This window comes from Sebastes fasciatus, chromosome 10, assembly GCF_043250625.1.
Source record: "Sebastes fasciatus isolate fSebFas1 chromosome 10, fSebFas1.pri, whole genome shotgun sequence".
Taxonomy (NCBI): Eukaryota; Metazoa; Chordata; class Actinopteri; order Perciformes; family Sebastidae; genus Sebastes; species Sebastes fasciatus.
Genome location: NC_133804.1, coordinates 15559260 through 15620207, shown reverse-complemented (window position 1 = coordinate 15620207; position 60948 = coordinate 15559260). Strand labels below are relative to the sequence as shown.

General features: G+C 39.9%; 2 protein-coding genes and 1 long non-coding RNA gene across 20 annotated transcripts; all 3 read left to right on the top strand.

Moving 5' to 3' along the window:
* Positions 1-818: 818 nt before the first annotated feature.
* Positions 819-4240, top strand: LOC141774817 (uncharacterized). Of its 2 annotated transcripts, none has more exons than XM_074647632.1 (5): positions 819-923; positions 1010-1142; positions 1231-1375; positions 3544-3583; positions 3741-4240. In XM_074647632.1, exons 1-5 carry the CDS (start codon positions 836-838, stop codon positions 4031-4033), a joined length of 699 nt encoding a protein of 232 aa, XP_074503733.1. In that variant the 5' UTR covers positions 819-835; the 3' UTR covers positions 4034-4240. The 2 variants fall into 2 exon arrangements, with proteins under 2 accessions (XP_074503733.1, XP_074503732.1); XM_074647631.1 differs by having other exon boundaries at positions 1231-1399.
* A 2840-nt stretch (positions 4241-7080) lies between these two features.
* Positions 7081-45094, top strand: map7d3 (MAP7 domain containing 3). Of its 17 annotated transcripts, none has more exons than XM_074648455.1 (20): positions 7081-7238; positions 19009-19131; positions 19456-19536; positions 19646-19809; positions 20055-20166; positions 21941-22024; positions 22791-22898; positions 23658-23759; positions 24819-24917; positions 27394-27519; positions 29594-29709; positions 34899-35029; positions 35605-35825; positions 38347-38476; positions 39439-39724; positions 40145-40189; positions 40272-40353; positions 40524-40692; positions 41460-41752; positions 42234-45094. In XM_074648455.1, exons 1-20 carry the CDS (start codon positions 7190-7192, stop codon positions 42239-42241), a joined length of 2529 nt encoding a protein of 842 aa, XP_074504556.1. In that variant the 5' UTR covers positions 7081-7189; the 3' UTR covers positions 42242-45094. The 17 variants fall into 17 exon arrangements, with proteins under 17 accessions (XP_074504556.1, XP_074504555.1, XP_074504557.1 ...); XM_074648454.1 differs by having other exon boundaries at positions 29570-29709; XM_074648456.1 differs by lacking the exon at positions 21941-22024 and having other exon boundaries at positions 29570-29709.
* Positions 45095-54759: 9665 nt separating this feature from the next.
* On the top strand, positions 54760-55950 carry LOC141774816 (uncharacterized). Its single transcript, XR_012595473.1, has 2 exons — positions 54760-54895; positions 55224-55950. It is a non-coding gene; the product is annotated as an uncharacterized LOC141774816 (long non-coding RNA).
* The last annotated feature ends 4998 nt before the right edge of the window (positions 55951-60948 follow it).

Below are 60948 nucleotides of genomic sequence, written 5' to 3'. Positions count from 1 at the left end.
GTTCTTACACATTAATGGCACCTGTGTTTCATGCACTGTATGTGGGCCGGGAGAACAGCTCTCAGAGGTAACACACATTACACATTACACATTACAATGGCAGCACGATTTGAACTTCCCCTCTTTTACCAGTCTTGCTATTTGGCTTCAAGTCTATATTGTACATTATCCTCAGGACTGTGGTTTTGGAGATGGTGGTGCAGGTGTCTGTACTCTGTGTGAAGACGGGAAGTTCAGTGCAGATACAGGTGTTGCTCCCTGCATGCGATGCACCCGGTGCAATCTGCTGAACCGCCTGAAGAAGACAGCGTGCTCACCCACCAGTGATGCCCGGTGTGGTCAGTGCCTCCCAGGGTGAGTTACACCTACAGAACCAGCACAAAGTCACCTGATAAAGTGCAAGCATGTGTTAAGTGTATGAATGTGTTTGTGTGTACAGGTATTATGAACTCAGGAGTATGACTGGGGAAGTGGAGCTGTCCTGTGTGCCTTGTTACAATCATGACACAGTCCATAAAGAGTGTTTGCTTTTGGCAGCTCACGGCTCTAAAGGAGGTAAGAACCGGACACACGCCATATAGACTGATGACAACGTTAATAAGCTTGTATAAATAGTTTTATTGACCGGTGATTTTCCAGATACGTTGTCAAGGAAAAGTGATAAGTGTTGTTCTTTGACAGAGAGCGTCGTCACTGCAGCGCCCAGGGGAAATTTCAAAGAACCTAAAGAGAAGAGTGAGTAAGCCTGCGGATTTTCAAGAACAACTTTTTTTCGTTTTGGACTCTTTTGACTGATTTTCTGTTTAATCAAGGAGTAAAAGAAGAAGCATTTTCAATGGTCCTGATTGGTTCAGCAACAGCGTCTTCCATTTTCCTCGTTGCTCTGCTGCTTTGGGCCGTCCTCCTGACTGCTGAGAGATTCAGTGAGTTAGACTCATGATGTTCTGCTATTTCTCCCCATCTGTCTTCTGTTTGCTTGACTACATTTGGATCTTGTTGCAACATTCAGAGCAGGTTCCTGTGTACTGCCCTGGGCCTGAAGGACTAGATGACCTTCAGTACACACCTTGCCCCACAGAGAGAGCAGCCGAACAATCAGAGGCCTCTTCACAGACACTTGTTCCGGCTCAAGATCCCCCAAGGTGCTTTGCAAATACTGTTTGGTTACTCATTCAATTGACCTCTATCAGTCTCTATGTAATTATGTACATTAATTTCATCTCTACCCAGAGGCCTGAACTCACTGAGCCATGAGAATGAGGTGCATCCCACTTCTATCGTGATTAACGTCACCACCAACATTAAGCCCTCCAGTCAGAAAGAGGAGAACAGCACATGGGAGGAGAAGCAAAGACGCTGCTATTCCATGGAGGAGGTAAATTGGTTTCATATTGCCAAGGTCAGCAAAAGATGAGCATACATAATTTAGTTTAGTCAAATTGGTTTGAGTCAATGGGGTCAGTTTGTCTGTAACAAACCAACAACAGCTGTCCATCCATCCATCTTCAACCGCTTATCCGGGATCGGGTCGCGGGGGCAACAGCTCCAGCAGGGGACCCCAAACTTCCCTTTCCCGGGCCACATTAACCAGCTCTGACTGGGGGATCCCGAGGCGTTCCCAGGCCAGAGTAGAGATATAATCTCTCCATCTAGTCCTGGGTCTTCCCCGTGGTCTCCTCCCAGCTGGTCGTGCCTGGAACACCTCCCAAGGGAGGCGCCCAGGAGGCATCCGTGCTAGATGCCCGAACCACCTCAACTGGCTCCTTTCGACGCAAAGGAGCAAGGACTCTACTCCGAGTCCCTCACGGATGACTGAGCTTCTTACCCTATCTCTAAGGGAGACGCCAGCCACCCTCCTGAGGAAACCCATTTCGGCCGCTTGCACCCGCGACCTCGTTCTTTCGGTCATGACCCAACCCTCATGACCATAGGTGAGAGTAGGAACGAAGATTGAACGGTAGATCGAGAGCTTTGCCTTCCGGCTCAGCTCTCTTTTCGTCACAACGGTGCGGTAAAGCGAATGCAATACCGCCCCTGCTGCTCCGATTCTCCGACCAATCTCACGTTCCATCGTCCCCTCACTCGCGAACAAGACCCCGAGATACTTAAACTCCTTCACTTGGGGTAAGGACTCATTCCCTACCCGGAGTAGGCAAACCACCGGTTTCCTGCTGAGAACCATGGCCTCAGATTTAGAGGTGCTGATTCTCATCCCGACTGCGTCACACTCGGCTGCGAACCGATCCAGTGAGTGCTGGAGGTCGCAGACCGATGATGCCAACAGGACCACATCATCTGCAAAAAGCAGCGATGAGATCCTCAGCACACCGATCTGCAAACCCTCCTCCACCCGACTACGCCTCGATATCCTGTCCATGAATATCACGAACAGGATTGGTGACAAAGCGCAGCCCTGGCGGAGGCCAACCCCCACCGGAAACGAGTCCGACTTATTGCCGAGGATCCGAACAACAGCTGTGCTCACCCAAATCACAAACAATTAATAAATTGTTAGAATAAATGATCTAAACATGGAGACAGTTTGGGTTTTATTTGTTGGGGTTTTGATATTTTCACTAGTTACATTTCTGCCATCAACCCACAAGCGGGATGAATGGATCATTTGTGGTGAACAAAACATTGAAAAATTACATTTGAAAAAACTCAACATGCAGTAACATTAATCAATCAATCAAACTTTATTTGTATTGCACCTTTCATAAAGGTTAGTGCAGTTCAAAGTGCTTCGCAGATGACTGATAACCGAAAATTAGGCAGAACAAATGTGGACCGTGAAAAACAACAATAAAGACAAAACAATTCAGCAATTTAACAATTTGATAATTTGAGATCAGTGCACACAAGACCATAAAATGATAAAAATGTAATAAAATAGAATTAAAAGCTATAATAACAGTAATAGTAGTACAATAGAGAGAAGTTAAAAGTAGATTAGTAGATGAATACAATTTTACAATTTAGATACAATAAAATAAGTGATTAATAAAGTAATAATAAAATAGAATAATATTCAAAAACTTAAATACAATAAAATAAGTGATTAATAAAATAATAATAAAATAGAATAATATTTTAAAAGTTAAATAAAATAAAATAAGTGATCAATAAAATAACAATAAAATAGAATAATATTTTACAACTTTAATACAATAAAATAAGTGATTAATAAAATAATAATAAAATAAAATAGTATTTTACAACTTAAATACTATAAAATAAGTTATTAATAAAATGATAATGAAATAAAATAATATTTTAAAAATTAAATACAATAAAATAAGTGAATAAAATAATAGCCATTCTTAATCAAAGGCATGGCTGAATAGGTAGGTTTTAAGTTTGTCTCAGATAATCCAACTAGACTTTTCTATAACTTGAAAATACTTGTGTTTTATTGATAAATTATATAATTTATTGTCATTGTTTTATTTTTCTTATTAATTCAGTTTCAATACTCATGCCAATTATATATTCATTTATTTTACTCCTGTAAAAATGACCTCTTTTCCATGTCGACATCAGATGGAGCAAAGACTTCAGACGATATGGGAAGTGGCTCAAGGTATGTTTGTTTTTCTTAAGTCAAAGTAAGTAAGTGGTCCCTCATTTTCAAAGATATGTGGCCATAATAAATGTTTTGTCCTGTGGCCTCCTAGCAGGGTAATCAATCACTATGTCTCATCTCTGAAGTTTGGTGATTCTGTTTTGACTCTCTCCAGGTCAGAGTATTGAGATGCTGGACTATGACTCGGTCCAGGACTTGTCTCTGCTGCTTGACTCTGCTGACAACAGGGACGTGTTGAGGAGACTGGGACGGTCTTTGGGTGTCCCACCTCAGGTCAACGCTCATCTCCAAGGCTTCCAGGACCTCTTTCAGTACCTGCGCACTTCCACCTACACACTGCTGCCCCAACTGGCCCAGGCCGCTGCACTCTTGCCTAATCCTCAAGTTGTTGCTAGGATACACAGAGCCGTGACCACTAGTGTTACCATGACTTCAACTGTTATATAGTATTTCTAACCCACTTTGCATGATGACACGCTTATTGTTGGGACACAAAGACGTTCTTCTTACTGGAATTAATTACATTTTTTGTGGAAATACTGTGACTAAAGAACTTAATTGTCAATTGTTGTACTTTATGTGTATGGATATTTGCTTTATGATGTTCCGTCTGAATAAATCCCTTATATTTCTAATAATATGTTACATGATTTATGAGGTTGAACAGTGAGAAGAAGTCACTAATTGTGCTTTCGGTGTTACACAATATCCAGGTCATTGCAACTGAATCCTACATGCGGTGTTACTTCCTGTTTACCATGTAAAATAGATGAGAGGCCCTCTGGCTAAAGCATGTGAGACGGACCAGGACAGAGGATACAGTGTTCATGGCAAGAGAAAGAACATAGAGCCCTGAGAAAATGTGTTATTCTCTCTCAGTTTACCATCTGATCATTTTCCTCCTTGATCTCTAGCTCTGCAGATTCTTCAGCACACTCAATCTGGTAAGGTTTAATTTTTTTCCCATCACTATTTTCCTCAAAAGAAAATGTTCAGTAAAGTGTACTGTCTTGCCTGAGACTTGTTTTCTTTCTAATCTGAAAACTCTCTGAATCTCAGAAGCCTAGTGAAAAAAAAAGTTATATAATGAATGTACTTTATTTGATTAACTGATGTGAACCTTTTTGTTTCATGAAAATATCATGCCTGTTTTATTAATTGGGTCTGAAACTTAATTGCTGGTCTTCTCTTGTGGATAAACTTTCAATTTATTAGGATTCAACAGGGGGCGCCCTTGGGTGTCATAGCAGATGTGGTTAGTATTTGACTAGCAGCCCCTTAGATCGTCTATTAAACAGATAAACCACTACTAGTCGCAAATAATAGCACACTTTGCAGTTTGCACAACGTTTAGTTCCTGATCAGAATCAGCTTTATTGGCTATAATCAAGGACAACAAAGCTGAACAAAGAAAGGTACAAAAATAAACATAGAACTATTATGTACATACAAGTAGGCAAAAAAGATTGATGCAAATATAAATATATGTACATATAAATAAAAGTAACAATGACCATGTTTATGTAAAAGTCAAGTGTAAATTGTAAACAAATACAAGTAGTGCAAAGATATAAATATTGAATGGATCTACATGAAGTGTTATGTACAGTATATGCATGTATTCAGTATATGCAACGTGCAGTATTGTGTTTTACAGGGTTATTGACACTATATGACTGATATTAACTGTTAACCAGAGCGATGGCCTGTTGAAAGAAACTGTTCTTGTGTGATTAAAAGCAAACAGAAAGGATCTGTAAAATGCCTCAGCCTCTCCTATGCAATGCAAATTTCTTGGAAGTGGATGTGGAAGAGTTCACATGTCGAACACCATGTTTTAAGTTTTTACTGTAAGCACTTGAAGCTCTTAAAATGTTTTTTTTTTTATTGGCAGCGTTGCATTTGTTCTCCACAAACAAAACACAATTACAAATATTGGGTTCAAATTATTTTGTCTTAACAGTAATAAGTGATAAGCTGATTCAACATTTAAATACTGTTTGTTCTGTGTTTAAATTATATGGAATTGCTTTAGAAAACAATTTGAAAATGTTTTTAATATAAGACATCTGCAGCTGACCACAGGGCCGACTTAAGGCATAGGCCATATAGGCAGTCGCCAAGAGCGCCACCTTCTGGGGGGAGCTGATCGCCCTCTTAGAAAAAATATATATATAGATTTTTTAATGCTGATGGACGCCCTTCCTCATTTACTACATTGAGGTAACAAATGAAGAAATAAATAAAGAAATACATCTAGAGTGCATCATCTCCCATTCTGCCTGGCTTTTTTTTGCGTTTCTTTTATTTATAGGGTGTATCACAATATCTGTCAATTTAACCACTTTTGCAGTAAAATATTTGTATACAAGAATCCATTTCATATATAGGAGACCTTAGAGAATATGAAAAACATTGTTGTGCTTTGTTCTACCTTCGGTAGGGGTATCTCGAAAGCTAAAGCACTTTTGGGGGTCTTCCCTCCAGCCTATTAAGGTTAGGGTTAGGCTTCAAACCCCCAGAACTAGGGGTGTAAGAAAATATCGATACAAGAGTATCGTGATATTATGAGTACGCGATACTGTATCGATTCTCCAAAACACTGTATAGATTTTTAATTAATAAATAATAATTAATTAATCAACAATTAATAAATCCCATCGTTGGGCCCAGCCGCTATTCAGTCTTTCAGAGGTTGTAGCGGGCTCAGTTTTAAAGCTAGATAGGTATAGTACCTAGCTAGGTACTGGCATCATATGAAACTAGAAAACCTAATGAATCCATTGGTACCAACTATGTCATACTAGCTTGTTGCGAAGAATGCTAAATAACACTATAAAGTTACTCTCAATTTTGGCAAGGAAAAACTGTCACAGCCACTTTCAAAGGGGTCCCTTGACCTCTGACCTCAAGATATGTGAATGAAAATGGATTCGATGGGTTCTATGGGTACCCACGAGTCTCCCCTTTACAGACATGCCAACTTTATGATAATCACTTGCAGTAGGGGTATCTCAAGATTTTGGGTGTCTTCCCACTAGCCTATTAAGAATACACACTGTTCACAATCACGTAAGTTTCCTAGGGGGGGTGTTTTTAAAATCCATACCCAAACTGTCTCCGGTCACCACACCATACTCTAGTCAGAGTCAAAGCGCAGAAGCTCACTTGGGTCACAATCAATCCGGAAATGTGTTTTCGTGCACGCCGTACAGAGGACGGTGTAGGGCTAATCAGACAGTGATCATTAAGGGGGGATGCTCCAAATCTGAATTTCGCCAAAGGCACCCAAAACTATAGCCCACCCTGGCTGACCATATCTGAAAACTTTCCATTCACACATCAGCATTTGTTCATCCATATCTGAAAACTTTCCATTCACACATCATCATGCATTTTCAGCCTTTTTGTTCATCCACTCTTTTTGTTGGTTTCGGGTCAGAGTGAGACCTCTTAGTGGCCTCTCTCCTATCTCTGCTGTCCACGTCCCCGCGGTGTCCGAGTCCTACCGGCTGCGATGCGTGTTGCGCGCACTACATCCAGGGTTACGCGCCTCCTCAGCTTCAAGCACAGAGAAAACAGAGAAGGAGAAACTTCATAGAAATGGCGGCGGAGGGTGCTACGACTCTCAAAGGCTTGCGAGCCCAAATGGGTAAGAAAACACTTAACGTTAGTGGTTGTTAATTTAACCCAGTTATGTCTAAACAAGGTAGTAACTCACTTTGTACCGCTTGCTGCCGTTGAACCGGGTTAACGAGCGGTGTTGTGAAGCTAGTGGAGGCTAGTAACGTTAGCTCTCTGTGTGTCCGGTTATCTGCTCACAATGGAGCCGGGAAACTCTGCTTCTTCTTCCAGCATCAAGTGTGTGGATTGAATGTAACCACCCTACTGGATAGAGATGTTCATACGTTGTGGAAAAAGCGAGTTAAAGTACTTGTTGTTAGGTGAAGTTGTGAGGTGTTGTAGCCTGAAAGCCGGTTGACGTATCACGACTATCTGGCGCCTAGCTTACCTCGCTTTACTTTAGCTTCACTTCACTTTACAGCCGTTTAATCACGCTGTTTTAACACAGTGCACGTTGTGTGACTGTATTAGACTAGACAGACCAACTCTGATGAAAGCTAACTGTGTTGTAACCCACAGTAGCTTTAGATAACTCATCATCACTCAGGGGGATTATTGTCTGAAGTGATCATCTGCTATCCTGATCAGGAAGAGTTCAGGAAGTGCTTCTCTCTCTGTGTGACTTGATGCCAACAGTAGACACCCAACAAGACAACTTTATTCTAGCTTTACAGACCAAAACCCCTCTTAATCTTGTACAAAAGTGGTTGCCAACAGTAGAAACCAACTTTATTCCAGCTTTACAGACCAGCTTGCTTAAAAAACTCTGCTTATCTTGTACAAAAGTAGTTGCCAACAGTAGAAACCAACTTTATTCTAGTTTTACAGACCAGCTTGCTTGAAAAAACTCCTTATCTTGTACAAAAGTGGTTGCCAACAGTAGAAACCAACTTTATTCTAGTTTTACAGACCAGCTTGCTTGAAAAAACTCCTTATCTTGTACAAAAGTGGTTGCCAACAGTAGAAACCAACTTTATTCTAGTTTTACAGACCATCTTGCTTGAAAAAACTCCTCTTATCTTGTACAAAAGTGGTTGCCAACGGTAGAAACCAACTTTATTCTAGTTTTACAGACCATCTTGCTTGAAAAAACTCCTCTTATCTTGTACAAAAGTGGTTGCCAACAGTAGAAACACAACAGACAACTTTATTCTAGCTTTACAGCTGCTAAAAAAACTCCTTATCTTGTACAAAAGTGCTGCTCTATACATCCATTGGACAGTTGTGCTCATTTGTTGACATATGGCATAACCCCCCTCTCCACTCTCCAGGGTTAGGGTATGTAAAGCATGTAAACATGTTCTAGTAGAAACACAAAATAGTATGAACCTGAAAAAAATTGCACAATATGGGACCTTTAAGTTAAACTTTAGGAAAACTGTCATAGTATAAAGAACACACCAGAAATACACCATCAAAAAATAACACATTTATACTGCATGCTCCAAATCTGAATTTCACCAAGGACACCAAAACTATAGCCGGAAATGAAATGGTTAAGTGGTTAAATTGACAGATATTGTGATACACCAGACAGACAACTTTATTCTAGTTTTACAGACCAGCTGCTTAAAAACTCTTATTTTGTACAAAAGTGCTGCTCTATATGCATTGGACAGTTGTGCTCATTTGTTGACATATGGCATAACCCCCCTCCACTCTCCAGGGAGGAGGGTAAACTATAACAATGTCTGACCTGAATTTGAGATAAAGTCTAGTGTATCAGACACACTGCTCCGATAAGAAGGCTGCATATTTGCTTGCTTTTGATGAAGTGATAAAGTAGTTTTGGTTGGACCAGCAGCCCTATATGTCATCTGTTAAGCAAAAGGCATGTTGCATTTTTGTAAGTAGTACTATGAATGCCAACTGCAGCAGCAAAGTCTGACCTGAATTTGAGATAAAGTGTAGTGTGTCAGACACACTGCTCTGATAAGAAGGCTGCATATTTGCTTGCTTTTGATGAAGTGATAAAGTAGATTCAAGATTCAAGCCCTTTATTGTCATTGTGTAGTACAATGAAATTAGATTGTGACAATCCCATAGGTGCTAAAAAAGATAATACAATAAAAAAAAGAGTGCAATATAAATATAAAAGATAATACAATATAAAATATAAAAATATAATATGTATATTGATGAGATGACAGTTTTGCCAGATTACAGTTTTGCCAGATTATTGCACAAAGTGTCAGTCAGATAATTATATAATTATTGCACAGCATCATATAATTATTGCACCGAGTGATCAGCATGTTATTGCACATATTCGTAACAGTAGAAGTAGTTTTGGTTGGACCAACAGCTCTATATGTCACAAACTTGATCTGTTAAGCAAAAGGCATGTTGCATTTTTGTAAATAGTACTATGTATGCCAACTGCAGCAGCAAAGTCTCTATCAATGCTTCTCATCCATTGCCTCAGCTGGCCCCTTCCAGACGTAGACATGGATGTTTACTGTGTCTGCATCTGTGGGCATGAATGCACAGTTTGTTATCACTCGAGCTGCAGTTGGGCTGACAGTTTTTTACTGTTTAAGGGTAAGAGAGGGGAGTTTTCTGCATACCCAGTGTGGGTGTAGGCATGTTTTACTCCTGGATCCGTATTTAGTCCATATTCTTCCTGTTTCCCCTTCACTTTTCCATGCAGTATTTTCAATCTGGAATTTACATCCACCCAATTCTGTGGCTTTATGAAAATATCCACAACGTTTAGAGTTGAAATGTGGGAATCCTGCCATTGCGAGGATTAAAAGGATGTCAGTTTGCTCTGCAGAGAGGACTGACAATAATAAAATAATGCTAGGAATCTAGCTCATGTGCACGGTCATTTCCACAAGAATGTGAGCAAGGATAAAAAAATGTACCCTGCGTTTATGAACACAACTGCAAGTCACATTGCAAGGTTATCCTGATCCTGGCGCAGCAATTGCTGCTGCAGAATTAAAAGCATGACAAGTATTTCTGAATTGGTCGGATTTAACCAAAGGAGGAAATGGATCAGCCTCAGTTTCAGTGTGTATTGTAGTTTCTTGGATCTGTCCACTTAGCTTGGCTCTTCTATCACAAATGTCCCACCTTGATTTTATTTCAACCTTATGAATTGACTGGCGGGATGTATTACAGTATAAGTGTGTGCGCTCACCAAAAATTTGAATAGCAAAACATGTTGATTTGTATAGGCTATAACTAAGGTCAGTCTATTGTTTAAGGGCAGGAATCATTTGGTTTGTTGATTATTTCTAGTTTCTTTTTGGATTGTTCTTATTTTTCTTTCATTTCCCATTAGAAAAGACTTGCATGCAACACAGCTGCATGCACATACACAAGTTCCCTGCCAACTTTGCCTAGAGATTTTGGGGTTTGAGGATAAATTCACATTTGCAACCAGTTCCAAATTGTCCAATTATTGAAAGTCGGTTACTCTTGTCGATGCTGACACATTGTAAACAACTACATAAAACTGCGACGCACATCTGTGGCGTCTATGAGGCATGTGTCAAAGTTTGGTTTAATGTTGTACTCGAGCTACAGACAGCTAAAAGATAAGTTGTGTTAATTAGACAATGTATTTGTCACAAATAGTTAGATGTTTAGTTTGGCACTTTTGGTTCTAAGTTGTTAAATAATTACAGGTGAAATAATCTTATAAAGTCTATTTACAGTCTGCTTTTTGTATGGCTGCCCTCTCTTGGTGGATTAGTCAACTAATGGTTCGTTTTGGTCTTAGTCAAATAAGATTTCTTTAGTCGATTAGTTGTTTTTTAATGTTTTTTTCATGCTGAATGACTTGTTTCCAAGAAACTTATGAGCAGATCTCTGTTAAACACAAGATTTAAAAATGGTGCTTTTGTGTGATTCTTTGTGGTGAAACTCAGTTTTACAGATCTGTCGATTAAATCAACTAATCGATAAGTCATCAAAATCGTATCATGAGTGTTAGTAGACTAAGAATTTCTGTGGTCGAGGACACCCCTACCTTTTTGGCATGTAACTAGTTATACCGGAATACTTGTAATTTATAGGTAACTTTTGTAGTATTCATAAAGAGAGTTGATCATATATTTTCTCAACAGAGATTGCTTAATAAAACTTAACACTGTACTGTACGTGCTCTGTTTTAGCTCCCAACTGATAATGCTTTTGGATATGATGATATCCTTTCAATGCCCATCTCCACTAGAGAATATGGTCCACCTGGAAGAGGAGACTCCCTGGGAAACTGGGATGTGTCATCATTATCCTGTCAGCACTGCAAATAGCCAAGGCTTACCTTTGCATGAACAGGTCCTGAGTAATCCCATTGAAGATCTGGTGTGTGTGTTTGTGCATGCATGTGTTTGTGCACGTGTGTGAGCGTTCATCAGCAGCAGTGTTCTCTGAGGACCTGAAATCTTGAGCCAGTGACGGGAAGCTCCATGTGCCACAGGTGGCCAAGAAGGATGATGATTTTATTGAAGCCAAGTAGGACTACACAAGGCAGTTTCTCTGATTCTGGATAAAATTAACAAAATTAATTGCTGGTTCAAGTTGTTTTGGTCAGTTAATTGACCTTTTGTGTTTTGGATGGAGTTGAATATCTCTACGTACTTTTAGTACTCTGTGGCTTATGGTTGTCCATCCTTGCATTAAGCAGCACAGACTATGGCTGCACAATTAATCGAATATTAATCGCGATCACGATTTTGGCTTCCCACAATTAAATGAATATGTTAGACTGCGATATTGACGTTTAAAATGCGTGCTCCACTCAGAAACATTTGTTGCATATCAAATGAAACGCTTCCTAAACCAGCCGCCAGGAGACAATCGACATGTTTTGGCTTCACTTTTGGGGAGCAGCTTTTTTCAGCCTGTGAAAAACTTTGCTGAATGTTGCGGTTGCAGTCCAGAGTAGAAGATTAATATACTGTATATATTACTTGTTTTGCCTGTCTGTTCTCACTGAATTCAGGTAAAGAAGAAACTTATTTAAAGTCTTCTTTTAATGCAAAGATTTGTGCATTAGCAGGAATGTAGCACAACGTGGAAGTGAAAGCAATACAAACATTTTGTCCCCAATATCAATAAATAATCGTGATCTCAATATTGATTAAAATAATCATGATTAGCATTTTGGCCATAATCGTGCAGCCCTAGCGCAGACACTTTCTGTGCAACAAGCCACTTAATTGTACCATGCAGGCAGCAAGGCTCATTAAGGGCTGCAGTTGGAAGGAGGGACTAAAAAGAGTCCTAACCCACTCTTGCTTCTCCACTATACCAACATTGTCTCTGTGACAGAGCCTGTAAAGATGCTTGTTATTTAGAGAAGTAGCATTTGATTATTGTTAGCATTCGACTAGACGTGTTATGATGTAATGCAGGCTGGCCTGTTTCCTGTTAAGTGTTCTCTTTTTTCTGGCCTGCAGAGCCGGGTCATCACCAGCCCCCCTGGTGGTCTTTACTGCTGCCATAATAACTCTGCAGCCTGAAGGTTGGATCTAATCAATATGTATATGTGCTGCACTCACAATGTTGTTCCAGTGTTTTTTGAGCTTTTACTACTACCTAAAACTGCTGGATGATGCTGTAATCAGTATCACAATAGCTGTACTTATATGTATATTCAGTATACTAACTGTACACCCAGCAGTTATTTTCATTGTTGATTAATCTGTCGATTATTTTCTTGATTAATTGATTAATTGTTTGGTCTAAAATGTCAGAAAATGGGGAAACATGTTGATCAGTGTTTCCCAAAACCCAAGATGAAGTCCTCAAATGTCTTGTTTTGTCCACAATTCAAAGATATTCAGTTTACTGTCATAGAAGAGTAAAGAAACTAGAAAATATTCACATTTAAGAAACTGCAATCAGAGAATTTAAACTTTTTACTCAAACCGAATAATTGATTATCAAAATAGTTGGCGATTAATTTAATAGTTGACAACTCATCGATTTATCATAACAGCTCTAAACCAGATTAATAATCATAGACTATAATACATCACGTTAAACTAGGTCCACGTGATGATTGAGTGGAAATGGCGCAGTTCGCCCACTGTAGACTGGATCTTTAACAGTATCCAACACTACTAGCTACACATACCTGAACAAATGATTAGAGCTGCAACCATTAATCGATTAATTGATTAGTTTTCAACTACTAAATTAATTGCCAACTATTTTGATAATTGATCCATCAGTTTGGTTATTTTTGAGTCACAATTCTCTGGTTCCAGCTTCTTAAATGTGAATATTTTCTGGTTTCTTTACTCTATGACAGTAAACTGAATATCTTTGAGTTGTGTACAAAACAAGACATTTGAGGACATCATCTTGGGCTTTGGGAAATACTGATCGACCATTTTCTGACATTTCATAGACCAAACAACTAATCAATTAATCGAGAAAATAATCAAAAGATCAACCGACAATGAAAATAATCGTTAGTTTGCAGCCGTACAAATGATTATCTAGCTGTGATAATGCCATTGATCAGCCTGGTGTATGATTAAGGGCCATGTTAATTACTAGTGGTTTTGTCCCTCTAATTTATTGAAGTGTTAAGCTGAAGTCTGTCGATGATGCAGCAGCAATGATTTATGTTAATGTATGCAAATCTCCATAGTGATGGATTGATGAGAGACGGCTCCTCTGATTGGCTCCTTTCATTTCCATGAGCACACCTGGCTCTCTTGAGGTCTGTTGGAAAAACAGGATCTCTTCCCCCGTCTCATTTAAGCACTTAAATCAACACATGAATGTGTGTGTGTCAGTGGAGAGGTCATTGTTCATTTATTCCAAAGTGCTGTTTCTGACTTGTTCTTATTTTTGCACGTATTTTAGGTACATCCACTGTAGTTGTGGCACCCAGAAAATCAGTATTCGATCGTAACAGAAAGGCTCATTAAACTGGATATTACAGCCAGTGATTTTATACATAAGTAGTCTTGCTCCTACAGAAAGAGTCTGCATGGTTTTAGCTTAACAGTTGTTGTTAGCTACTCAGCCCCTTTGCTTTCCTGTCTACTTTTACTTCCCTCTACTGAAGTCTAAAACCTGTCATGTCACGTACTAAGAAGTCATACTATTGAAACTTAACATTTTAGTTCTCAACTAAATGGTTGACAGTATTTTGTGCAAGTCACTACGGTTTGAGCTGCACCTTCATAGATTTTATCATGCATCTACTAGGGCTGCACAATTAATCAACATTTTTTTAAAATTGCAATATGCAATTCTGCAATTTTCAAATCGCAGGATGAGGAGGAAATCGCCGTATTTGTTAAAGGTGATATATGTGTCAAAATACCATTTTAAATTTAATATTGTGGTGCAATTGTTGCTGGTAAGTTAACACATTAGTCTGATGAGTAAGCCTTCAAAGCTTTACCATTTTTTTTCTCTCTATTTAGCTATGAATCATCTCATTTCAGAGTCCATATCTACCGTGATACAGGCCTCATCATGGTTGAGAAGCTCTTCATCCATCCTGAGCTGCTGTGTTTATCACTTAGCAACAGTTACCCTGTTACACAGAGTGCTTGGCATTTATTTATCAAATCTTTTTTTGTCTTTATATGAAGGTGGAGAGAAACAGGGAAGGTTGTGGAAAAGAGATATGATTCTGGGCTAGATTCAAAGCCAGGACATTTCAGTAACATGATCTGCACCATTGATCCCTGAGCCATCAAGTTTCAACAGCTCAGTAACTTTTAACATATCTTTCTTTTGGAGAGATGAATGCGTTTTTTTCTATGTATTTGTGATTCATTCAATTCCCTAGAATTGGATTGCTTTTTCCTCTGAATATAGATCAGCTCCTTTAGCCCACAGAGCCCCGTCTGTTTTTCCTGTCTATTCCCGTGAGTAAAGGAGAATGTGTTTGTGTTGTCAGAAGGTTTAACAGCAGTTTCATCAGTGTCCCAAAATCCATATGCGAACCTATACTGTCTGCACAAACAGTGTGATACTAGGGCTGCTTGATTTTGAAAAAATATTTATTGTGATTGTTTTGACTGATATTGCAATTGCGATATTAGAGGGAATTATAATCTTTACATCATCATTCTCATGTTAATTGAAAAACTTGTGTGTTTTTTGAGGGGATCTGTACCAAAAAAAGCTGTTTTCTGAAGTAGAATATGAAGTGTAGGCCAGGACATCTCTGGACACACATCTATTGACACACTTTTGCCTTTAACAAATATTGCGACAATTACTGCGATTTTGAAATTGCAGTAGGCTATATTGCGATTTTGATCAAATTGATTAATAGTACAGCCCTGTGTGATATACTGTTTCATGCACCATAGCATGCTAAATAAAGTGTTTGCTTTGTATGATTCCCTACCACATATACAATCTAATGGCACATGATTGGTGACTGATTCGAGCAGTGGTTCTCAACCAGGGAAAAATGGGGATATAGTTTATTTTCAATATATATAAGAAGTCATAAGAGTGACTATTCCGATCATAGGTTTCACTTTATCCATGGTTATCTCCTCAACTGTAGTTGACAACTAGAATTCTTGTCTTAATCATATCTAACAACTAAAAAATTTTCAGATGGAGGTCCCTGAAGCAAAATCTTATCAAATGGGGGTCTGTGACCTAATGTTTATCAATTTAGGGGTCCTTGACATGAAAAAGGTTGAAAACCATTGGATTAGAGCAATTATTTACTCTTTTGTATCATAAAAGATGGTAAACGTGCAGTCAAATCACAGCCATTTTTTCTTAATTTACCTACCGTTTAGCCTACCAGTGGTTGAAGAAAGGAGTCTGAGAGCAAAAGTGAAGTGACCAGTACACTTTGCCTGGGCATTAGCAACAGACTTTGACCCTCATAAGCTGCTACTTGACTGGAGAGCATTGATGCTGCTGCAGAATATAGATAATCAGTGCTTTGCCTCTGTCATCTGTCTTTGCTTTGTCCAGCTCCTGGTAACTCTGATATCTGGTTTGTTACAGCAACTTCAGGAGGATTGTTTGTTCAAAATCTCTGTGAAAGTTACGTAATCAGTCTTAAAATGATCTATCCAGATACCCTGTCATGTTTCTTACTTCTTCTTTTCTGCACTCAAAGTATATTCGATAGTGAACAAATGTTAGCTCTCATTTTGCCGGTGTTACGAAGGGCCCTTTGTCCTCTCAGCTTTCCAGAGAGTAAGGCAGTAGAGTAAATTTCCATACAGATAGGACATGCACACCATGCTGCGCCATGATCAGTGCCTGTGGTGGGCACAGCATGAATGTTTTCCATGCACTAAGACCGCACGGTAAAAGGCGTGGCTTACTTTGATGACGTCCAATAAGCGCCTTCATGTAACCATTTCAATTCTTCGTGGCTGCTTCTTTTGAATACAAATCTCTATAAGGTTGCACTCCCTATTCCTATAGCTGCTTTATAAAGAAAAGCCTTTTCGTGATTTGCTGGTGGAAAGTGATGTGAAGTAGCAGAAAATCTTTGCAGCAGCATGTTAATGACTTTTCCAATTAGGGATGGGTGAAATGGCAATATTACAGGGAAACAATATAAATGTGTGTACCATCACATTGGATGTATTACAATAGAAAAAATATATATACAGTATAATATTGTGAAATAAAATGACATAGCCCCACCCTTATTTCAGATACTATTCATGGCAAAGAAGAGCAGTTCTGAAAACACTGCAGCTGCTTTATGTTGGATAGAAAGAACAGAAAATGTAGGAGAGCAAAACTACAGTAGTAGTTGTCAGTGTTGTTACCTGCTGTTCGGAGGGTGCATATTTAACAGCGAATACAAATTGTTGACATCAAATTGGACATACAGGGTTCCATAATTTAATAAGTTTAGACAGAAGCACTCTTTTGTGCACCAGTCAATCCTCCAAATAAATATGACGCCTAATCGCAGATCAAATGTACGTTGAAGGGTCCTGAATATATTGTCTATGTTAAATGTATGTTTCCTTTTTTAAACATAAACATAATGCCTCCAGCCATGGCTGTCGCCGGCACTGAGGCAATATGTTATCCGTCCGATCCATTCTCGTGAACGCGATAGGAACTCCTGGAGGAAATTTCTTGAAATTTGGCATAAACATCTGATTGGATTTTGGTGGTCAAAACGGCCAAGGTCACTGTGACCCCACGTCCATCCCACTCTCGTGAAAGCGATACCTCACGAACACCTGGAGGGAATTGTATTACATCTGGCACAGACATCCACTTAGACTTGAGGATGAACTGATTAGAATTTGGTGGTCAAAGGTCACTGTGACCTCACAAAACACATTTTTGGCCATAACTCAAGAATTCATGTGCCAATTATGACAATTTCACACAAATGTCTAATAGGATAAAACGATGAAATGATGACATTTTGGACAGACATGGATGTAAACTGCAACATGACTAGTTGGTGGAGGCATACAACCGCGAGGCGGTAATTCTACTTTTGTCTTTGTAGAATTTGCAAATGGAGCTGCTGAGATGCAAGAAAAAATTCAGACTTTATCTGACAAAGTAATATCATCATCATATGATCATGATTTGCCACATCATGCTACAAGCAATGGAAATGGGCCATTTCTTATCTTGTCTCCTCTCTGAAATGAGGGAGAAGCAGGACTTTTGTTCTTTAAGTACATTTAGTCATCATTGGATTTGCTTTTCTGTGACACTACATCTGACATATGAGTGGGGGTTTTCAGGTTGACAAGCAAATCTGATCTTTATATTAATGTTTCCAAATTAAGGTACGTTATCAATTACCTAATATTTGATGTTCTTCATCCAATTGAATGATGTCTGTATGTTTTGCGTGTTCTAGTGCAATTACTACAAATTGCATACTCTGCACATGTGATTTGTAGCACCGTAAATAGGCAAACACTTGTGAAAACAGTCTGGTCTTTTTAAAGAGACATACATAAGTATGATGTAATGATGGTAATAGCAATTTTGTCAGAAACTTGCAAATCACAATTATTCAGATTTAATGGTTGTGGCTACAGTACGACTTGAGGTCAGTGATGGAGACAGTGAGAGAAAGTATTCATCAGTAATGTGAATATCACATGACTGACCATCGTTTTGCTTCTTCGTCAGCAGTTCTGTAATGCTGAATACACACTGACACAGAAGGAAAGAGACGGGAGAAAAGGCTGATACCAGGGCACATAAAGCTTGATCACGTCCTCACTGTTTCCTTCCTTCCTGCCCCTGTATCTCCTAACTGTGATTTTTCCTGTTAACAGTTTTGGCTTAAGAAAGTTCTATTGACCCTGTGGTAGTCCTGGTGGTAGAGTTGATTGTATTTGCTACCTTAAAAGTTTGTTGCAAGCACAGGATGATTTGAAATTTGTCCTTTATTGATTGTATTTAATGTTTGTTTTATGGAGTAGTTGTGTTAAAATGTGGTCCACTCCTGGGGATATTAGCTGTATACCAGGAAGCTCAAAAGGGTTTGATTCCAGACATGTTTCTCACAGCAGCCCATCCCTCCGAGCTTGTCACAGAAAGCAGTGTATGGCTGGCTGCAGGGTTGACCATGAGCGGGGGGTTATGTCAGATAGCTGAATAGCTGGATTGTTCTGTAGCTTCAAATCCGTTGGATCTCTCTAGAACGAGCATTCCTATGGAAAACAAAGCACAGGCGAAAACGGCTGATTTAAACTTGATTGGTTTGGAGTACCCAAAGCAGTTCTGTTTCCTAGATATTATTTGATATGCTGTACCTGCCTTGTCAGTCATGGCATGATGTGACTGTAGTTCTCTGTGTGTAAACTGTGTGTGTCTGTGTGCTTTCCTACATACAGCTGCAGCTGCACAGGCACAAGCTGAGGAGCGACGCAGCCTGTCAGGGAACAGCCCAGGACCGACAACCAACGCAGCAGCAGCAGCAGCAGCAGCAGCAGCTAAACCTCAGGGGAGTAGGCCAGGTAAATGACACCACATCTTGACACAGAAACAGATTGGTTCCCACAGATCCTGCCCTGTCACCGCTCTATTGTCATCCATAATCCGAACCATTAGATGCAACACAATCCACTTCCACCACCCTGTCAGTGTAGCTTACAGCAGGTAAACCATCGTCATCATCTTATTACTGTAACAGTTGACAAAGCTCACATGCACACATCTGCCTGCTTGATGCAAAGCTGTTGTAACAATATGCTGCATTGTAATCCCCCCCTCTGTTCTCTGAATATGAATTGCTGCATTTGTTTTACCTTTTAACCACATACGCACGTATGTGTTTGCAGTCATTGACGGTGCTGCAGTTAGAATAGACGACCGACTGCGAGTGGCAAAAGAGAGGCGAGAGGAGGCAGACAGACAACAGGGTAAGAAGGCAATCCCAGTTTCTGTGTGAAATCATTTTAGCCCAAGACAACATACTAATAAGTGACTTGTTTTTTCCTGCGTGCATGCACATACTGTACGTGCGTTCAGTTGTGCGAGACTCTCAGATCATGGAGCGGGAACGCAAGTCCAAGATGCAAGTGGAGCGTCAGTTGGAGGAGCGTCAGAAAAAGGTTGATGAACTGAGAAAAAAGGAGGAGCAGAAACGATTGGCTGTGGAGGAGAAGAGGAAGCAGAAACAGGAAGAGGAAAAGGTAGCTGCAGTATGGGTGGAGTCTTGTGTCTCTTGTGACTAAAACAATTGAATTTACATAAACACAGGTTTATGTTGCAGAAATTTTAAAAGGAGAAGAAGATAATTTTGAATAAGGGCAGTGTTACGGGGATAACAGCCTTGTTATGCATTCATTCTAGTACGATTATGACATCTTGTCCTCGGGTGTTGCTCTGTTGTAAATGACTTGCATTTTTCTCTTCCTCTGCTCCTGTAATGCTGCAGGAGCACTACGAGACAGTGATGCGGCGGACGTTGGAGCGTAGTCAGCGAGTGGAGCAGAGGCAGAAAAGATGGTCCTGGGGAGGACTATCCACAGACTCAGATGGGCGAACAGGTAAAAGCCCTTTCATCACCTTAATTAAAAGTTCACCCTTTCTTTTCTGTACAATTTGACTTTCATCTCTCACTTGCAATGGTGCATCAAAGAGCCAGTTAGGAAACACCAAAAGCTCCTCACTTCTTCAACATAAGACATGAAAGTGGTCAAGTTCACAATGTGATCATTTCACCACAGCAGCCACAATGTACATGAAAGGAATTATTTTTTTTGTTGCCATCAGCAGATGATAATGCCAGATGACACTCTGTTTTCTTCTCTCAAGCTGGTATTGATTCGCATGACACTAGGTCAAATGTGGTCATTCAGAGAAAGATGCAGTACTCTGTATGTTGTGTATTCTTAATGTGTTTCACCCCGATATCTAGCTGCTATGAGCTTGGTAGCTAAGGAGAGTAACTTCCTGCCATATTCACACATTTGTGTTGAATTGCAACTCTTTTAAGTCATTTTCAGGGGTAGATATAATAACTCAGCCTTGTTATCAGTCGAGCATTAAAGTCCCCATGAAATGAAAAATACATTTTCCCTGTTTTAATCCTGTGTTAATTGTTCATTTAGCTGTTACATGCCAAACATATGTCAAAATTCAGTATCAGAGTATTTTTACATCAAAATTTTCCTGTAAACGGTTTCAAATGTTTGATGACTCCTCACTCCGGGGCGTTTACCAAAATTCATCCAATCAATTAAGACTTTGGTCGACAAGCTAGACACACTGGTCATATAAAAACACACTTCCCCGTTTGTGGATCGTAGTAGCTAACAGAGCAATATGTAGAGAGAAAGGAAGAGATGTGTGTTTGGATATCAGTGGGCAAAAAACTTTGTTTTCATTTCCAAAACAATGTGGCTAATTCATTCAAAGGAAACTTTAGCGCACAACATGATGACATGAAACGTTCGGCAGACTTTTGCCGGTGGGTGAGCGGGGGGCTCCGGGCGCCGTTCATCTGCATGTACTGCCTGTGCTGCAGTGACACAGAGCTGGTTGAAAACATTTTAGCGGTCCAATCAAAAGTGAAGGATTTGAAATAACCTGAACAACGCTCAAATATTCTGTTTCACTGTGCGATACGTCACAGTACAGAAGTTAAAGATGCTCTAACTTCCGTTTCAAAGGGACTTTAATGCATTGCATATCATTTTTTAAAGATCTTTGACTTAATAGCTCCAAATCTGAACCCCCAAGAAAAGAAGAGCCCCCCTTTCCAAAGTGGAGAGCTTTCAACAATCTTTTTCTCAATAATCTAATTTAGTAAAAGCTAAAAATATAATCAGATATTGCTAACAACACTGTCAGATATCGTTACCTGTCAGCAACGATGCAAGCCCTGTTTTGTCATGCAATAAAGCAAACTCATTAAATCCAATTTTTTTACTGAGATCTGAAGATATAATGTAAATGACAAATGTAACTTATCTGTCACGCTCTCACTCTCACACCACTACATGCATGTGATATCACTGGACCCCTCTGTATAATTACTCCCACAGTGTGACACTCGAACAATAAACCACAATGTTCTGCAGAACGTTTAGAACTTTGAAATACACGGGTCATTTAAATTACGTTTTGTTTATATTGTCGAGGTACCAAATGATGACTCTTTGGTGCCACAATTTTAAATACTATTTATTGCTTTAGGCACTGGGTGTCGAGCAGTCGCTGGCAGCCAGGTTTCGCCTCTTCTCTCTCTCCTTGTATGAAGGATGTGCTTCAGCATCTTGTATTTTTGCGTTCCTCTCTGAGAGCTTTCTTTTCCCACAGGAGACTCTGATGCCAGCACCTCATCTCCAGTAACTATAGTTATCTCCCCTGCCTCGCCAGAAAAGCCACCAAGGAGTCGACAAGGTTTTGTTTGTTGATAATTTGCTCACCTATGTAGCAACACAGCATGGAACACGCACTGGCACTCCAGATGGCTTGGTTACCTACTACAGTATGCTTCCCACCAACCCTCACCCCACCTGCAGTCTAACTGGCAGCTTTTCACTAACCGTTTTTGTATGGTTCTTAATGTGCCTTGTACTGGGGGAATAGCTGGAAGTGTAGCTTTAGGTTTTTCACTCACTCACACTGTCGAGCACTTCTGGGTCACGTGGGCAACTTTGCATGGAAGCCCAATCGAATGGCACACACACAAAACAACACGACTAATATCACCTCTGGATTCTCTGGCACAGATCGTGTAATGTTGGTGATGCTCACCTCTTTGGAGTAGTCAAACATAAGCATCTGTTGTTTACTAACCACCATGCCTGGCTCTGAAACCACAACAACTTTGTTATGGTTTGTTAAAAATGTACATTTTCATGTTAACATGATATTTACCAGCAAATTCATGCTGTATATCATGTTTTTTGCGTCACTAAATGTACGCTGCATTAGTAGCACATTAGATAAATGGGTTAATGGAGATAGTATTTCACTGTGTGTAGTTTTTATGTATTTTTATTTTAGGTATATTAATGAAGCAGCATTTACCCTTTGCATATTAGGGGTATTAGGATCTTGCAGAACCGTGTACTCCCTTGTGTGCACCCAAATGCCCTCCTCCATTGTCCAACCTCCCGTGTAAACCCCGCCTCCCTTGTCTGTCTCTCCTCCTCCCTCTTAGTGGACAAGCGCTCCACATCCACCATGAACCTGAAACAGCCGTCCGAGGCTGGCATCAGCAAACGCCTATCCTCCTCCTCCGCCACCCTTGTAAAATCTCCTGACAAACGTAAGTCTCCTGTCTTCCCTCCCTCCTTCCTCATTTGCTCCTTGTCCCCCCTCCTTTCCCCCCCATGCCTCCTTTCCTCCTACCCTCCTTGCATTCCTGTGCTGTGTCTTAACTAACGTAGTATGTTCCAAACAGTCTATTATCAGCCAGGTACATGTATTTCTGTGATGATTAATGTACTGAGATCTATCAGGTGATTAACTGTAGATTATCTGTAACACTCTCTCTTCCAACTCTTAAGCCTGGAGTGAACTCTGACCCCTGTGCTCTACATATCCAGGGTTTTACACACAGACTCACTGGAGCACTGACAGACTGGTAAAAAAAAAAAATGCTTTAGCTCTCTGTTTCTGGTTCCAGCTAATCATAAATTAGCATGGCCTCCCAATTCTGCTGCATCTATGCACTGTGCACCTCTATGAAGCAGCATATGGTGATTCGTTATTAAATGTACTCGTAGTGGTATAGAAGCCTCTCACAATATTCCTGAGCATATTTTGATTCACAAAGAAGTATATTTGATTTCTTATGAAAGAATAATCAACACAATAATCACAATAATTCATATTTCTCCACAGCTTCTATGGGCTGCCAGTGCCACTATTGTTGATTTCTCTGTATCTTTCAACTTGTTTAATATTTATGCTTTTTCTTTCCCAGGTCTATGAATATATTCTAAAAAAGTCTGAGAGCCGTTGTACCATTCACAAGAGAGCACTGTGTAAATTCACCATTGGGTGTTTCGTCGTTGTCTCTCAGGTGTTAAGCAGAGGAGTTCGTCTTGTAACCGGTTGTCTAACAATGACAACGCTGCTCAGGCCACTAAGGAAGAAGGCAAAAAGCTTCAGGTGGAACAGACAGGTGCAAAAGATCCCCTCCATCCCACATCATGCTTTCATAACAAAGATGGGGGTTTGGTGCACAATTTAGCAAACCACCACAGGTTATAGAGGAAATATTCAATAAGTTGAAGCTCTCTCATGGCTGTTAATACCTCAACAGGGGACTAAGATTGTGTCCTAATTATTATTATCCGATTGGGCCGTTACATCTCTCCTCCGTGTACTATCACTCGGGCCACACTGGATGCATGAGCAGCATGTGACGGCTACCTTGCTGAACTGTGCTTCGCTGCTATTGCCAGCCCTTTCTTTATACATAGTTTGCCTTTCATAATGGTAATTTTCTTTCATTCATAAATGTAATTTATATTTATTTTAGACAGAAAAAGGTAAAGAAGTGTGCGCTCGTTTATTATTATTAATAATAATAATCCATAATTAAAAGCCGGTACTCTATTTATTTATGGAGCCATACAAGTTACTGCATTTTTCTCAACACTGTTTTGCAAATATTTCAGAATAAAAGCCTTGTGTTAACAAATGAAAGAGTTCTGTCCACAAAAATAAAAAGCTGGATGGCTTTTATTTTGACACAGGAAGTGTTGTTTAAATGATTTACTTTTTTTTAGCGGATATATACATTGAAATTGTAGTAATGTTGCTGGTATGATGTCAATATACTGTTAGAAGAACAATTTCAATCTCTGTTGTTGCTGTGAACTGCGCGGCACACAGAAAAAATCGGCGAGACCTCGAGTCTTTAGAAGAGAGGCAGCTGACACGCAACCGAGCCACGCCCGAGCTGCGCTTCTCACGTGGGCTGTGTGGCTACTCAAATCTGTTAACATGGGCGAAATATAAAGCAAGAGGTTCCGCGACGCACACGCATCCAGTGTGGCCCGGGTGTAAGGCATTAAGGCATTGTCTATTATACTTCACATCAGCTGCTGTTTGCCCTAGCCTGGTGACTCACATAAGGCCAAATGAAGTGCACATGACTTGTAAACTGTCTTTGGGGATTCCTTGTTGACTCCTTCCCACTGCCCGCTTGGCTATAACTCCACTTTCATGTCCGTAGGCCGTTCCGTCAAGAAGAGAAGTTCCTCCCTCACACGAGTAAGTGTGGGCAGAGCACAGACCCCAACCAAGCCTGATAAGGGGACAACGGATGATCAAGGTGGCTAGCATGAACAATCAGAAATCATTTTTCTCATGCCCCTATCTGCATCACTCGGGCCTCCCTTTTTGAATAACAAGCATGTTGCTATTATATTAACAGCTTGCTCATTCTGAATATGCTCGGTTTTTAAAAACTTATCAACACTGTCGGCTACTAAGAGGTCTTGGGGAATACTTGGCTAATTTCAGTGTCATCAGCTATATGGGACTCTTCTTTATGTGTTCCTTCCTTCTGTCCATGGTCTCTTCTAATTAAAAGTCTTGCTCACTGACTGCTGAATTACCCCGAGGCAGCTGCTAAGCCTCTCTAAACTGCTGTGTGTCTGTGATTTACTAGGAACACTGTGCTCGTTCCATGTATGCCTTAACCTTTCTGCTGTCAAACCAGATCCTGTGCTGTGCCGTGTTTCTCACTGACAGCTTATCTTGTTTTAACGATTTTTTTGTTCTCTTTTCAAGTGACAACCCAGGAATGGTTTTGTTGCGTGCCGTGTCTGCACTAACACAATGTATTGTTTTGTTGTCACAAAGTGTTAATTGTTTTCTCCCTCCAAGATGACGTCATAGCTGGATTTAAGTCACTAGGCTCGTGCTTCAGTGTGGTGTGTGTCAGTGCCATCCCACCATAGAGCACAGACCATAGCAACTCACTGCACTCTGTGTATTGCCATTAACTACCAATGCTTTTGTTTGTCCTATAGCCATGTCGTGCGGATGATCAGCTGTTAAAATGGTCTTGTTCTGTATACATGTTTGTTCTGTGCGGTTAGCCTAGACAATAACACAACACAGCTACCATCGTTCATACTGACTTAATACTTCCCATCTGCGTAAAATAACATTTTATTAAAGGTATTTAACCCCAAAGCTCCCACACATTTTCATAACCTTATCTCAGACTAATAGCCCAGATTCTTAGTACCTGGGTGCAGAGCAGCGAGCCGTGCTGTCATGCTCCAACGGCTAGCATTCAACAGCTAACAAACAAGTCTGTCTGCAACAGATGTCTTCTCAGTAAGGGGCTCCAAAGGGAAGTGTGTGACTCTCTTTTTGAAGAGCTAACATTTAGGGACAAAATCAATCCATCAACACTTTACGTCTTCTTCTGGTGTGATTTCTGCTTTGTAGCTTAGGTAGCAGCAACGACTTAAATGGGGAATTAATTCTTTCATTTCATCGAAGCAAGAGCTCTTTGTTTCTGCTGTGAGATCAGTGTCCACCATAGTGCTTTCATAATAGAGTGCTACAGGAATGAGTCCTAAAACCTGGAAATGAGTTAGCATTTTAGCACCTCCGGTTCCCTCATCTGGAAGTCAATGGGTTTTTTGAATGGGTTTTTAGTTGGATGCCTGAGATAATCTGTGGTTAACACAAGCTTAAGAGGTTTTAATGTTTTGTTCCACGATATAAATTACGTCAGTAAATATCCTACTCCTGAATTTTGAAGCCTTGTGTCTTAAAAAAAGACTGTTAACAAGTGGCTAAATGAGACAACTAAACATCATCATGTTGTCTCGTCCGCCCTTTACAGCCTTGTTGTGTATACTTTTGCTCATGCGACCGTGGTGTAGTTCGTTTGTAGTTCTAATGTTAGCTTTTTACTTCTGGCGATTACATTTACACTTCAAAAATCATGAAAGTGGTGTTTGTTGGTGGAGATTATCTTGCTGAACGAAACATGTAAGTATCGTAGACGTTTGTTTGCCTCAAAGCTTATTTGCTGCAATAATCAAAAACACTAAAAATGGAAAAATCCCATTGGCTTTTTGTCGAGGGAACCAGGGCGATGCTAACTTCCTGGTTGGGCTTCAACAATACGTCATCCCTGGAGCACTCTATATGCTGACCATTGTAGTCAGCCTCTTTATTTTAATCACATTTGGCACCTTCTTTATATATTAACCATAGAACAGTTTGCACAGCAGAAGCTAAAGAACTCTTACCTGGTCACAGTCACTTACCCTATCACTTTTAGGTTTGTTTCACTTCTCATCTTCCTACCCAATAGTATTCTTCTGCCAACTTTGAAGTTCACTAATGGATTGTTTTTTCCCATCGGCACACTAGGGACCATTGATTTGATTTGACCTAATTGTCTCCTTTGACTACTGTTTCAACTGATCTTCAGTTACCAGTCAATCAGTCTTTGGTCTGTCTCAGCACTCGTCCATGGCATCCTTTCCTCACTGTCTCTTACAGACTATCCTCATTTGATTGATTATCACTGAAACTTAACTGGATAAAGACATTTGATAAGGAGGAGCCCATGTAAGATTACTGAGACATAACCTTTGGTTGTTTATGTTGATTCTCTCCTGTTGGTTAAATCACATGGTGACCCTTCTGAACTTCATTGACCCCCCCCCCCCTACCCCCTTTCTTTGTTTTATCTTCATCCCCCATTCTCATCCACTCTTTCCTTCTTGGCCTCTTTGTTCTCCTCTGTTTTTTCGGGGGATTTTTCGGCCGTGTAGCTCGCAGGCCACCGGCCGGCACTGTGGACGGAGGGGTCCTTAGTCGCCTGCTCACCCCCACCCAGGCCTCACTAGCTAGGAGCAAGAGCGCCGCCGTCCTGTCAGCTGAAGGAACAGATGCTCCAGGTAACCTAGGAGACCCTGATAAGAGAGGAAGGATGGCGAGACACAGACCCATGTCCTTCCTACTTACCCTCATTGTATTGTAGAAAGTAGGCCCCGTCGCCGCCAGTATCACATTACTAGCTCTAAGCTCATATCCCAGTGCCCTGCTGCAGACCCTCATGCTTTTGGAGCAAGCCTCTCAAAGTGAAAGGTGGCTTCTTGGAGGTGGTGGTGGTGGGATTACAGAAGTCGCTGTGTTTAAAAGCCGCTATCGTAACGATCAGCTGTTTATGCTACGTATGTACAGTAATTATTTGCAGCAAAGTACACTCATGTGAGAGAGCATAGTTACTCAGTAAATATTTACACACACACACACACACACACACACACACACACACACGGGTCCAGCTCACATGCACTCTAAGATCTGACACAATTGGCTGTTGTGTGCTGAGCTGATCTGAGCAGGGCTGACTTGGCTGGGAGCGTTTCTCTGCATCTGAGGAGCCTCAGGGTCCATGCTGGGAGATTTGCTCTAAGCTGCTTACCTGTTGGTTGTTGTTACGTCAGAATGAGACTTGTGCTATTGCATGTGTTCTAGTAGTGAGACCAGAGTGCTGGGGACTCCAGTACACGTCGCTGAAATAGTAATTACTGGCATTATCTATAGAATATAGGAGCTTGAAGTCACTAATCGGTACGTCTCCATTCTGGCGCTAGATTTTGGTCTGACATTTAATAGTACAATATGTTCTGAAGTCATCTAGGTGAGGTTTTACGTCGTACCGGATGACTTGCATGCTTTACATTTTAGTGAACTGTTTCTGTGTCATGCTACGATGGGTGTGAGCTGCAGTTGGCAGCGGTTGAACTTGAGGATATGCATAGTCCTAGACTCAGCAAGATAGAAAGAACCATACTGTAAAGCACTGACTCACTCCAAAGCTGCAGCTCTATTCCCCGTGTTGGTTTTAGGTTGTCGTGTTTATTGACCGTCCATTACAAACCCATTAGCGGCTATAGATCTTCTGCTAAGTATAGCCCCAGTAGAAACATGACACATCTGCATTAGCAGCAGCAACAGCGGTAGCTCATGACAGGGTAAATTTCCTAGCCGCCATAGCTGCTCAGTGCGCAGTCGGAATGAATTACAAAACCCATTTGTGAACAGGCTGTGGCAGGGAGAGTTCTCCAGGTCTCAGGATTATAATGGCTAATCCCTCAATCTGACACAGCAAGCTCATAGCCAGTGGAGTCTTTACTCTACTCGCTAACTACAGGCAACAGTTAAACTCTGTGGTAAGGACAGTAATTGTTATCTAGCAGCTCGGCATTAACTGGATCAGTTTTTCCTGTTTACAATACAATTGAGATTTGCTTGTGTGTTGAGTTCTTTAGAAATTGTAAGGCGATGCTTGTGCCAGAGACGGCTTTGTAGTGAAACCACAGCAAATGTTGCATTCAGTGTCTGATCTGCAGTCAGGAGAGTTGCAATATGTTGACAGGAAGGTTGCAAATTACCCTCATTTTTTTAGTTACCGTAACTGAACACCACAAACAACACTTATCAAGATAAATTGTGCGTTTAGTGTACTAATATATCTGTGTGATATGTGTTTGCAGTGTCAAGTGTTTGATGTACTGTGTTGGTGGTAGGTTTTGTGTAGTGTGTGCTGTGCTGCTTGGTGTTCAGGTGTGTTCATGTTGTGGCCAAAGGCTTTGGCACCTGTAGAGTGTCTGGAGATTTTGTGAGATTGTTGCTCTCTGCTCCTCGTGTCTTCTGTAATCTCCAGCCTAACTAAAGAAATCCAGCTGTTGCCTCCCCAAAGTGCTACATCTAACAAATCGCTTTTTTGTGCTCTTGTCCCCTTATAAATCACTCTCCTGCATTTCAACCATCATCTGCCCTCCCTTCCTCTCTCTCCCTCTTTCCCTCTCTCTTTTCCTCCACTCGCTTCATTCTTCTTTCCTTTCGCTCTTTGCTGCTTTGCTGCCCAACTCGGCCGCTTATCACGCCTCCCATTGGTTGTGCTCCTTCTGGCCCTGCGATGACTGTGTCCTTTACCAGAGTGTCACCTGTGTCCTCGCTCAGCCTCTGCCAATCCTTTGCACCCACCGCGGGGACCCGTGCGCAGCCGCAGCATTGACCGACAGAAGAGCGGCATGACCACCTCCGTGTCGGCCGACGGAGCCCTCGACCCTTCACTGGTGAGAACTTCTCTTGACATTAATGTGACTAACACCACTGGCCCGAATCAGACTTTTACAAATAGGCACACATAATATTTCCTGAATGCCCTCCCTGTGCTCCTCTCCCTAAGCTGTGTTTTTGTCTCCTTATTGAATAAGTACACCGATCAGCCATAACATTAAGACCACGGACGGGTGAAGTGAATAACATTGATTATCTCGTTACAATGGCAGCTGGCAGGCGGTGGGATATATTAGGTAGCAAGTGAACATTTTGAACTTTGTGTTGGAAGCAGAAAAAATGGACACGTGTAAGGATGTGAGCAACTTTGACAAGGGCCAAATTGTGATGGCTAGACGACCGAGTCAGAGCATCTCCAGAACTGCAGCTCTTGTGGCATGTTCCTGGTTTGCAGTGGTCAGGACCTACCAAAAGTGGTCCAAGGGGGGAAAACCGGTGAACCAGCGACAGGGTCAGACCAGAGGCTCATAGATGCACGTGGGGAGCGAAGACTGGCCTGTGTTGTCCGATCCAATAGAAGAGCTACTGTAGCTCAAATTGCTGAAAAAGTTAATGCTGTTTCCGATAGAAAGGTGTCAGAACTCAGTGCATCGCAGTTTTAATGCGCATAGGGCAGTTAGGATGCCCATGCTGTCATAATGTTATGGCTGATCGGTGTATAATATGGCTATGTAAGTATAGATACTTAAAACGGAAGTGCATGAGGTAGCTGACAGACTGATATTGTTTCCAAGAGGAGGTCCGTTTGCTTGTACGACTTGATAACGTTTCATTTAGTGAGAGTCCAGTCACTTTGGATTCCCAAATATCTGAGTTGTATGGAAAACCTTATTGTGACTTGACATCTGTTTGTTAGATTTTAACTGTCAACAATGATATCTCAATTTAATGAATTAATTTATGATACAACTATGTGGTCAGAAGGATAGTGTTGAATTATTTTACAGCCCTGTCAGTCAGTCAGTTTGTATTTATTGATGGAGTAACCTGGCTTTAGATGGTGTCTTCTAATCTAAACTACAGGCGGTTTTTAGAAAGTAATTAGATACTATACATCATTAATAAGTTGTAAATTGATAAGAAAATAAACTTTAGTTAATAGTTATTTTACAGTTATCAAAAAATGAAATGATTATTAATGTTTACTAAATTAGTTATTAGTTATTTTAACAGTTTATTTTTACACGCATTATGACATTTTATATAATATATTAAGTATTTTTTAATGAGTACGAAATGATTTGTAAACCTTTAAGAAATTGTCTGTAAAACATCTATAAACATTACATAGACCAGATATTTGTAACTCTTTAATGGTTAATAATTGGTTTGTAAACTGTATTTAAACATTATTTGGATGGCTATTATAAAGTTGCAACTGATGATTATAATACTTTGTAGTTAATAAATACTTTGTAAAGCATCTATAAATATTATTTAGATAGTTAATATTTTGTCAATGGTTAATTGTTTTCTGGTCCATCTATGTAATGTTTATAGATGTTTTACAAACGATTTCTTAAAGGTTTACAAATCATTTGGTAATCATTAACAAATACATAATACAGTATATAAAGGTATAATTTGTGCAATAAACTGTTAATAGTTTACTAATGTAATCAGAATGTAACTGTTATCGTCTCTTATAAGCTATGATATATATATATATATATATATATATTTATATATATATATATATATTTTATAAACTAATTATTTCACATTACAAAAACTAATGATAAAATAACATTAATTATAGCATTACTAATAATTAGTAAACATTAATTATCATTTCATTGTTAACAGTAAAATAACTTAGAGAATACTATATTTTACAGTACAAGGTAATTGCTGGAGTATAACATAGTGCTGTGTTTTGTAAAACCATGTTAAACCTTTTTATTACCAGCAGTAGTATGGTTTTTATTTCCATGGAAAAGTCATTGAATTTGACTTGGAAAACATGGATAGACTATAAAAACATTTTTGCACTGGACATATGATTTAATTGTTGGTAACACTGGAAGAGAGGGACACCTTTTACAGCACACAGATGTCTTATGTAGTGACAACAAATGCATTCTTTCCTAAATTGAAATGACATTGCTCAGAGAAATAAGCAGATGGCACCAAAGATTCTGATTTATATGCACATATCCGGCTACATTTGCTTGTCAAAGTACTTCTGCAGGATGCTAACCGTAGGGAAATGTTCCTCCAGCTGTTCTTTGCTGGTCACTCATAATATGAACTTGTTGATACATTGTCAGCATGTTATCCTTCTGACTGCTACTCATAAGTGATGTGTCAGATGTTCTCCCTTGGTGGCCCGTAGTGCCTAGCTCTGTCTCTATTGTAACCTGCCTGTCCTCCTCCTCTGTGGCTGTGAAGGCACTCATTGTCATCGCATGAGACAAAGGGATCCACAGTGGCCTGATTATGGACAGATCAGACCATGCAAAACAGACCCCACCCTGACCCTAGGGCCTAATGCCAAAAGCCTTTGACTTTCCTCACTATTTCATTGTCTTCTCTCTACCACACAATGCACAGATTGGTGTGGAGATAATTGAAATTCACAGCCTATCACTCAGGTGTTGCAAGACTTGAGTTAACCTTTAGGGGGGTCTTTAGGGGGAGATAGCAGGTCAGGAGTAGATGTCACATAGAAGTGATGTACATCATCTGAAAGCTGGGAACCTGAAGATTAATTTGAGATACTCAAAGCTCAGCACTGTGTGTCAAGTTTTAATACATTTTTAGTAATTCATTAATTAAATTACATTTTGAATGTGTATAAAGGTTTAGAGCATTATGATAGAAGTATATGATGGTCATCCCCATGCTCACTTACTGTATGTCTCATAAGTTGTTGGAGTAATTTTTGGGGTGATAACATTTGTTACACAGATTTGGTGCTAAAGTTAACCATTTTTTACCACTTGATAATTGATAAAAAATTATCAAGAATCTCTCAAGTACCACATTACGACGCCAAGACCTTGAGGAACACCATAGTAAAGGATATGCTGTGATTTAGTATCGAAAACTTGGAGACATTTGGAGATTTCTGCAAGAATTGCATTTTTCAGCAATTGGATAGCGAGCGCTTCTTTTCTGGAAACTGCTCAGAAACCCCCTTATTGTCAATCTACCTAGGAAAGCCATCCATTCTCCAAATACCCTAGGTCTCTAGTTTGTGGTTGTAAAGTTTCATGAAGCTGTGATTATCCTAGAGGTCACCACAGGTCATTTTATACAGAGAGGTCAAGTTTAAAAAATGGTCTCACTATGCTGAAATGGCTACTCTGGTAACTAACATCATCACACATGAATACAATTGGGCTCATTGGATCCATAAGAGTTTCAGCTTTACAGTGATACCCAATTTGTGTAATTCTAAGACTGTTTAGGGACCCCAGTATGCAGAAACATTCAAACACATAATGTTAGAATAGGTGAAAATAACACATTTGTACTGCATGCAAAAACGGCATGTTTTTTCCCCTAAACTTCATGTGATCATCATAAAGTGGGCATTCATTCACATATCTGGAGGTCGTAGGTTAAGGGACCCTTTTAAAATTGCTATAACAATTTTCTCCTGCCAAAATTCAGCGTAACTTCATAGCGTTATTTAGTGTTCTTCCCAACATGCTAGCTGGTTAGCTAGGTTTTCTAGTTTCATCTAGTGCTAAAACTGAGCCCGCTACCGCCTCTGAAAAAAGTAAAGTCGGCCGAGGGCGCCCTCAAGTAGTGGAAGAGGTTAAATTGTGTCTTTCTAGTCAGCTGAGTTTGGCCTCTCTGCCTACAGTGGGGGTATTTCTTTTAACAAATGATCAAAAGTTTTATAAGAAAACAACTTTAATGATGCAAAAATACACGATGTAGGTTTTCTGCACGCTTCCATCCTTTGCTTATGAAAGGATATCATTAGGGGTTTTGGGTCTTTATGGTAAAGTTACTGCTGCGTGTGTCTGAGATGATTTCTGGACCTCTCCTTTGTACAAAGACACTGTCTATATACTCTTCTTGCTCCATTGCATATATTGACATAAATAGGAAATGGATGTCTTGTCCCTGCTCTGAAACTGTACACCAATTGCCTGTTTACTGTCCTGCTTTTCCTCCCCATCCTCCCAACAGAATGATTGTCAAGCTGTGTAACCAAAGCTAATGCAGTTTATTATAAGAGCAATGTCTTACATAGATGCATAAAATGCATTTATATCTCACTTTTGTTAACTTGGCATTCAGCACTGAAGGCGTAGGGTGTGACAGTACTGTATATTTATCTGTCTGTCACATGGTTGACCTTGCTGTGGCCTCCGTCATCATGTTTACAGTGCCAAACATAGCACGTGATGAGCATTAAAAATAGATGAATTAAAACCTGACCCGTGGCTCGTTCACACCAGCATTATATCAGTCTTTGAAAAGCCAGTGAAACTCAAAGAGGAAGACTTAAAAAGGAGTTCAATTATCAATTTTCATTTTAGTTACAGTTACTCCATTAAGAAAGGCAACTTTTGTTTTGGGTATTTCCTTCAGGTATTTTATCTTTTTTCTTTTTTTACACAAACTCCTGAGTCTGTCCGACTGTAAAGATAATTCAGTTTCATAGACCAGCGGTTGCCAATTTAGGGGGGCAGACCCTTTTTTTGGGTCCCAAGATCAACAGGGATCACAAGATGATTCAGGGGATGAATTAGAAAAAAAATTGTATTTCTGCTGCACAACATTTTTAACTTTTTACTAATTTTTTGCCTTTTTCTTCCCTAAAATACTGGATACTTTCACCTCTTTGGGGCCTCTAAGATACTTTAAATGATCTGTGAACAAAAAATCACTGTTTGGTTTAAGTACTTACAATTTATGTCCAAATTAAGGCCGTGAGCTGTCATGAGTGTTATAAGTAAATCCTGCTTAATTTTAAGGAGTCACAAGCCAAAATGTTGGGAAACATTGGCATAGACCCAACAGGTTATTAGGTTTTGTGGACTGATCCTTTTTTGATGTCAATACAACGTAGTTACATGATTTACAACGGTTTTGTTTATGATGCAGTGATATTTAAATTAACAATGCCAATATGCAAATGTGTTTGTAGGGATAACTTGTGAGATCTTAGCATGATTGTCATGAATGACTTCCTCACTTCTGTCCCATCTCTGTGGGATTACAGAAGGACAAGCAGTTAACATCGCCTGGAGGGCAACGTCCCGCCTCCCCATCTACTACCCTGGGACGCAACCGTTCACCTTCCCCAGCCCCCAACCCAGCTCCAAAGAGGACCCCCTCCCCATCAGCATCCAAGTAAGACTTCAAGGCTTCTCCAATACAGCTTCAGGGATATTTTACTTCAAAGAGGCTATATGCAAGAGTCAGAAGTTGCTTGTTAACAGTGACACCTGTATCCGTTAAGTCAACGACATTTTGCCAGCTCGGGGTTCGTTTTGATACCCAAAACCAAACAAAGGTCCCTCCATGAATTGAAGGCCCGGCCGATGTTGATCCTAGTTTTCCCCCGACGTCGGTCACATTCCTGTTTTGCAAGACGGGCTTCACCAGATATAACTTTGTTTTTTTATGCTTCCGTGGAGATTACGTTGGCGTCTGAGTAGTGGTGGGTGCTGGTCGTTTGGTGGCCTTAGCAGACTCCATTTACATTAGCTATGGTTGCACACTGTTAGCCCTGTAAGCAGAGCTTAAAATAAAGGCACTTGCGAGCCGCGCATGATGTCACATCCGTTGGATTTTCCCAGAAAAAACATCACGGTGAAAAAACTTGCATAAAGTCCCTCTAATTTTTGTGAGAGTTTGAATGCAGCCTTTCATTTTGATTTCATTATAAAACACAAACAAACACAATTCTCACTTTGTTCTTACAGGCAAAGTCCCAAGACACGCCCACCCTCACCGGGTGCAATGAAACAACGCCCCCCATCCCCCCAGCCTACGTCGGCCAAACCTCCACCTATCCAGAAACCAGCTCTCACTCCAACAGGGCCCCCCACCTTACGAAAGAGGGACTCCAAGTCCAAGGATCTGTGTCCTGTCCAGGCTGTGTCTCCACTGTCCTCTGATTCCAGCAAGACCAAAGACAAAGATGGTGAGCAATTCTCAGTGGCAAGAATACAGTCCACAATTTAAATGTTTTATTGTACTTCATAAAAATATATCTAACACCATAGAAGGTCTTTCATATAAGTATAAAACATGTAAAACAGGTCCATATAGAGGCAGGCTTAACAACCATGGTCAGCTTTTTAATTAGTCTGTATCAATATTTACCAAGGCTGATTGTTCTGCTAGCAACCAGGATGTTTGCACTGGTACCGAGACATGCTTTCAATTTCAGGGAGAGACAGCGACCCAGCGAGACATCTTTTTTTTTATCTTAACTATTGTTATTACTGATGCAGGTCCAAACCTACTTACACTCCCAAAAAAGGTTAAAGTAATTTCTTCGTTGACATTTTACTGAGGCACATCTTGTACCAGATAATCGCTTATGAATAATTGGGTGTCCCTTAGTCTGTTACAAGTTCTTGCTTGTCATCCTCCACGTATTAATTTTCCAGACACATGTTCCATTTACACTTTACATTAGGGCTGCAAGAAACGATTAGTTTCATTGTTAATTAATCTGTTGATTATTTTCTTGATGAATCGATTGGTTGTTTGCTCTATAAAATGTCAGAAAATGTTCACATTTAAGACGCTAGAATCAGAGAATTTTGACTTTGACTTTTAACCGATTAATCGATTATCAAAATAGTTGGCAATAAATGTAATAGTTGACATTAATTGTTGCTGCTCTACTTTACATTATTCATACTGAACTAAGGGAGTGTCAAAGGGAATGAAAGGAGGAGACAAAGAGAAGCTCCTTTGTTCTCTCTATCTTATCAGCGATGATCACAGCAGCACCTTGACTTTGAGCAGAAGAAATATTAGACCTCTGTGATCATGGTTTAATACTGCTTCATGGAGCAGTCAGTTTGGGTTGAAGATAATAGAGTATTATCATCTGTTTTAAAAGACAGGCCATATACAGAACTGTGTGTGTGTGTGTTTGTTTGTGTGCAGCAAACTGACGTGGCAGCAGCTCAGTTTGCAATAAATCTCAGAGGAGCAGACCTATTAAGTTCCAGCTGGGTCACATCCTGTTAGATCTGGAGTTGTTGCTGCTGCCTCCTCCTGGAGAGAAACATGCTCTGCAAGATAAACATAGATTAGTAATGATCTAATACCACATGCAACCAGGCAAACACTGTTGTCCACTGTGCATTAGAAAGATGTGAAAACAAAATTGTTTTAGGTGTCACAGTTTAGGTATACACATTTATGTTTAGGAGTGTATGAAAAGGTAAATGCATAAAATGTATATCATCAAATCAATTGAGACACTTTTAATGGCTGAAATAACAAGAGAAGAACATCTGTTTTTCAGCCAAATTAAAGACTTTAACACAAAATCAGATAGATTTGAATATTTCCATGTAGCAGTCCTGCTTATCGTTTTGCAACATTCTCTTAAATTTTCTATTAAGATGAAAAATAAGAGAAGTCAACTCCAGATGCACCAGATGTTCTTAACCATCCAAATCTGCTCTTACCCAGTTGTGCTGAATGATGAATCCCACTTGATCATTGATTGGAGGCGTGTGGCCGATTGTTTATTATTACCGTAACGTCCCCTAAACACTATATGATGGCAGGTGTTTTGCCTTCTAATCTGGCACACGCCCAAGAATTGGAGAGATGCAAAGTCAACATCATGTGATTTTCCAGAGCGTCAGGCGGCGTTACAGGAAAATCAAAAAGCATCTAAGAGCAGTATGTACGCCATTCAGAAGCTGAATACACACAATATCATTCAAGCGTTTTTATAGTCTTAATTATTTTATTTTATTGTATTTCTTTAGCAAACCAATTAAATAATCCAATCATTATAATTACTCTAAAACATATACTAATCTAAATATCATTTTATGACATTCATGCGTTTTTTATGTTCATCAAATTTAAAACTTTTGTTTCCTTGTGTTGGACAAACTATTTGTTTACCATTTTCTTGGTAAGAGTGCCCTCGACCACTTGTAAAATGTTTCTCTTAGTAAGAGGAGCAAAAATAAGAAAACATTGGTGAATCCCAGAAATCAATGGATTCTAACAAAATAAGAAGAAATCCTGGATATGAGACTAATGCACTCAAAGATATTAGTGATAAATGCTGATATTATGCTAATGGTATACATGGATTGACAAAAGCTCTGATCATAGTTAAGTTGTTTTCATCTCATGGTATGTATCATATTGCTCAACCCTGTGACTGTATGTGAGTGTCTTCCCACGTAGTTCTTTCAAAGAGTACAGAGAGGATCATGTGAAAGCCACACAGCTCCGCATCAGGCGGCTCGCTTCTCTATTCTGCTCCCGTCTTTCTCTGTCACAACTAACCTCCTCCACCAGTCTGGCTTCCTCGCCTCTCTCAGTCATCCTCCAGTCACTGCGTCCTCTGGATGGCCAGACGCTGCGCCCTCGGGTCAGCAGTACATTGAGAAACGGGTGACAGGGTGACATAAAGTGCTAAACGTATTTTCTATATTTGTCTTTCCATCTGTCAGACTCTAAAGGCTCGGCGGGAACCAACTCGGCCGCGGAGGCATCCAAGATCCTGGCGGAGAACCGCAGACTGATGCGAGAGCAGAAAGAGAAAGAGGAGCAGCTCAGGGTACAGAGGGAGGAAGAGGAGAAGTAAGATTGTTGGAATTGTTCAGTGAATCTATTATTCCTATCTCTTAAAAAAAATGTTATTTTGAGGCTAATGCTGCGAAAATTCACCTTGCGTTACTCAGACGGGTTTGACTGCGGGACATTTGTGTTCATTCACGTCACTTGTACTGGACGCGCCAGAGAGGACGAGAAGCTGACTTCCATGTAGATACCAACAACGTTTCATCAACCATGGCCGAAATGATCACTATTGCTGCTTTGTACATGCTGTGGAAGTCCCAGATACGTCGGAAAACCAAACACCGTCATGTCTGGGTTCATTACATGATCCGGACGCGCTCTGTGAATGTCACGGTGCTGTATTCACTGTATCCACACGTCGGCTGCATTAATCTGGTTTACTACAGCGGTATGAACACAAAATAAACAGATGTTGCTGTGATTTAATAACAATAAACAGATCAAAATTAACCCGAAATAACTACATAATGATTCAGATTTGTAAAAAGTCTGAATTCATGCTTTTTCAGGTCTGTCCGCAAGACGCCAAGCAAACCACTTTTAAAATGCCTTTTTTCTGAATGGAGTTCGGATCGCTCAGTGCCAGGCTCTGCTAACATTGTAGCTGCTCCATCAACACTCAACATCATCCAGGCATAAATAGGGCAACAATGTTATTATTTAGACCATAGACAGTCTATGGTTCATACACACATTTTACACATAGTTTTGTCCAGTCTATGTACGAATATGAAGTACTATCGCTCTGGGTGCCCACAGATGGCTACTTATACAATACGCGAATGATGTGAATTGTGCGTATTTGCGTCATCCGGCGCGGCGCCTCTTTGCATTGACTTTGTAAGTAATCGCGCTGTGCGTAAAGTTCGCTTAACGTTTGGTGCGAATGCCCTCTTTTAGAGATTACCTGTATTTGTGAGTTTGCTTTCAAGGCATTTAATGCTGTTTCTTCACTGTCCCAGGCTGAGAAAGGAAGAAGAGATGCGTTTAGCGGAGGAAGCTCGACTGAAACGCGTGGAGGAGGAGAAGATTCTTGCAGAGGAGAAGAAAATAAAAGACGAGGCAGATGCTCTCGTAGCAGAGGAGGAGCGGGTGAGAATGGCAGAGGAGGATGCAGTGAAACAGGTCGAGCTCCAGAAGGAGCGGGAGGAGGCTGAGGCCAAGGCCCTGGAGGAGGCAGAGAAAGCCCGGCAGGAGAGAGAGCGCATCATGCAGAAGAACCAGCAGGAACGAATGGAGAGGAAGAAGGTATGGATCGACTGATGAAGGAGAGAATCTTCTCTTTATTTGCGTCTTATCTAGGGTTGACCCGAATGCGTTGAATTTTGACCGTTGCCATAGTAATCAACCTTCAAATCCATATTTGAATGCTTTGTTTTTATTTATATGAGTGTAATAATGTATACATCTCAAATTAGCCCAAGAAATAATCACAGAAAACTAAATGATTTTTAAATAATCTGGCATATTGATCACCATAAACTTAGGCATTTACTTCATACACTACTTTTATTTATATTTTATTTCACTATTTAACCTGCCTCTTCTTCCTGAGAGTCCTGACAAAAATTGCAACATAATATTTGAATTGATTTATTCAATGTCCAACATGATAGATGTCAGTGAAACAAATTATTTACAAAAGATATGCTCCTTTTTCCACTTCAGAGAATTGAAGAGATAATGAAAAGAACAAGAAAGGGTGACATGAAGGTGAGCTCCCATTCATTCAGCCTGTGGAGAACATCATCTACAGTGAGAGCATGTTAACACGTTGTTTGTGTCTCCTGTGTAGAGCGATGCAGGAGATGATGATGATGATGATGATGATGATAAAGAGGAAAATGGAGAGGAGGGAGAGGACTGTGACACTGATGGTAGGTTCAGGATGAATGTGGTATTTTGTCACAGAGAGTGAAGGTGTGTCTTCCCCTCTTTGTGTTTGTTTGCATATACTTTAAATAAATGGCTTGTTTGTGTGAATTTACATAATTCTCAACGTGACTTTATGACTCATCCATTTCCGTTTTCTCCATTGACATCGTAGGCCAGACAGATGACATCGGCATGGAGGATTACAAAGATGAGTGTGGTCTGTCCTCTGGTGAGCCGGGGGCACAACGAGAGGAGCCCCTGGGCAGCGTTAACGGAAAACCAGAGACGGATGACAAGGAGAATAACAACGGCATAAGCACAGATGAGACTCAGGCAGTGAGGTATGACTACAGAAAAGATAATGAAACACTCACAGAACTTGCTCAGAGTAGTGTTGACAATATTGTGATTGTGAACTGCTGAAAATGTTGCATATAGTCTGAAATCAAGAACATAAGGGGTGAAATAAATGTGTTTCCCACACGCCAGCGGCCACACATTAACTCCAGAAAAGCACCAATATCGCCACATTTGTTTGTTTTATCATCTGTTAAAATACTACAGCGCCCAGATGTTTTTAGGAAATAACTTTTAAAAAAAAATGAAGCTACATATTTGTGACACATTTTTTAAGGAATCGATATAAATCACTTGTCAAGAAGAACGCTAAATAATGCTTCAAAGTTAAGCTTAATTGTGGCAAGGGAAAAACTGGCATGGCCATTTTCAAAGGGGCCCATTGACCTCTGACCTCAAGATATATGAATGAAAACTCTGAGATGAACGGAGTGAAAACTGTATCTTATTAGAAAAAACTGATGTTGACATCATTTGCAGTTAAAAAAAAAAGGTAAATCAAAATATATTGCAATATATACTGTATAATCGCAATACTCAGCATATCACAAAACTTCTAAAATCACAAGATCGTATCGTGACTTAAGTATCGTGATAATATTCTATCTTAGGGCTGGGAATCATCAGAGGCCCTATCATTCACTCACTTCTCCATCTCTCACTCTGTGACAAAGCTGTGCTGTGAGAAATCTGTCTTTCACCTTCCGAATCACTTCCCTAACCACTGCCTCTTTGCTCCTCCCCTCTCCAGTCCTGTCCCTAAGGGCTGCCTCGTCGAGGGCTCAGAGTTCCTGAATGAGCAGGATTCGGCCAAGGTGGGGTTGGTCTCAGGTCTCAACGGTAAATCCAACCAATGGAGCTTTGAGGAACTCATTGACCTCAACGTCCACTCCAAGACTCGGCCCCTCATCGAGGCAGAGGACTGTAACCAGGTCTTGATCAACTGTGACGGGGGCACAGACGGGTCCAGGGTAGCCTTTGAGGACAAGGGAACCCCCGTCAACACCCTGCATTCCTCTAATCAACCCATAGAAACCCTGTCAGGTAAGGAGTCACTTATTCACCTATTAGGAATCTATACTTTTTCACATAATGGGTCTCATGCAAGAACATCTGCGTCTTGTCATTTTCGACAAATTAACTCAGTGCGTAGTCTAAGTCGTTTTGTAGTTTGAGATGTTCATATTGTTATTGTTGTGTTATACATTAGCATCATTGGCAATTTTGAATTAATGATATTGTTAGGCTATTTGAATACATGTAGAATTATATTAGACTTCCAATTGCAGAATCAAACAGGGTAATGTCAACATAAGTGTAATTTATATATGATTTTCTAACTTCGTAAATTGTGTTCGTACATAAGAGGAAATTCAAAATACGAGAAAATTGTTGAATGTGACAAGTTGTCCTAAATCACTCGTACAAGCCACTTAATAACAAATCGGTTTGTACGAGTGGTTCTTGCATGAGGCCCAGTCTTCTTAAAGATGGACCGTAACTCAGTCCTTCTGTGTCTCTGCAGAGATTTGATGCTGCCGCCGTCGCTGAGAAGCCTCTTAACTGTTGCACTCGTAAAGTTCCTGTCCAGCTGAACTCCTTAAAAAATGTCCTTTACTAGTTCTCAACAGCTTCCTCCTCTTTCTCCTCCTCCTCCTCCTGTTCCAGAGGAAGGAGCACAAGGTAAAGCGGAAAGACCCCCCCCCCAAGTGCTACTTTTGCACCCCACATTATGAGGAAACAAATATATTAAAATTAAATATATATATATTACATTAAAAAAAAGTTATGCTTCAGGGAAATTCCATATATTCCTTCAACATGCTCTCTTCCGGTCTCTTTCCTCTTCCTCTTGTGTTTAGTTCTCCCCATTGTTTTTTTTTTTTTTCTATGTTGTGTCCAAATTTGCTGATGTTTTTTAAGAGTTTTGTCTTTGTCAGGGGTGCATTTATTGTAATTTATTAATTTTGGCTTCTTTGTTATTGTAATTATTGTTATCATATGTTTAGTCTTTTTTGTTTTCTCTCGTATGAGAATATTCCAGGACACATGCACATCCGGCTGTGTGAAGTGAATAACGTGAGTTAAAGGAAGGAACGTTAATACTGTACATTCTGTTCGGTCGGGGGTTTGGTGGGGATAGCATCCCAGGTTTCGCATGTGATTTATCTAAATTTACTTGACCGGCTGCAGCACCCAGCAATATGGCCTTACCATTTTTTCCCCCCCAACTTCTAATTTTGAAGTGTCAACATACTAAATTCTCATACAAGCACAGTTTAGCAATCGCCCGTCGTGTGCTAACACTTGTTAGTGGCTTCTGTATTCATACTTCACTTCATAGAGCTCTGTCCTTTCAGCCCCATTTTTCCGTCTCCCCGTTTTCTCTCACCGTGTGTTTCCTTCTGTGGCCACTAGATGGCGTCAGGAGCTCAACTCCAACTGTTACATCTGAAGCTGAATAGTGTTGCGATTCATTCACAGCACTGTAGTGAACTCACATGTTCAGTGGCGTTTGTTCATTTAGGGCTCGTTTAGGTTTTGTTAATTTTTACATATGTATATAGAATTTATGTTTACTAACTTACTTTACAGAATCTGAGTTTTAAGTCTCCACTGTTTGAATAACCATAACTGCAATATACTATCTTAACAGGTGAAGACCATTAGTTTAATTCATAGCTGCTTCTGAGCTTCTTAAGGCGGTATGTGTTTGTTACAGATCTGAACTTGAATGTAAGGCTGAAACTAAAAATCAGATTTGAAATGATTTGGTTTTAACTTGAGCCATACCAACACATTCACGCGGCACTTTTCCATCTACTCTTCTGTCTGTGCGGCTCTTTCATCAGTTACATTTATTTTCCCATTTATTAATCGTCGATGAAAATTCCCAACACACCTAGCTGCTACATCTGACAAAATGCATTTCAATTATTTTTTATGATATAAAAATTTGGCTGTTATGTTTATATATGAAAATACATTTCTACATATATTTAAGTGTTCTTGTATTGTGTATATAATCAGTATTAGGCAAATGAAGCCATGTTTAGGATGGAGTGGCGTCAGGATGTGGATAATTGAAGTGTCTGTGTATGTGACTGTGCTGTGAGTTTTCTGTTCGACTCGTGCCCGGTGACGGGGTTGTCAGGTTACGTTTGGGCAGCCTGGAAAAATTTACATAAAGCGCTCTTCCACATGGGCTCTGCAAAAAAACAAGGGGCCAATTGGGGACCCACTTTTCTCAAAATACGGTGTGTGTATGTTTGAGCGCTTTCAGTCCCATATCCCCAAGCCCTGATTCTGAATATTGCCTCACAGAGACTAAACAAGTTGACATTTTGACGGCCAGTTGTTACAGCCCTCGGCAACATTTCTGACTCATGATCAGTCAAGGCTGTGCCTCTTTATGATGTCATCAAAATATGTTCATATGATGTCAGAGGATGTAGGCATATCAGCTCAGGTCTTTGTAGTATGAAGCAGGGCGCATCCACCAAACAAAATATGACATGGGTCAGACTTGTTTTTGTTCTCTTCTGGACTTTTTCATGAAGTGTATTGAAATCTTGAAATTCCCTATGCTTGAACAGTCCAAGCACGAGGTTTGGGGACCTTTTATTTTTGCCTTGTTCTCTGCTGGCTAACTAAAATCTCTTTGTACATAAAGACTAGGGGGCTTTAGGTCTTAGCTTTGATTAATGAGCTCAAAGAATGTAACAGACTCCATAAACCGTCCTTCATTATTTACAGTGTCTCTCTCAAGAGCTGCCCGCTTTTTGTCTTTCATCCATTATTCATTTAGAAAAACATGAGACTCCTTGCACTGTCACAAATTACACGCTATGTTTAGAGAATGGTTACTGAGGAGTAGCTTTACTGTAAGGACTCGTAGGAGAGTTGTGTGGCATTCTGGAAGAAAAGAAAAGGTCATTTGTTCCTTCCCAGATGTTTTAGAAGTCTCATTCATAACCCAAAACTTGCCTACACCCAAACTCCCCCCAAAACCTTTTCCACTCATGAGTAACACCATTGCTGTTGTAGCTGCTGCTTGAACAGATACTGTATCTATTCCAGGTCCTGCTGCATCTTTGAGGGCTCGAGCACAGAGACTGCTCTAAGTCCTTAACGTTGTCTATAACAATAGGATAGAATGGTGCCTTAGATTGAGATTAGTATTTTTATTGTATCACAGTTAACTAAGAAAGCTTTTCCTTACCTCGGCCTCGACAATCAGTCTACCCAACCAGGGCGACTTTGTGAATATGAATATTTCTCTGGAAGATTTACAAACCTAACAACACCCTGTCCAAGTATAATTTGTACTGTAAATATATCTAAAGTGTACGGAGATGATACAAAAGAAATAAAGTCTTGCAAAAATACTCTTTTGCCATGTTTTTCATTTCATGAATCACTTCCTCCTTTTATTCTTGTTTTGCATTTAACTTCACTCAAAGTCTGAATACATGAGCAGTTGATATTTTATCATCAATCTCAAAAACCAGATTATAAAGTCAGGATTTTTTTCAAGATTTTTGAAAATTCTCATAATCCATTAAAACATGAATGTAACAGATTATTAATGAAAGCTGGTATTTATGAGCAACAGTGTGCATGTAAAAGTAGGGCTGCGTGATTATGGCCAAAATGATAATCAAGATTATTTTGATCAATATTGAGATCAGGATTATTTATAGATTGGCGACATTCCAATCTCATTTCACATTTAAATAAACCGAACGCTGTATTCACTTCCATGTTGTGCTACATTCTGACCGTCAAAAACTCTAAATGTTATCCTTTTTAACATTGTCATCTATAGTGGTTATTTGCATAAAAACAGACAATTCAAATGATTACGAAATAAATGATTGTATTTTAATTTAAATATTTGCTTTGATTAAAAAAAAATACTGGCATTAGTAGTTCTAATTACATATTAGAAGCTTCTTAGAGATTATGTTAAATATATTTCATATTCCCCTCTATCTATTTTATATTACTGTGAAAACATCTCCCTCAAACAACTTTATTAAAGTTTCTCGCCAAAAACTCCATTTAACAAGATTACATTTGACTTTTTAAAACATTTTCGACATACTTAACTGACTTTTTTGTGATAGTATACTATGACTTTTTTTTTTTTTTACATTTTTCCGACATACTATGCTATGACTTTTTTTTTCCGACATACTATACTCTGCCCTTTTTTTCGATATTATATACTATGACTTATTTTTTTCGACATACTATACTATGACTTTTTTCGACATACTATACTACATTTTTTTTTTTCCGACAGTATATATGACTTTTTTACATTTTTTTGACAAAATATGCTATGATTTTTTTTCGACATACTATACTATGATTTACTTCAACATACTATATTATGATTTTTTCGACATACTATGCTATGACTTATTATTTTTTTCAGCATACTATACTATGACTTTGTATTTTTTTTTCGACATACTAGACTGACTTTTTTTTGACATACAGTATTATACTATGACCTTTTATTAATTTTTGGACATACTATACCAAGGCTTTTTAAAATGTTTTTGACATAATATACTATGACTTTTTTTCAAAATAATATACTATCACTTTTTTATTTTTTCAACATACTATACTATCACTTTTTCATTTTTTTCAACATACCATACTATCACTTTTTTCGTCAAATTTTTCGACATACTATACTATCACTTTTTTTCATTAAATCTTTCGACATACTATACTATGATTTTTTTTCATGTAATTTTTCAACATTCTATACTATGACTTTCTTCGTCAAATTTTTCGACACACTACTATACTATGATTTTTTTTCATGATATTTTTCGACACAATATTATGAGTTATTTTCATGGAATTTTTCGACATACTATTACTATTTTTCCGTCAGATTTTTCGACATACTGTACTGACTTTTTTCATGAAATTTTTGGACACCAGCGTTTCTCAACGGGGGCGTTCAGAGGACATCCGGGGGCACTGGAAGCAATATTTTTGTAAGGGGGGCATTGAGGTGTTCTTGGGGGGCGTTTGAACTAAATCAAAGATTCATGACAAGATGAGTTGAAACTTGCAACTACTTGCAAAAGAATGTGGTCTGCAACATTAGAAAACCTGCCAGTTTACACCAATACAACCAGAAGAGACGGTGCATCATCTTTACTTCAGTGTTTCTGTCAGCTTTCTGTATCTGCTCCACATGCTGCCTTCACTGGATCAGGACGTCAGAGGATCATCTCTATAAACTTTCACCAACATGGCATTTACTGTGTTAAGTCAGGAAAATGGACGCTCTCTTCTTTGGTAGTACCCGTGGAATAAATAAAGAGTTTCTTCCTCTTGAAAGCATTAATTTCTCCCGAGGATACACAGTGAACGTTTCATTCTCCCGGTTTCATCCCAGAGTCACTCTTTACCTGTCTCTGGAACTGAACAGTGTGTAAAGTCCCTACTGTTTCCACCCGTTGAGAAACGCTGTAGATGAAACTGAATTTTTCTTTAGCTAGACAGCAACATTTTGATTTTAAAGACTTTAGTTTGAAAATTCAGAATGTTAAAAAAAGTTTTAAATTTAACTGTCTAACAATAAACTTTATATTGAAAAGCCTCTATAAATACAGTATTGATTATTGATTGGGTCCGTGTCCAGCTTTCATCATGTCTGTAAAGTAAAGTTCATGTGAGCAGCAGCAGCAGCAGCAGCAGCCGGCCTCTACCTGGATACTGATGACATCACGTCTCGCTGCTCTCTGATTGGCTGTTCTGTGTGCAAGAGCTCAGCTGCTCCTGGAGTTTCTGTTAGTCATCCTCAGATGAGTTCAGAGTCTCAGACGGGTTCAGAGTCTCAGACAGATTCAGGACCACAGACTCTAAGCGAGGCTTTTTTTCATGAAATATTTCGACATACTATACTTTGACTTTTTTTTTGGTCCAATTTTCCAAACGCCAAACCATACTATGAATTTTTTTTCGTCAAATTTTTCGACATACTATACTATGACTTTTTTCATGACATTTTTGGACATACTATACTATGACTTTTTTTCCATCAAATTTTTCGACATACTAAAATATGACTTTTTTTCATGAAATTTTTCAACATACTATACTTTGACTTATTTTTCCAATTTTCCAAACGCCAAACCATATTATGAGTTGTTTTCATGAAATACTATACTATTACTTTTTTTGTCAGATTTTTGGACATATGGGCATGACTTTTTTTTCATGAAATTTTTGGACATACTATACTATGACTTTTTTCCGTCAAATTTTTCGACAAACTATACTATGAAAGAAAGTCATGTCGCGGCATGTCACAAATCATGAAATATAAAGAAAGGAACAGAAGGGAGGAAATCATCATAACAAGACTCAGACTGGATCACACAGGTCTTAATAGCACTTTGGCTTTAATGGGGAAAAGGAACAGTGACAAGTGTGGGGATTTTGGTGTTAAAGAAAATGTGCAGCATCCTAATTCATTGTAAAAAGTATGAGGCTCAAAGACTACAGGACCAAGTCAGAGAGGAGGGACGGGACTGGGATTTGATTTGATACTGGGAACAGAGGGTGAGGGGGTTGAAGGCACCAGGAGGGCAACTATTAATGTTCTTAAGAGATACAGGATTGGTGGGTAGAATTTAAGAGTAGCAGTAATGTGTAAAATGACATGATGTTACACACTCTTGTACAGTAGGTGGCGGTGTGCAGCTTAAAGTTGGTTGCGATCCGCCAGAAACTGCGAGAAGAAAAAGAAGAAGGAATGTTTGTGTGTACCTCAGTTGCTCAGGTGAACAGGTGAGAGTTTTGTTTCCTCAGAAACAAATCTGGAAGGAAACGAGACGCACCGTGTCCTCATTGCTCCTGTTCTACCTGCTTCATACTGGTTGGTAAACTGTAAATAATCCACTACTATCTATGTAGTTTTTAATGATTTTTATATGCATAGAAGACCAAAGAAAGTTCGCGTAGTTTATTAATGTGTTAACTGATGTGTTTATTAAGTCTAATGCACTTTGTTAATGTTGACTGAAAGTTGTGAATTGAATGTAAGTGGTTAGTTACACCAGAGTATGTTTCTGTAACTGTAGCACAGCATTTTCTTGTTGATACATTTTTGTGACCTGTAATTATTACAGAAGCCTAATGTCAAATGTGGCATAGTTAAAGGGGCATTGTGTACCACTTCTGAATTGCACTAAATGAGAATAGTACTGTGAATAAAAAAGTATTTTAAGTACTAAAGATGTTTATGGAATATAAAAATGAATGAAAATGGATGTTCATCACAGAGAGAGTAACCGACTATAGTGAATGTGTGTTTTATTGAGACTGTGGAAATACTGTAGTAAGTAATGGACTGTAATGAAGAGAACTGAAATGCAGATAACATGCACTGACAATTGGGGATGAGTTATGATTTTCGATTTTTCGAATAGTCGTTATTTATAAAAAAAAATGTAATAATTAATGCGACTATTCGTCCCATCTTAAAAAATATAAACTGGGGAAAAAAAGTTCGGACACTTTTGTTTGGTGGATTATTTCTCTGTTGTTACAATGCTAATTGTACCTTCACTTTCACTTACACAGCAGCACCATACTTATTTTCTCTCATAACATGGATGTATGACTCATACCCGCTCTTACGCAACTTCCTGTCGCAGGAAGCGACTTGTATTTCAATTCTAATTTTGGTATTTTAAAATGAAAATCAAATAACCACTAATTTTTTTGTATTTTAATATCCTTTTGTGACAGGAAAATCGAATGACCAAAAGATACACTGACCGGGCTGGCTTGGACTTTGAGGTGCTACTGTACTATTAATAGAATAACCAGGCCATTTTACACACCGTAGCAGAATAACAGTGGAAGTTATTTGATAACTGAAATATAAGTCAATATTCACAATATTAACATAAAAGAATAATATTACAAATAAACATGAATACACAAATACAAATAAATACAAATCTGACTTTACAGACTGCAAATCAAATACACAACAGAAGTGAACAAGAAATAGATATTTGTATAGATGTGATGAAGAGTATTCAGCTGTTAGAAGACAGTTGGAAACAAAAAACAAACTGTCGGGACAAAACAGAAATGTATAATTGCATAATGGGACTGTTTCCATCTAAAGGAGAGGAAGATGGTGATGATGCTGTGTACTTTAGGACAGTATGGCAATCATGTAAAAAACATTTAAATATAAAAGTACATGAAGGAGACAAACAATATGCCTTTGCCATCGTCCTCATGAAAAACAACAAGAAAAAGTTTTTTCCACCAGTTCCTCCAGATTTTCCAAACAAAAAGAAAGAGTCTGGCGCTCCGTACACCAAAGCGGACCAAAGCGGACCGACTACTAAAAAAGTCAAACACAGTGAAGAAATTTTAATCAAAGAACTGGACGACTTTCTACGCCGTAATGGAACAATGGCGGAACACATTTTAATTTATACACATAACAGCCCCTGTTTGAAAAGGGAGAACCAAATTGTCCCTTGTATGTTTCAGCTTTTACACAAAGCCTATGAATGGCGTGAACATTATGAAGTGTCTACAGATGTGGCATTCACAAAGCTGTGGGGACTAAGTGGTCCAAATTATTTTAAAAATCTCAACTATTCCATCATCTCATGTCCCAGCAGTGATTTTCATTCACATATTGAGAAATGCAAAGACATTGATTTCAAATTGGATCATAAGTACTTAAGGGGCATTTATAATAAAAGTGACATCTACAACACTCTGTCACACGTCAAAGACAAGGATAAAAACACACTCCTCGAGGATATTAAATCTGCCCGAAAAAGGCTTGTGAGCCTGGCAGAAAGTTCATTTGGCCTGCGTGACGATCACTTGGACCGTGGAAAGCAGACGATTGATTCTTTCATATTTCTGCCAGCAGTACACGATAAAGTTTGTGAAATATTACAGAAAGAGTGGAGAGAAATGGTCAACTACAGTTCCATGACACCCATCAGAGAAGACATCACTGAAGGATTCAACAGTGCTGTAGTTCATCTTTTTAGAGAAGAGTTCAAATTATTTCTGGGGAACAGCAGCCCCCTGCAGCTTCACCTTGTGATTATGTACGAGTTTGATGAATTTATAAATGTGAAAAGATCTAATTCAAATCAATTAGTAGAAGAATTGTATCAACTCTTGTGTCGTCTTAGGGGTAAAAAAAAATTACCCGCCACTGTGTTGTTTTTTTTTGTTTTTTTTTTAAATGTTATTTTTTGGGGGCATTTTTTAAGCATTTTATTGATAGGACAGTGTTGAAAGGGGGAGAGAGAGAGAATTGACATGCGGAAAGGACCACAGGCCAGATTCGAACCCGGGTCCACCGCTGCCAGCCGCCCCCGCCACTGTGTTTAACAGCATAGGAAACCCCCTTAATGATCTTTTTTCAACTTGAAATTCAATGACTTTTCCTAGAATGACCCCAACATGAGAAAAAGTTAAACATTGCCTTTGTTCACATTTCCATAAAAGCTGTACACCAACAGGGTACAAATCTTGTCTTAGGGGTCATTTTTGACCCGGCAGTTATAAAATAATTTTCATACCACAGAAACCATAAAAAACACACCACACCTGTGATGGAATTTTCCATCAATTCCTCTCTTATTGGTAGAAAGGTCAGAGTGTTTGTCAGAGTGGCATGTGTTACAGGTGGCAGAACGGCTCCCAAAACCCTCGGTGGAGCCAATTCACCCTTTTCAAAGTTGGTGATCAAAATACTAATTAAGTCCTTGGACAAGGTGTGCTCTCTGTTTGTCTCCCAGGTGAAAGGCCCATAATAGGTGCTGTTGGTGACCAAAACAGCGTTGAAGGTCGAGGGCAAAGCAGAATGGGTTCATGCTACAAGGTGCAGAGCAGCACCTCGTGCTACGGGAGAGGGCACGCAGGGACGTGGCAAGTGACAGGATGGTCACTCCTTCTCCTCGCACTGCTGAGTGGGTTCGGTCAGGGGACCGAGCAACCTGATTCAAGGAAATCGGAGCATGAGGGCTCTCATGTTCCAGGTGCCAAGCTGAGCCTTGAGCTCGGTAGAACAACGAGCAACTAGTGGAGCGGCTAACATCCATTTTTCAGTCAAATCGTGCAAATAGTGATACAAGCACCAAATTTGGCATGATGATTCCCGAGGGGTCACTTAGCAAATATAAACGATCGGCCACTTGAAAATCCAAGACGGCGGCCATTTTTCAAGATGGCCGCCAAATTGACCTGCCGTTAATGGTTTCTCTCATAGAAATTCATCTACTTGGTCAATTTGAGTGATCTTGGTGTCAAATTATGTGTTTTCTAGCATGCTGGATCTTATTTTGATAGTTTTAATAATTTTGAACTGTAATATGGCGGACATTTTTAAGATGGCTGTCAAATTTACTCGCAGAGAATGCTTTTCTTAAAGAAATGCATGTACTTGGTCAACTTGAATGATTGTGATGTATAATTATATGTTTTCTGGTATGCTATCTAATTTTACAGCTTTAACATCCTCCGATACGTTTTTTTTTTAACTTTTGGCTGTCCGGTGAGTCTTTGCTTTGTGGTGTTTGCAAGGCTGAATTGGCTTGTAGGTCTACTGTTGTAGATATCAATAGCTGCTGTTGCCATAGGTGTAGGGGCTTAGTGGTAGGGGTAGTACAGATTCAGTTTCAGAAGTCAGCCACATCCTCCAGGATGGACTACTGGCACTGGTCCTCACTACTTGCCCAACTCTCACCTGTGGCTCCATGAAGTTGCTAGTGCACGGCAATGACCACACCCCGGGACACCATGTTGGCTCACGGGCTGAACTAGGTGAGGGTAGCACACAGAGAGTATCTCTGTGATGGAGTATGTCCAGCTCTAAATGTCAAAGTGCATAGAGTCAACGAACCAGCCATCTTTATCCATGAGGTTCCAACCCAACTGCCAGAATTGGAAAAACAGCAAAGAACTGTAAAGGAGTGATTGTCGGGCATTACCAGGGCACACTGGTGACAATCGCTGCTGTGTAACTCAGAATGGGGTTTAACGTCAGCTAAGTAGGATTCAGCATTATACTTAGTGTCCGAGAATGTGAACGAGAACGAGCCTATCTGAATGCCCAACAGCTGCAGAAGAAAGAAGAGCTGTCCCAGAAGAAGGAAGCAAATATGGAGAAGCAGTCCACCTGGCAAAGGCTGCTCAGATGATACGTCGTGACATGTTTCAGCATAAATCAGAATTCAACAGCACGTCTCATGATGGGTACCTTGAAGATACCGTCCCACCATCACTGCTTCAGTTTGTATGTATGATTGAACATGGGGCTGATATCAAGTCACAACTCCAAAATGGCACATCAAAATCTGACCTTGCAACTGTTACAGTAGAGCTGTTTTGCCAAATACAGGGAAGGATCGCAGGTCCACAGGCAATCCAAGGACAGGAAGACACCTTTTGCTATGTATGTTGGCCTGTCTGTGTTTTCCAAGACCAGAAAGAGGCAACTGATAGATATGTTGGTGTGGGAACCTCATAGATAAAGATGGCTGGTTCGTTGACTCTATGCACTTTGAAATTTGGAGCTAGAAATACTCAAGCAGCATTTTGGACACTAAGTATAATGCTGAATCCTACTTAGCTGACGTTAAACCCCATTCTGAGTTACACAGCAGCGATTGTCACCAGTGTGCCCTGGTAATGCCCGACAATCACTCCTTTACAGTTCTTTGCTGTTTTTCCAATTCTGGCAGTTGGGTTGGAACCTCATGGATAAAGATGGCTGGTTCGTTGACTCTATGCACTTTGACATTTAGAGCTAGACATACTCCATCACAGAGATACTCTCTGTGTGCTACCCTCACCTAGTTCAGCCCGTGAGCCAACATGGTGTCCCGGGGTGTGGTCATTGCCGTGCACTAGCAACTTCATGGAGCCACAGGTGAGAGTTGGGCAAGTAGTGAGGACCAGTGCCAGTAGTCCATCCTGGAGGATGTGGCTGACTTCTGAAACTGAATCTGTACTACCCCTACCACTAAGCCCCTACACCTATGGCAACAGCAGCTATTGATATCTACAACAGTAGACCTACAAGCCAATTGAGCCTTGCAAAAACCACAAAGCAAAGACTCACCGGACAGCCAAAAGTAAAAAAAAAACGTATCGGAGGATGTTAAAGCTGTAAAATTAGATAGCATACCAGAAAACATATAATTCTACATCACAATCATATATATATTTGCTAAGTGACCCCTCGGGAATCATCATGCCAAATTTGGTGCTTGTATCACTATTTGCACGATTTTTCCACTATCCAACCATGAAAAGAGCCAGAGCAACAGCTCAAACTCCACCCAGTTTGTTACGACTGGGACGTGAGCTATCAAGATGTCAAAGGAGGGCTGTGACAACACTGTCCGGATTGAAGAGATGCAAGAATATAACTATCTCTTCCCAACAACAACATATTTTGAATATATTTATACCATACGTGCAAAACTAAATGAAGGAAAAACGCTACTTAAAGACCAGAGACCACTCAAACACGGCCATTCTCCTTCTCCTTCTCCTCTTCACATGTTTAGGGGCAATAATCAGAGCTCTTGTCCAGAAAACTGCTAGCACCGTGTTACAGGCTCCCCAGGTCCGTGTAAGTGTGGGAGGCCTGGCACTCCATCAGGTAGAGACCGGGCCTTTTGGTAATGCGGAGTTTCAAGATTGGGTCCAGAGGTTAGGGTTAGAATACCTTAGTCTGGAGGAGGAGGAGGAAGAAGAGGAGGAAGAAGAGGAGGGAGAAGAGGAGAGGGAAACATGTGATATGTAATCCCACATTTCTCCACATGTGATCATTTTTTATTTTTCATGTTTGTATGAGTTGAAGAAGAAGACTTAATCAGTTATAGATAATCATTTTGAAGATGTGTATTACTCTAATATAATCAACGTTATTCATTATTGATCCCTATGATTCTGTGGGTTAAAATCAAAGCAATATTACATGTAATCACACACACACATACTTATAAAATGAACTGATATTCTACATGATTGATTTAGGAAAAATTGAGGAAAAGACTGAAGGATTTGAGGAGGGGGTGTCCGAGCTGCATTGATGGTGTCCGAAAGGAGGGTGAAATTGCATCCTGCTTCCGGGTACCTCTGTGGGTAAGGATACCTCTATCTCAAAAGAAAAAAGAGAAACAATGATTTATGATTTATGATTTATGAATTCTGAATTACTTTACTTAAATTTTGTGCCATGTATTTCTAATTATATTATCTATCTTGTTTCCTTGTATAAGAAGGAAGATTGATTTTATATTAACTTTAAAATGTAACGTGTGATGTCATTTAATCAAGTGTGTTTGGTTATATTTGAAACGTAATCAGGTAAATCACCCTAGATCACCCTGAAGATGATCGGTTTGTACGGATGTGACAATATGGGTTTTCCCTCTTTTGTGATCTGAGGTTTTACCTTTGTCCTTTCCAGATAGAGTAGATAGCGCATCTGGTCTTTTTGCTCCATCTCCTGTGAAACCGAGGCGGAGTTTTTGGCCAGTTGTCAGTAGATGCATGTGACCTGCGACCTCTGTCAAAAGAGCTCTCTAGACCTTTATGGGGTTTGGGAGGTCTGCAGGTAATTTTCCTTAGGAGGCCTTAATTGGCTTGAAGACGGAACTCGTAGGTCATTGCTAGAGGTTAAGGGTGAGTTTTTAATAATCATGATATGTAACTGTTCTTGGATTTTGACTGTTTAAATTAGTCATTACTGCGTGAAGTGGATCAACCCTGACAGTGCTCTGGTGCTCAATTGTTAAATTGATATGTCACACTGGGAGGGGTAATTAGTGTTGATCTGTCGATCAAAAAGGAGGGGTTGTGATGAAATTTTCCATCAATTCCTCTCTTATTGGTAGAAAGGTCAGAGTGTTTGTCAGAGTGTCCCTCTGTTGACATTATTGGGTTGGAGTCCTGTCTAGAGGAGCCACCGTTATCTGTACAGCTGTGCCTGTAGTGGAGACCGTAGAGCCAGTCGCTAGGGCAACCAGGGTCAGAGATGCCAGAGGAACGGAGTAAGTCATAACATGATAAGGGGTAAGACACTGAGCACCAGGGAGGAAGGGCAGAGTTGTGAGGCCTTCACGCAGAGAGCATCTATTGTGGAGACCTGTCAATTCTCCTTGATCAAGCTTCAATAAACCTTCTTTTGTAAGACATCATCAGCTCCGGGACCTCTTCCTTCCAAAGTTAACTTGTGTATCAATTATTCCATCACAACACCCACATACACACACACACAAAAGAAATTGATATTACGTGTGCTACTGATTGAACTCAGGGAAAACAAAAACTTTCTCGCGAATGTGCAGCATCTCCCCTCCACGACCCCACACCTGACTGAAGTTCACAGACAAAATACAAACAAGATTAGAGAGAATAAATGACAAATTTGAAGGGTTTCCGTAAATATGGAGACAACTGGAAAAGCCTGGATGAGATTGACCTGCATGCGTACATCGGGCTGCTAATCTTAGCAGGTGTGTATAGGTCCCGAGGCGAGGCTGCATCTAGTCTTTGGGATGCAGAGAGTGGAAGGGCGATTTTCCGTGCAACGATGCAGCTGAAAGTCTTTCATACTTTCTCAAGAACGATACGATTTGATAATCGTGAGTCAAGACCTGCAAGGCGTGTGACAGACAAACTTGCGGCCATAAGAGAGGTCTGGGAGAAGTGGGTGGAACGTCTGCCATACCTCTACAACCCTGGGCCTGAAGTAACAGTGGATGAACAACTGATTCCATTCAGAGGTATATTTTTATTTTCACATATGTAATATATGTGTTTTTTACTGTTAATTTAATTTTGTATTGATGTAATATAATTAATTTATGTGACTGTTTTCTGTGACACTGATACTCTCTCTTGTCAAAAGGTCGCTGCCCTTTCCGGCAGTATATGCCCAGCAAGCCAGCAAAGTATGGAATAAAGATATGGGTGGCCAGTGATGCACAATCCAGCTACGCTTGGAAGATGCAAGTCTACACAGGGAAGCTGACCAGTGGAGGCCCGGAGAAGAACCAGGGCATGCGGGTTGTGCTTGATGTGACAGATGGACTGAGGGGGCACAATGTCACATGTGACAATTTCTTCACCTCTTATGAACTCGGCCAGCAGCTCCTGAAGAGGAAGATCACCATGGTTGGCACAGTTAGAAAGAACAAGCCTGAGCTCCCTCCTGCACTCCTCACAACAAGGGGGAGAGACGCCTGCTCATCAAAGTTTACCTTCACTCCCACCAGCACTCTTGTTTCTTACCTCCCAAAGAAGAACAAGAATGTGGTCCTCCTGAGCACACTGCACAAAGCGCCTGAGATCAGTAATCGTGAGGACAGGAAACCAGCCATCATCCTGGACTACAACCACAACAAAGGGGGCGTGGACAACCTGGACAAGGTGATAAGAACTTACAGCGTCAGGAGGAAGACTGCCCGCTGGCCCCTTGTCAATTTGCCCAGTAGTACAGCGGTTAGCGCTGCCGCTCTGCAAGGGGAAGGTTGAGAGTTCGAGCCTGGGCTTGTACAGTTCCAAGAGTAAGCTGCAGCTGCCAATGAAGTCAGCCGCGCGGAGAAGTACAACACCAACACCGATGCTGCGAGACAGTGAGGACGAGCTGGTCCGGCAGGCAGATATCATCGTCCGGACAGGACGCAGGCCTACGGTTGGCAGAAGAGTGGCTTCAGCATGCTGACATCGTGGGGACGGTGAACCAGGGAAGGATGGGCTTGGGCTGCATCGCCAGATCAAGCTGGAAGGACGCAAAGCAAGAGGAGCGGCGGGCTATGTTGCAGAAGGATATCCAAGTGTTGCGCATGAGACAGCAGGACTATTGGACCAGTGTGCGAGGATGATCTCTGCTTTGTTTCGTCTAGGATGTCCTACCAACACACTTCCAAAAGACAGAGGCTAACTGAGAGTCCCTGCTGTTTGCTGTGTGAGAGACCAGCCAACCTGGAACACATCCTGTCATCATGCCAAGCAAGCCTGACGGACGGGAGATTCAGATGGCGGCATGATCAGGTGATGGCCCAACCGGCCGAGGGATTGGAGAAAGAGAGGAATGGAAAGAACAACAAGCTCCGAGCAAAAGGCCCTCGACTCATCAGCTTCCTCAGGCCAGGGGAAAAGGCAGGCAAGGAGGCTGTTGGTACACGGACCCTCGCTACGGCAAATGACGGGGAAATGAGAGCGGCCTTTCGCCCTGGATTAGTAGGAGAATTGTATCAACTCTTTAGGCCAATTAAAGATACATTAGCACTTGACAACTACATAAAAAACTTGTATCCTTAAACCACATTGTACATTAAAGCTCCAACTGTGAAGGAAATTTGTCTGTTTCATTATTTCAAAAACACTTGCACATATGCTCATTATGAATTTATACATATTTTCATACAGAAATAGATTTCTAATCACATTAACAGTCATGTATTATCTGAGGTAAAAGCCACATGCTGTGCAACAGCTGGTTCATTCTGGCTCCTTTTTGGTTCCCAAACAAGTACTGGTGATATGATAAACATTTTTAGTATAAATTACTAAATGGTCATATCAAATTGTTGAATTGATAATAAATAATAACTTTGATTTTAATAAAAAAAACTTAAAAAAAACTAATTTCAATGTGCCAAAGGTTTATGTTAATGTCCTAGAAGAGTCATTGTTTCCTTCGCGTTGGCTTGGACTTTGAGGTGCTGCTATTAAGCTATAAAATACTAAATAGGTGCAAACTTCTGACTGCATAAAGAGTCATGTTGACAGCTTTTTTACCTCTGTTTCAGAGAAGCACTGTACTTATTATCTCTCATAAACAGCACCGTGCTCATACCATGGATGAATGACTCAGACACAACTTCTGGAAACAGACTTCTATTTCAATTCTAGTTTTGGTATTTTAAAATTAAAATGAAATGACCTAAAGATACACTGACCGGGCTGGCTTGGACTTTGAGGTGCAACTGCACTATGAAACTATAAAATACTAAATGGTTGCAAACTTCTGACTGCATAAAGAGTCATTTTTACAGCTTTTTTACCTCTGTTACAGAGAAGCACTGTACTTATTTCCTCTTATACACAGCACCATCCTCATACCATGGATGTATGACTCATACGCGCTCACAACTTCCTGGAACAGACTTCAATTTCAATTCTAATTTTGGTATTTTAAAAGGAAAATCATATGACCAAAAGACACACTGACTGGGCTGGCTTGGACTTTGAGTTGCTAATGCACTATGAAATTATAAAATACCAAATGGGTGCAAACTTCTGACTGCATAAAGAGTCATGTTAACAGCTTTTTTTTCTCTGTTAGTTAATAAGAAGAGCAACGTCTTCACCAGTTGCAATGAACTACTGACCGACAATGTAGATGTAAAGAGTGATTGACATTCTGAGAAACAACTGGATCACTAAAGTCCTCTACTGTAGTCTGATATTACAACATGAAGACATTTAACTTGAATAACCAGGTCATTTTACACACCAGAGCAGAACAACATTTATCATCATATTAATATAAAAAATAATAATACAAAAATATACATGAATACAGAAATACAAATGAATACAAATCTGACTTTACAGACTGCAAATCAAGTACACAACAGAAGTGTACAATAAATGGATATTTGGGAAAATCAAGGCTTGGAGGATGTTGAACATTCAAACCTCACAAACTACTCTGCCAATTGCACACTGAACTTGGATCATACAGATGTGATGAAGAGTATTCAGCTGTTAAAAGACAGTTGGAAACAAAAAACAAACTGTCGTGACAAAACAGAAATGTATAATTGCATAATGGGACGGTTTCCATCTAAAGGAGAGGAAGATGGTGATGCTGCTGTGTACTTTGGGACAGTATGGCAATCATGTAAAAAACATTTAAATATAAAAGAACTTGAAGGAGACAAACAATATGCCATTGCCATCGTCCTCATGAAAGACAACAAGAAAAAGGTTTTTCAAGCAGTTCATCCAGATTTTCAAAACAAGAAGAAAGAGTCTGGCCCTCCGTACACCAAAGCGGACCAAAGCGGATCGACTATTAAAAAAGTAACACACAGTGAAGAAATTTTAATCAAACAACTGGATGACTTTCTACGCCGTAATGGAACAATGGCGGAACGCATTTCAATTTATACACATAACAGCCCCTGTTTGAAAAGGGAGAACCAAAGTGTCCCATGTATGTTTCAGCTTTTACACAAAGCCTATGAATGGCGTGAACTTTATGGAGTGTCTACAGATGTGGCATTCACAAAGCTGTGGGGACTAAGTGGTCCAAATTATTTTAAATATCTCAACTATTCCATCATCTCATGTCCCAGCAGTGATTTTCATTCACATGTTGAGAAATGCAAAGACATTGATTTCAAACTGGATCATAAGAACTTGTGGGGCATTTATAATAAAAGTGACATCTACAACACTCTGTCACACGTCAAAGACAAGGATAAAAACACACTCCTCCAGGATATTAAATCTGCTCGAAAGAGTCTCGTGAGCCTGGCAGAAAGTTCATTTGGCCTGCGTGACGATCACTTGGACCGTGGAAAGCAGACGATTGATTCTTTTATATTTCTGCCAGCAGTACACGATAAAGTTTGTGAAATATTACAGAAAGAGTGGAAAGAAATGGTCAACTACAGTTCCATGACACCCATCAGAGAACACATCACTGAAGGATTCAACAGTGCTGTAGTTCATCTTTTTAGAGAAGAGTTAAAATCATTTCTGGGGAACAGCAGCCCCCTGCAGCTTCACCGTGTTCCTCTCTTGTGATTATGTGAGAGTTTGATGAATTTATAAATGTGAAAAAGATCTTATTCAAATGAATTAGTAGAAGAATTGTATCAACTCTTTAGGCCAATTAAAGATACATTAGCACTTGACAACCACATAAAAAGCTTGTATCCTTAAACCACATTGTACAATAAAGTTCCAAGTGTAAAGGAAATGTGTCTGTTTCATTATTTCAAAAACACTTGCACATATGCTCATTATGAATTTAAATGGTCATATCACATTTTTGAATTGATAATAAATAATAACTTTGATTTGAATAAAAACAACTTTAAAAAAACTCATTTCAATGTGCCAAAGGTTTATGTTAATGTCGTAGAAGAGTCATCGTTTCCTTCGCGTTGGCT

Coding starts and splice junctions, on each gene's coding strand:
- map7d3 (XM_074648454.1), top strand. CDS start 7,190: ATGGCGGCGGAGGGTGCTACGACTCTCAAAGGCTTGCGAGCCCAAATG. Junction 19,537..19,645: donor GGAGGCAGACAGACAACAGG/GTAAGAAGGCAA, acceptor ACGTGCGTTCAG/TTGTGCGAGACTCTCAGATC. Junction 40,693..41,459: donor GATGAGACTCAGGCAGTGAG/GTATGACTACAG, acceptor TCCCCTCTCCAG/TCCTGTCCCTAAGGGCTGCC.
- LOC141774817 (XM_074647631.1), top strand. CDS start 836: ATGGTCCTGATTGGTTCAGCAACAGCGTCTTCCATTTTCCTCGTTGCT. Junction 1,143..1,230: donor CCGGCTCAAGATCCCCCAAG/GTGCTTTGCAAA, acceptor ATCTCTACCCAG/AGGCCTGAACTCACTGAGCC. Junction 3,584..3,740: donor GATATGGGAAGTGGCTCAAG/GTATGTTTGTTT, acceptor GACTCTCTCCAG/GTCAGAGTATTGAGATGCTG.